The sequence below is a fragment of the Rosa chinensis genome, chromosome 5, assembly GCF_002994745.2.
Source record: "Rosa chinensis cultivar Old Blush chromosome 5, RchiOBHm-V2, whole genome shotgun sequence".
In the NCBI taxonomy this organism is placed as follows: Eukaryota; Viridiplantae; Streptophyta; class Magnoliopsida; order Rosales; family Rosaceae; genus Rosa; species Rosa chinensis.
The window spans coordinates 68,156,654-68,228,742 of record NC_037092.1 but is presented as its reverse complement, the minus strand read 5'-3'; the positions used below and the strand labels follow the sequence as shown (position 1 = coordinate 68,228,742).

Below are 72,089 nucleotides of genomic sequence, written 5' to 3'. Positions count from 1 at the left end.
TATATGATAGAACAACACACACCTAGCCCCAACAAGAAATTTAGCAAGTGCAACCTAAGTGTCCCACTCCTTCTTAACCAAGTCATCAAAATGTAAATGAGGCTCAAAATCATGTTTGGTTGCATGTACGCCAAACTGAAACGTGCTATATACAAAATATATGACTAAGGGATTCATTTGTTTAAGTCGTTTTAAAGAATTGTGAACCCACTTTACGATCACATATTAGTAAAGGGAAATTTTTAAGAACGGTACATGAGGTTTGGACCACTGAGAATTAAAGTTTTTATACTTTACAAAACCGAAGAACAATGTCTAGGCTTCAAAACCCGACCCAACATAAGTACACACCGTCAAATTTTCCGTTAGTTTGTATATTTTTTGTCATATTTCTAAGGGTAAATTAGTCACTTCAAGGTTGATGGAAAAACAAAAGTTGGTTTGTTATTGCAATGAACACCTAAAAACTCCTCTCTACGTGTGCAACCCTTCAGTCATCTCCTCCATTGTCGCCACCATTACCACCGTTACCACCAGTATACCAGAACCTATCTTCTCCACCATTGCTACCATGACCACTACTATCACAAAACCTAACTCCTCTAAACCGCCAACCACCTTCAACATTACTGATTCATTGACTGTTTCACCCACCAAAATGGATCAAATGGAAAGGTGGTAGATGCTCTCGCCCTAAAATCTTCATCCACATCCAAACTCACCCTCGCGAATTTCGACAGGAACCCCTCCCTCGTGCTCACCATCTTCTTCGCATGCTCACCAGTGACTGTTTCGGGATCTGGAGATGGGATAAACTGACGGACGATGCGGATTTTGATGGTGGGAAGAGGTAGATGGCGGAAGGTGATTGGTCGTGGAGCGGCGAGAGGCCCGACCTGAGGCGACGACTGATGATGGCGGTGAAGTTGGCCAGGTGTTTTGTCAGGACTGGCGTAGGGCTTGTGCTGCGCCTCGTGAGGATGGTGAAGGATTATGATCTGGGTTTGGGTTGCAATAGACTAGGCCAAGAGAGACTTGCAGAGGTAGACTAGGCTGGGCCGGCTGCAGTTGTCATAGATGGACCTCAGCCTCCGCAGCGGCGAAGAGGTGGCGTTGTTGGCGTTTTTGAAGTCGTCTTCTTCAGCTTCCATTTTCAATTAGCTCAGCTCGCCTAGTTAGGGAGTTTGATAAGAGATATGGATGTGGCTGGCAGCATCCTGAGCGTCCGATTGGGCGAGATTGGAGGAGACCAGTTGTGTGTGTGTGTGTGTGTGAGAGAGAGAGAGAGAGAGAGAGAGAGAGAGAGAGAGAGAGAGAGAGAGAGAGAGAGAGAGAGAGAGAGAGAGAGAGAGAGAGAGAGAGAGAGAGAGAGAGAGTATGAAAATACTAAATTACCCTTTGAAAAACAAATAATGACATAAGGGCTAACGATGTTATTAACAGCAGGTACCAAAAGTGTGTCGGGTATTGAACCCCATGTGTCATTGTGATGTATTATAAAGTATAAAAACTTTAATTCTCAGTGACCTATACCTTATGTACTGTTCTTAAAAAATTTTCATTGGTAAAAATTTGATCATCAGATTTTTAGGTCTCCATGAGTAGATTACTTCTGTAAAATTTTCAGCTAAATTAAAAATCGTCAGGGTACTCATAATCATTATTTACCATTATGAATATGAATGGTTCAGGTTGGACATATTTGATTCTTCCATTTATTTGATGTTGTTCAATATCTTAATAATTTTTAATCTAGCTAAAAATTTGTATAAGTGATCTACTCATAGAAATATAAAAACTTATCAATTGATATGCCCATATGTGATAAAATATATATATATATAAAGTAGGTCCCACAAGTGATATCTGAAAAATTGCCAAAAAAGAGGATTTCTAACTAGAAGGTCGTTATTTATTCTATAGAGGACATCCTTAAAATTGAAATTTGAGGATGTTTATATTTTGAGCATGTAGTTTAATAATCTAAACCACTCATTCTCTAATTATATACACATATAAATCCTACAAAAAATTAACCATATTGGAAAACATTTAACCATCCATATTCGGTCTAATTTTATCTAACGAACTACATTTGTTTACATATTTTCAATGATCAAATAATTATGGATTTAAGACTTTTTGTAGACATAATTTTTGCACAGGAATTTAAGGAGCAAAGGTTGGAATCGTTGAGTTAGGTCATATGCTTTTCATAAAAATCTTCAAATTTTAAAAGTAAAGTGGTTGTCTCTAGAAACATGCCTCTATAAGGGATCCCATGTCTAATTTTTAGGTATCCATGAGTTGATCATTCATGCAAATTTTCAGCTAAAATAATAATCGTTAAGGTAGTGAACAAGATCAATTCAATAGATGAAATAAATCTGTCCAACCTGAACCATTCAGATTTACAATGGTAAATCACGATTATGAATATCTTAATGATTATCAATTTGGTTAAAAATTTGTATGAATTATCTACTCATCGAAACTCAAACTCTAAACGATCGAGATGCTGATATGTGATCTAAAAATAAATCTCATAATTAATCTCTTAAAATGATTAAAAAAGGGAATCCTTTAGTGATTGGACCCTCTCTGTGTGTTACATATTTTTGTATATTTCTATGGTAGAGACTCACACCTTATGAGGTACGTGTCTGTTTATATATTCACACAGTTACACACTTACACATGTATCTTACACAATCAATCTACTTTAAATGGAAAAGTTTATTGGCTCGTGCAAAATTCCTTAATACATATATTTTTAATTAAGTATTTTCCTCAAACAACCCACATTGGCCTTACCTCACTACACTTCCAAAATAATAATAATAATAATAAATTACATAAGTATTTTCCTCAAACAACCCACATTGGCCTTACCTCACTACACTTCCAAAATAATAATAATAATAATAAATTACAAAACCCTAGATTGAACTCGTGGGCATTAGTGTGTCTAAATTCTGACCACAATTATAGTTCCAATCAATTGAAAATTTTAAATGTTATCTTGAAATACAAAAAGATCCTCACAAGTCACAAGGGAAAAGATATAGGGTGGTTGTGACTTGTCATCTTGATTTATACCCTATATATTTTTCCTTGACAAATCATACCCTATATCTTGTTCATGCGTGTGCTATGCATTTGACAAATCATATGGTTTGATTCTTGAATGCATAATTGATTGGGGAGTATTTGTCAACAGGTTGATAGTTTAGGAATCTGGAAAAAATATGAATCTTCTACTTTCTTCACTCTGTATTTTCTTTAACAATGACCAAGGGTAATATTATTTTTATTTATTTATTTCCTTTTTTTTTTTAGGATTTCTTCTCTGCAGGTATAGAGCCGATCGCCATTTTATTAGAATGGGCATTGGCCGAGATCATCAATCACCCAAAGATGCTCGAGAAAGCAAGGAAAGAGATTGATCGAGTTATTAGAGATGGACAATTAGTGAGAGAATCAGATGTTCCAAATCTTCCGTACCTCCAAGCCGTCATAAAAGAAACACTTAGGCTACACCCACCCTTGCCTTTGCTCATGAAAATATGCGGAAAACAGTGTAAGATCGGCAAATATTTCATTCCAGAAAACGCATTCTTATTTGTGAATCTTTGGGCGATTGGAAGGGATCCTACGAACTGGGAAAACCCACTGGAATTCTGGCCAGAAAGATTCTTACATCTCGATGGGAGAGACCAAACAAGTACATTAATAGATTTTAAAGGGCAACACTATCAGCTTATTCCATTCGGGTCTGGAAGAAGGATATGTGCTGGTGTGAACTTAACTATGAAAATCGTCCCTAGATTACTAGCAGCAATGATTCAGTGCTTTGATTGGAAAGTCGGTGGCTCAGATTGCAACAAGATGAACAACAATAATGTTCTTGATATGAATGAAGAGCCTGGACTAACCACTCGAAGGGCCAATAATCTTGTGTGTGTTCCGGTGGCTCGTTTGAACCACAATATTATTGACCCATAAAACATGATTAATATGTGTAACTTGAAAAATACTTGGGAATATTAATGGGTATGCCATATAGTTAAGAAATAAGAGAGATAATAAGCACATGACCATATAAGGGAGTTAGGTTTTGAGGGTCTTAGACTTTTTGCTTTCAGGCTCAAATAACTGAAATAAGTGGGTTATTTTATTTGTAATGAGGATTACCTGTCAGTTTGTTTGGTGGCTTGTTGCTACAGATGATTATGGCGCAAGACGATAATTGATGTAAGTGTCTTTGGTAATAGATAATCTCTTATCAATATGTAAGTGGGTTTATTCAATATATAATAGATAATTTCTGACAATAATTGAATATGTTTATGAACAACCATTATATGTTGCTACAATAATAATGAGATTATCTATTATTCAAAAACATATAAGTTTCTCTTTCGTAAGTTGTGAGTGTAACAATTTATATGTATACAAGTTTCTAAAAAAAATTATAAATAAGTCTAATTTCCTTTTTAATTTACAAGAAGCAACTCCATCTTAGAAAACCAATTTCAAATTGACAGTCTGTGGCTTTACTCCTTGCCCTTCATGGGCAATTTTCCCTAGGTTCTATCCCAGATCTGAGGCTTCGTGCCTCTATTTTCGGCCTATTTCCCTTCTGTTGTCCTTCTTTGTTTGTTCCGTTCTTTTCTTCCTAGTCTATGCTTTCCGTTTGAGTTTGTTTTCCGATCTGAATGCTTTCACCCTAGTTCCTTCTAGTCCAATTTTCAACTTCTTTCACCTCTCAAATATTTGGCCACCTTTGATTGTTGCTACCTCTAGAGCTTTTCCTTCTGCCATGGATCGTATATATGCTCTTCGGAGCACTGTTTTAAACGGGGCTTTTCCGTTATTGCACTTAAATCCAGTGAATACGGTCGTGCCTCAAGGGGGGACTGCACAATCTTTGATTGTCCGTCCCTTTGATCCCTTTGTGGATCTCCTGTATCTTTCTCTTGTTCTGGTTTCTGTGTTGGCAGAGGTTGATCTCCTCCTTGGAGTTGATTTGAGTTTTGTGACTCTCTTCCTTGGTTTTGGCTGGAATTTGCCTGGGTGTGACTCGATCGGATCTGCCATCAGTGTGTTGCTATCCACTTATTCCTCTTGGCGGCAAGGGCGAAGCTGTCTTCCTCGATGTGTTGTTGGGATGGATTGCTGGGTTGCGTTTCTAGTGGTGTTGTGTGTGGGCTCGCCTGGTTTGGGCCCAGGTTCTCTCTTTTTTCAGTGTGTGCTTCAAGCTCTTCACCTCGTTGTTGTGCAGATCTTCGCAGCGGTGCTGTTCTTCGCGATGGTGCTGCGTTTGGTCTTCTACCAGTGGCCGGGTTGTAACTTGGGTAGCATAGCTTGTGGGCCAGTCTGTTGGGCCTTTGTTTCTGTTTTCCTTGGTCGGTCTAGTTTGGGTGTTTGTAATATGGTTTTGTTTTAATATAAGTTACTTTGCTAAAAAAAAATATTCGGGTCCAATCACAAAGCTCGTCTCAATGAGTGTTCAAATTAAATACCTCTCGATGTTTTTTGTGCAAGTTTTAAAACGGAGCATGACTGACCTTTCATCCAAATGTTCTTTTTTTTTTTTGGTAGAAAAGAGACTTATATTAAAATAAAAACAAATTACAAAGACCCAAACTGGGCCGACCAAGGAAAAACAAAAACAAAGGCCCAACAGACGGGCCCACAAACTACTCTAACCCTGCAACCGGTAGAAGATTGAACGCAGCAGCATCGTGAAGAACAGCACCGCCGCGAAGAGCTGCACCGCCATGAGGTTATGAGCTTGAAGCACACACCGAAAAAAGAAAGAACATGGCCTAAACCCTAAACCAGGCGAGCCCACACACAACATCACCAGAAACACAACCCAGCAACCCATCCCAACAACACATCAAGGAAGACAGCTTCGCCCGTGTCGCCAAGAAGAATAAGTGGATAACATCGCATCGATGGCAGATCTGATTGAGACACACCCAGTCAAATTCCATCCAAAACCAAGGAAAAGAGGCACATAACTCAAATCATCTCCAAGGAGGAGATCGTCCTCTACCAACAAAGAAACCACAACAAGAGAAAGATATAGGAGATCCACAGAGGTATTAACCAGTTTAGTAAAACTGCTCATTTAATTACAGAGTATCAAATTGAGTATAAAACGAAAAAAGTTAAATGAATCTAAATTCAAAGAACTACTGCGGTCAATTTGATTGATCAAATTAAAAATTTGCAGTATTTTTGGTTTTCCATTATTTTTCTTATGATTACAATGGTCACTATTTGCTGGATTGTTATGCGCTTTTACCCATTTAGAGAAAGATGAAAAGTGAAGATGTGCAAAATTTCATATGTATTTTAGGTTCTTTTCCCTTTTGTATATTGGCTTTGCTCCGAGCTTATTTTTGATTGCTTTCAACGTAATCTACTATAGCTGCTAGCACTGATTATACTGTTCACTCGAGCTATTAAACTACGATTTTGCCCTTTTTTAAAATTATGATCCTGCCATTGATAAAAGAACACATGATCATCATCAGCACCACCTCTTTCATCTTTCAGTTTTGGTTGTTGATCGAGAGAGAGAGAGAGAGAGTGTGTGTGTGCTAATAAGGCTGCTGGACAAGAAGATGGCAGTACGACGTCGTTTCCTCAAAAGATATGCACAAATTTGCCCTTTATTTTAGGGCTGGGATAGGTTCTGTTTTTGGACATTTTTGTTGGAACTGGAACTGGAACCGACAATATTTTTCCGGTTTAGTGTTGTTACTTTTTTTTGCCTGAACCGACTTGGAACTGGAACCGTTTAGTTCGGTTCGGTTACGGTTTCTAACTGGTTCCTGTAAACACAGCAAAACAGCAACAAAGTTGCAAAGCTATCGAGCTTCCGAGCCACATCATGTTCTGCAAATTTCTCAGATTCTCCATCAAAGAACATAGAAAATCTAAAAACACCAAGTCTGCAAAGAGTCAAACACCACTTCCTGAGTTCTCCCAGATCTAGGAGGTGGAGAATACACGACCACCTTCGCATTGAATCCACCCACTTTCCCACTAACAAGCAAAACAAAGTAATTAAAAAGCAAGGAAAAAGATGAAACCAATATAATTTCCAGTACTTAATCTGTAACTGAAGGGAAGGGATGAGAGAAGAGAGATGGATTGATGGATTGATGGTTCCGGTGAGTTCAAAGAGAAGGGAAGAAGATGAGAGACAAAAAGAGGAGAGATGAGAGAAAAAGAAAGTTTCAATATAATTTCTAGCATTTAATCTGTAACTGAAGCTTGAAGGGAAGGGATGAGAGAAGAGAGATGGATTAATGGTTTCGGTGAGAAGGGAAGAAGATGAGAGACAAAAAGAGGAGAGATAAGAGAAAAAGAAATGAATGTCAGGCTTTGTTTCCCTTCAACTTCAATATAAAATTTTATAAACATCCACTCATCGATAAACCAAAATGAAAATATATGAATTCATTAAAAGCTTGGGCATGTGGTGTACGTGTTTGCAGGAAAGAGAGTATTAACAATTATAAAATATATGAATGTTAAGGAATTTCTCGGTTCTTCCGGTTCCTGGAAGTTAAAGAAATCAGGAACTGAAACCGAATCGGATTTGCTGCAACGGTTCGGTTCTTGCTAAAATGCAGTATTTTCTTGGGTTAAATACTTGTTACTCCTCAAATTTTTCCCTGAAAAACAGTTTAGTCCCTCGCCTTTCAAATTAAACTGGATAGTCCTTATTCTTTCCAATTCTCACACAACAGGTCTAAAATGACTATTCTACCCCCAAGATCCTTTTTATTTTTTCTCTCTCTTTTTCTAATTTTTCTCTCTTTTTTTATTTATTTTTTCTGCTTCTCTCTCTCTCTCTCTCTCTCTCTCTCTTCTCCTTCTTTCTTCGTTCTTCTCTGCTCTTCCACGAGCCCAACAACTTTCATACCTACAAGAATGTCCAATTCCAAACAAAAAGGCCAGAAAAAAGCCCAAGTAAAAGGATTTCCGGCTAGCTACTGTTCACCTTCGAATTTCTCCTCTATCGGTCGATTCAAGCTGCAATAAGCATACTCACAAGATCAGTGTTCTTCCAACAACAAGATTCATCAAGGTTTCTAGCCGAAAAATCACCGGAAACCAAAAACCCAACCAAGAAATCGAAAATTTTCGGTTTTTCTCTCCTCTTCGATTTGCTTCAATCCAAGCCTAATCACCTAAAATCCTTACCTGAGATGGAGGAGGAGGAAGGGAGGAAGCCTCGATGGCCGGCGATGAGTCCAACTGGGGTCCGACTGCGTTGATTTCGCCGGAATTTGGGTCCGGTCTAAGGAGAAGAGAAAAGAAAGGGGGAGGGGCTGGAGGTGAATTTGGGTATGGGGTTACTCTTGGATTTGGGAGTGTGAATTTGGAGAGGTGGAGGAATTTTGTGGGGAGGATTGGCTCTAGATTAAATTAAATTGGAATATGGAGTAGAGTAAGAAGGGGAAAAAAAAAGAGCTGAGAAGAACGAAGAAAGAAGGAGAAGAGAGAGAGAGAGAGAGAGAGAGAGAGAGAGAGAGAGAGAGAGAGAGAGAGAGAGAGAGAAGCAGAAAAAATAAATAAAAAAAGAGAGAAAAATTAGAAAAAGAGAGAGAAAAAAATAAAAAAAAGATCTTGGGGGTAGAATAGTCATTTTAGACCTGTTTTGGACCTGTTGTGTGAGAATTAGAAAGAATAAGGACTATCCAGTTTAATTTGAAAGGAGAGGGACTAAACTGTTTTTCAGGGAAAAGTTTGAGGAGTAACAAGTATTTAACCCTATTTTCTTCACAGGAACCGCACCGAATTGCCTGTTTCGGTCCGGTTCCAGCCTGTTCTGCAGGTTTTTGGGTCAAAAGTCTCAGCCCTACTTTATTTCAGTTGGATCGATGCTGATTATGATGAATTGTGTTTTTTTTTTTTTCCCTTATTTGTTTAACCCGTTAATGGTGGTTCTTATGTTGATGCATGAAGCATTTAAAATTAATTTATGGATTGCTGTACATTTATCTATGGATACAGCCAAACAGGTTTTGAATGTATATTAAAATTCTTTGACTTACTGGAATTGTTGTTTAATTTATAACAAATTACATATAAATTATTGACAAAAAATGACTTAACAAATGCATCCTCTAAATATTGAATTAAACATATAAGGACTAAATCTTACAAATAAGGACAATGTACTCTCCACTTGCCACATATCATGAGTTAATTTACTTTTTTACCCTTTATTACTTCTTTTAACTTCTAATCCATTTATAAGGATCAAATCTTACAAATAAGGATAATCTGCTCTCCACTTGTCACATGTCATGAGTTAATTTACTTTTTTACCCTTAACTACTTCTTTTGACTTCTAATCCTCTTATGTTACTTTTGTTTTTTTAGAATAATCCTTTTATTTTACTTTTTTTTTTTTAGAATAATCCTTTTATTTTACTTTTTTTTTCTGAGAATAATCCGTTTATGTTACTTTTTTTTTTCCTTGAGAATAATCTCTTTCTGTTACTTCAAAAAACTTCACTCTCCTACTTCTCTCATCTCATCATCAAATCTTGCTACTGCACTCATACTCGTCCAGTTCTGCTACTGCACTCGTCATCGCTTAATTCTGCTGCTGCACTCATACTCGTCCAGTTTTGCTACTCGTGTTCTGCTACTGCACTCATACTCATCCAATTTTGCTACTACACTTGTACTCGTGTTCTGCTACTACACACGTCATCGTCTAATCCTGCTACTGCACTCTTCATCATCTAATCCTGCTACTGCACTCATACTCGTCTAGTTCTACTATTGCACTCTTACTGATCTTGATTTAAGAGTTTGATAATAAAGGACGTGACAAGACTAGTTTGTGGGAATTTTCGGAGAATTTTTCGGATACCCGAACTAATTTTTATGAATTTTAGCAGTTTTAGTATTAAAGAAATTATTTCAGAAAATAAAAAAAAAATTGGCCCGATTTGGTCCGTGTGTTATCTCCATCACTTGATATCAACCGTTGAGATCAAGAATATAGTGGTTGGAATAGGACCTTGCACACCAGATTCTACCAGAAGCTTCAAGCTTCTTTGACCCCGATCAACGACCCGCGAACCGAATCAAGATCCGACCGGAATTCTTCGCTTTGACCACTTCTGGCCTGGAAACCTATCGCGTTCGGTTCTTCACACTGTCGCCGTCACGCATGTGGTTGTTCTGATCGTGCACCGTGGACGAAGTACGAATGCCCGAAAGCGTATAGCAGCTCCGGCAGGTTTTGCATTTTCCAGAGCTTCGAGTTGGACTCGCCGAAATTTGACGTGAGATCGACCACCGGCACCTGAGCTGTGGCAGTGTCGGAGTTGGACGAGGCGATGTTGAACAAGAATTGGAGATCTCTTCCTCGAAGCCTTTCATGAATGAGTCTGTTGCCTGAACTAGATCAGAATCATCGAGGAAGTCCAGTAGGTTTTCTTTAAGTTGCTTAACTTCGATCGAGTCTCCGAGTCGAACTCGTAGCTCCTAACTTGCTTCTTGATATTCATGTCTTCTTTTAGAAATCGAAGAAAATCTTATGAGAGATGAGAGGTCTGATAATGGCAGTGCAGTAATTTTAATGAAAAATTGTATTAATTCGTAATTACACATGAAATTTCAGAGGTTAAGTCTACTCCATTCTCTTTGGGCTCAGGCTTTGTGTCCTTAATTGTATAAATCTAATACAAGATGGGGTTTCTATTTTTGTAAATTTGGTCTGTTACTTGTACGTGAGTTTCTAATTTAATTTATCATAATAAACAGGAAGAGATTATCTTTCTGCTTCTAATGATTACTTCACATGTTGGGTTCAACTTTCTAAGGTTCAAGTTGGAGGATCACCACAATATAAGGTGGAAATGGGGAAGCTATAAGGTATCTTTCATCAGATACCAAGGATTATGGGAGGCTATAGGGTACACTGAATTAATGAAAAAAATTCACCTTAGTCAATTATGATTTTATTTTATGGATGGATCAATGGAGATGAGGATGGAAGAGTACTAGTGATGTCCACAAGATTCTGTCTTCATTAATAACAAATTTATAGAGTTTTCATCCTCTTTATTGATTTGGGTTTAGCTCAAATTTTGTTACTTTAACATGATGAATAATATAATCTGATTGCAAGTGCAAACTAATGGATGTGGTTTTTGAATGTATCACCACCATCAGCATTGAACCATCATTTATTTGAAGCTTTAAACTTGAAGAAGTTTGATGGTATTTTTACAAGATAGCTTATCTATTTTAGTCATGGGCTTATCTTTTTTTCTGCTTTATGAATTCTAGAGTTATTGTTATTTTCTTAACTTCAGTTGCATTTATGGTAGATCCCTTGTATCATCAGATATCTGCACACTTTGATGAAGGTGGAGCCTAGGGTCTGGTGTTGAATAATTTTGGGATATATGAAAGTTGCCGGGTGCTTTTTAATGTTCCAGGGAAGTGCAGATCATGTCCATTGAAAAATAGTGTTTTTTGTTTAAGAAAAACTGAAATTGGGAGAGAATTGAGTCGTACTTTCATTGATAATAGGGGTCTCTTTATATATAGGCTTATAAGACATAGAGTCAGAGTTGTACAAGGAAAAATAATCGTACAATTAATCGGATATCTATGAATATATCCGAGAATATCTCTAATTCAAAATCCTATTACAACTAAGTCAAGTAACCTAGAATTTGATCCAAACTCATATTTAGGATTTACTTGAACACTCCCCCTTGTGTTGCCCAAACGTGGTGCTCCTCTCGTTGCCTCATTAAAAACATTGCCGAGTAACAAAAACCCTGTGGGACAAAAATAAAATCGGTCGAAGGGGAAAAAGAGCACAACACACCCTTCACATTTCGAGACCATTCATGTAGACATCTCCCCCTGATGTCTGCATCTCCCCCTGATGACTACGGTTATGGGAGTTTGGATGACTTTCAAAAATGATGCTACAAACATGTTTCTCGACAGTGAAATTTAGGCAATTACTTAGTGAGCAAGTCTGCCATACTGTCCTCAGATTGAACCTAGTTCACTTTGATCTTGAGGAGAGTCTATTGTTGCTGATTATCCTTGGTGTTGTCGCTTTTGATGTAGCCTTGCTCCATTTGTTCAAAACAAGCAGCATTATCCTAAATGCTCATAGGCTCATCTGTGGTAGACTTCAACCCACAATTGTTCGAACATGCGTAATTATGGATCCAATTCATATACATTCATGAACCACATCGTGAAGAGCAATAATCTCTGCATTGTTCGAAGATATAGCGACTAGAGTCTGTTCTGTAAACCTCCAAGATATCAAGGTCTTTACCCATGGTGAACACTTAACCAGTTTGGGAATGACCTTTGTATGGGTCAGAGAGATACTCAACATCAGCAAAACCTTCCAAAACACTTATCGTTTTTGGATGGGGATAAAGTACTCATGCCAGTGTTGGCAGCGTTCCTAGTGTGTGATGGGTCCGAATCCATCGTCTCTCTGTAGGGATAGAACAAGCACATATCAATCATACATCTCAAATACTGAAAGATATGTTTTACACCAATCCAATGGCATCGCGTCGGCGTAGAGCTATACCTTAGCTAACAAGTTCACTACAAATGAGATGTATGGTCATGTACATTTAGCTAAGTACAATAATGTGCCTATTGTACTTAAGTAAGGCACTTCTGCCTCTAGTACATCTTAGTCATGATCCTTTGGACAAAGAGGATCATTTTCAGGATCAAGACTACGGACCATCATGGGGGTGCTTGAAGGCTTGACCTTGTCAAAATGCCTAAGCATCTATTAACATGATGCTCAAGTTCCAAACTGATGACATAATCGTGTTCTCCCAAAATCTTTCATCTCAAAATATGATTTTAAGTGTTCAGCGGTTTTCCTATACTCTTTAAGGACTTCCAAGGAAGATCATGTCCAACATGAACCGCGATAGAATTCAAAACTAGTTATGGAAACATATGGGCATATCCCTTCCCAATCAAGTAGTCACTTTAGTGAGTGTTTCAACATCTTTGTAAAACGCATTCCGTGGTCTAAAGCCACTTGAATTGGGTAAATGAAGTTCACCATGAACCTTCATGTATATTTCGTATCTAGATCCCTATAGAGATACGTAGTGACCACATTCGTAAGCTACATATTCAGTTATTCGGAAACTACCAAACTGATAGGATAGTAGAGTGCAATGACATCCATTATGAGAGAATATGTCTCATCGTAATCGATTCCAGGGTGTTTTTTGAGAACCCTTATGCCATAAGGTGAGATTAATTACTAACTCTTTTTCTTATCATGCTTTCTAACGAAGACCCATTAGTCAACATGTTTTATGTTAGGAGGTGTTGGCATCACTGGCTCAAAAACCTCTCTCTTTGTTAGAGAATCCAACTTAACCTGGATCGCATCTTTCCATTTAGGCCAAATTTCTCTACGTTGGTATTCATTCATCAACGGAGCGTGGTTCGATATCATCAGACTCAACAAACTCAAGCGTAATAAAATGCGCGATTACATCATCAATTATGATAGAGTTTCTATCCCACGTCTCATGTACGCTAGTGTCATTTTCAAATAGCTCTATATTCTCATGAATAGGTTCTGATGTTGAGGCGTCCCCCAATGATAACCATAATCTGGAAGATTCTCATGAGACAGATTTTGAGTGTTGATGATCAAAGGATTAGAGTGTGCCAAAGTATCATTCGAACCCACGGGCCCCCCACGCATCCTAGTTGGGGCCATGGCCTATATCGCCAGAGTGCCACTCTCTTTGGCGTTGGCGCCATGCCTACCTCCGTGTAGGGTGGCACTACGTCCTCTCGTAGGATGTCCTTCCTTGCAGGCATATTTGCAGCAGATATGTGTGACTTCGTCACTTTAACAGGGATCGAGATGAGACATAGTGGGGACAGACCACGACAATTCTTGTCATTCCTTCTGAACGTTCGTGTTCTTATCTCTCCCTAATGACGAGAAGACTGTCTCATCAAAGTGACAATCCGCAAGATATGCGGTAAAGAGATCGTCTAGCAAGGGCATTAAGTGGCGGACAATTGTTGGAATCTCAAATCCAACGTAGTTACCCATTCGTCTGTAAGGATCCATTATAGTGCGTTGTGGCGATGTAATTGGCACATAAATGGCATACTCAAATTTGCGTAAGTACGAGATGGTACCCAGTCACTAACTGTAACGCAAAGGTAGATTGAGTGGCGGTGGGTCGTAGACGAATTAGCATAGCTGCATGCGATATTGCATCACCCAAGCGGATATAAGGATATTGGTGCGCATTATCAAATTTCAGACTACCATGGTAGTTGTTTCGGCGAGACCATTTAGGTGTGTACATGAGAATATGATGTCCAACATCAGTCCCAATGATATGCAATAACCATCAAAAGTCTTCGATGTAAACTCTTTAGCAATGTCATATCCAATTGACTGAATAGGATGATCCGGGGAGTGAGCCCATTGTCATATGATATTTGCTAGGGGTGTAGTATAAGCAGCATTTACGGGTGGACAATGGAACAACACTTGACCAGCGTGTTTGCGTGTCAACCAACATCATGAAATATTTAAGCGTCCACAAGTTGGTTGAATCAATCCACAAAATCCCCATGGATTCTATGTAAGAACAAAATGAGTATTTTCATATCCTTTGCATAGGACGGTCTCAGTCCTAATTTCCTTCCTTAAGGAACGGGCTTTGTAAAAAGAGCGAGAGGCTTGAGAAGCAACCAATGAGAATTTTGGTTGGGCTTGAACGTCTGAAACGCTATTTGAAGCAAAGTTAGTGATTGCAGCATCACCTAGGGCTCCATCACCATAATGGATGCCATCCATGGCGTCATGGATAGGGATTGTGCCAGCCCTGGGCTGGTGGTGGATGGCAGCGGCTCCATAGGCAACGGCAGCGGTCACACTTAGTCCAAGAATCAACTTTTGATTCATGCTTCGTTTCGCTCGAGAGAATGGATGTCTGTGTGAAGTCTTTAGTAGACAGATCATCATATCATGACCAAGATGACCTATCTTATCGTGACAAAGCCAATATATGTCTAAATCTAAGAGATCTTCTCTCATAACTTTATTAGATTTAATAGCTCGAATAGTGACAGAGAGTCCATTACAGAGACACATAAACTTCTCTAAGATGCAATCATTAGAGGTATTGCAAAGGAACTCATTTTTCGTTCTCTACATGCGTTTCTGCATGGAATCCGTTGGCTATTCATAGGTGCGATTTTCCCTTGGAGCGTAGAGAGTTTCTGTGACAGTAATCAAGGTGCCATTTGGCAAGGGGAACTTGGGCTATTCCATGTCCTTGAATTAATATTGATGGCCCAGCCATCGTAGTCACAAAGTAATATGCTCATAATCAAAATGGAGTCATAATGAAAAGAACTTGAAATTTTATTCATAAGTCGACGGAGTACATCATTGTCTCTTAACCATTAGGAGAATCTAATCCAAATGTTAGCTAATGCAAAATAAAGGAAGTCGTTTAACTTCTTTCGGTAACTCCAAAATAAATATGACCAGGTGAGTAGAGAGATGTCGGTGGAGCAAAGCTCGCTTAAGTATTACTTATCTCAAAACCTTCCTAGACATCATACTCATTTTGGACGAGCCTATGTGAAGAAAAACTAAACCAATGGCATTAACTACAAAGTATATGGGAATTGCCTATTACATCTCTTGGAAAAATAAAGACTTAAACAGAATTGGCGATCTATTGATCCTAGCCAAATTTGAAGTCTTCAACCTTCACTCTAGATCATCTTCTTGATCTTCTTGTTCCACATAACACTACGTCAATAATGGCATCAGACGACGCATGTGCTGTTTGATGGGTGGTCAAATAACAGCACAAAACTGTCGTCTGAAGAAAGATAGTACAAGAGCAGATGTCTAAATATCTATTGTCTAAACACCAGAAAAGACAATAGTAGAAAACCATTGCCGTTGTGGGAATAGAAATTAAGTTGGTAGAAGATGAAGACTGGAACTTGTGAGGACAAGTCAGAGAACATTGCTTTTAGAAAAAGTGTTGTCTCTATGAATCTTCAATATCAAGGAATAGATGTTAACTGTTGAGTGGATTTACACAAGACAATCGAAAAATGAAAAAAGAATTGTCTGCTTATATTTAATACTACAGATTTCTCAAAATAACTGATGTTTTTAATTACGATGAACAATAATTCTCTTGTGTTTTCTCTAGTTGGGCACTTGGGCAATTGAAACTGTTTGAAAAGTATTGTAGTTAAATTGTTCATATAATAGTTTTTGAATTCCATGTCATGATATTCCATTGTAAGACAATTGTTAGACAACAGTTTGTATTTGGAATGAAATGGTATGAGAGAGTCAATACATACATTCTGCATATGAAATCTAACCAAAACTAATTGATCAATACATCCAAAAACATATCCATTAATTGACTAAATATCCAAAACCAATTCATTCCATCATCATCCCAACATGAACATACTAACCCTGCCTAAACATAAAGGTCAAAAATATCAAGGCCAGAAACATGACCACTTCCTTCTCTTCATCAATTTCCTCTTCCTTCTTAACAACAAAATATGCAAAGTAGAATCCAACACCAAACTGACCAATCATGCTAAAAACAGGTCCAGCAGCCACGCTGCCAAGGCTTCCATGAATTTCTTGGTGCCAGACCTTGCAATGGTACCAAGGTTCTTGACCAAATCTGAAAACACAAGTAGAGCAAACTCATTAGTACTTCATCGAAACACTGGTCTAGTTTTATTGGCAGACAAGATAACAAACTTAATTAGCGGCTTCAATTGGTTCAGATTACTAAAAGTCTTTTTCGAGTTTTCTAATGGAAGAACATGATTGTTGCAAAGGACATGACTGCTTTGGCGAAGGACATGATTTCTATGTTTCTCTTTGTTCTCTCTCACCACTATCAACAACCAAAACCAAATCCTTCTTATCTCTTAACAATTACCAAACAAAACAAAAATAACAATAAACAAAACAATTATCTAATATATATATATATATATATATATATATATATATATATATATATATATATATATAACAGAAAGTTTTAACTAAAGAAAAATACCACAAAAGTAAGAAAAGAATAAGAAATACCTTATTCTGAAAGATGTTCTAGATATATATAACTTACAGCAAAAAAAACTACTGAAAGATGTTCCAGATGTTCAGAAAGATGTCCTAGATGTTATAGACTGAAATATCTCATTTATAGCAAAAAAAAAAAAAAACTACTCTGTATCAAGTTTGTAATTCATAGATGTTCTAGATGTATACAACTTACAGCAATTACAAGGTCATGTTCTCTCTCTGATTTGTTGATGCTTTTAGTCAATGATTCAGACTTTTCGTAGTGCCCTACAGCATTCCATTTACATTATATCAAAATCACATTTTCTTCCCATTCCATTTACATTATATCAAAATCACATTTTCTTCCCAATGAACCCCTATATTTTGTTGGAGCAATCTGCAAGGTATAAAGTGAGAATAAATGGGTAAACTTCTATTTATATCTGGAACGAATGTAATATAATGCAGAAGAGAAGGAAGACACAGTATAAAACAAAAAGGAAGGAAAAAGAAGCTAGGAAGTACAGAGGAGAAATATCAAAGAGAATAGACTTCTTTTGCATACATTTTAATCATCGAAATTGAACTATTGTCCAACAATTGTCCGCAAACTTCCTGTGAGGAAGATATATTATTACTATCAATTGACATATGAGAAGTCTTAAGCCGCTGAAGAAAACATAAGGATTGGAAGAATGAAAAGAACACTGACCTTGGACGCACAAGCTCCCATCTTGATGTTCAACACCAAACTAGTGATAACGACACACTGGAAGTTCAAAAACCCCTAAACTTTGTTAGTGAAGAGCGTTGGGAGAGAGTATATCACATAATGAATGTTAAATCTTTATAATTTTCAGGCCTCTTTAGCCAGAGGGCGTGATTGAGATTGCGTGATTGACCCAGAGGGCTAAAAGTGGGCGGAAATTTGATGGTCAATCCGCTTATTTATGAAGATTTGCAGAGAAGTGCAAGAAGGCAAATATGAAAGGAAGAACAAGACCTAACAGCAGAGGATCAAAGATACCAGAAATAAAACAAACAACAGTCGCACAGAGACAGACGGACAAAGAATTATCGTTTCCAGCTCAGGAGGCACATAAAGCCTTTGTCCTACCTTATTGAGTAGTTCCTCTCTTGAGGATGGAAGGCTGGACCAATTTCTGGTTTTGGGTATTCGCAAATTGCAGCATAACATACAAATTAAATGATATATGAATCGAAAGAGAAGAAAGGATAAAAGATAAAAGAAAGACCTCCAGGATTGAATTGGATCTGCTCCATTTCTTTGCTTTCGATTAGAGCTGTCGACTTACGACGATTAAAAAGACCTTCGATCGTCGAGGAGAGAAGGAGAGGGTCGATGCCGTCGAGGAGAGATTGAGACTTGAGAGAGAGACCGAGATCTCGAGTGATGTGGAAAGGCCAAGACCATTGTTCGAGGAGATAGAGAAGCGATAAAGCTTCCGCCCGCCGTGCTGCCGTCGTCCACCGTTGAGACCAGGTCACTGTGTTTTGATTTTTGTATCAAGGGGAGTAGGGGACTGAGAGAGAGGTCAGAGGACTGGGTTTGAGAGGACGAAAGTCGAATTCTCAGTGTTTAAGAATACGAGAGTGTGAAAAAGGGTTTTGTGAAAAGGGCGAGATTTAGTTTTTGGTCAAAAAATGGGCGGGCAAAATGAAAGTGGTGTTGATCAAAAATTGAGTTTTGGTTAAGTGTGAAAAGTCAGACAACATAAATTCATATCTATTGTCTAAAGGAGAGTTGCACAACAGATTATAGAAGCAACAAATAATTGTTGTGTGAATTCATTTGTTTAAAGGAAACTTGCACAACAAAACAAAGAAGCAAAAAACGACTGTTGTCTGAACCAAATGAGTCCGACAACATCAAAACTTAATCATTGTCTTAATATTATTTGTACAACAGACACTAAATAACTGTTGTCTGAGTCTAAAAATGGGACAACAGCAAAGTAACAACAGTTGTCTGAATAAGAAAAAGAGACAAACAACAACAAAAATTATGTTGTTTGATTTAAAAATCGGGACAACTTCACACTTATACTGCAAATTGTGTTGACTGAAGTAGTCTCACACAATAGAATAATTCTTGCTGTCGTCTATTACTAAGAGATGACAGTTAAAAATTCTGCAATTGTTGGAAGTGTGTTGTCTGATTGTATTATTGGCGTAGTGTAGTGAGCTTCTCTTACTTCACAATATGCTTTGTAGGCGGTGATAATATTTCCATGAGCTCTACAAATGTGTGCCCAATGACCGGACAGTCCACATCGGGAACATACATCTCTATGCTCAAACTCTATTAATTGAGGCCCTTTGAAAGTGTCATTAGGATGGCTCTTAGTGTTGGTGGCGCCACCAACATGGCCAGAGGCATTGCCTCTCTCTATCTCTCTCTCTCTTTCCACGTTGACCTCTTCGGTTCTGTGTCCGCCTATTTTAGCGGTTACCTTCCTCATTAGAGCGAGAATATGGACCAAAACGTCCAAAATTGTCCTTAGATTTAGGGTTTCACTCTTGGCGCCCTCCCTCAGGGGCATGACTATAATTGGACTCTGGAATATGCTCTGTTCCCGGGGGTATCGAATTATAGTTCTTCACAAGGATCTTATCATGCTTTTTAGCGACATTCATAGCTCCAATGAGCTCATGAAACCTTGTGATCCGTCCTGCAATGACATCGATTCGATAGTTCTTTGCAACCATCAAAGCAGAGACGGGGAAGGTAGAGAGAGTCCTCTCAATCAACATCGCATCTGTGATATCTTTTTCACATAATTCCATTAAGGATTTAATGTGAAGTGCTTCCGAGTTGTAGTCAATAACTGACTTGAAATCACAAAAGCGGAGGCTATGCCATCTCACTTCTAGTTCAGGAAGCAGTGAGTCACGGACATTGCCAAATCTTTCTTCGAGTGAGACCCATAGCCTTCTGGGATCTTCTTCATTCATATAGTCGTACTAGAGCAAATCATCCATATGACGAGTCATTAGGATGATGGCTTTCGAATTATTTGTCTCTAAGGCTGCTCTATTTTCTTCCAAAGTTTGAGCCTAGCCAGTACGCTTGCTCAACCGTTAGCACGTCCTGGCTAGGCTCGAGAATCGTATCCAGGATTCCATCAGCCTTGAGATGCTGGCGGATATCACGAACCTACTTATGATATCCAGAGCCAGTTGTTCCTAATGGAGCGAAGTCCAGTTTGTTGAGATTACTCATCCTGAAAGAGAACAAGAAAAAGGGTTAGTTTCAGAGCGAAAAAGGCTACCACGAAAACATATAAAAAATTTTAGGGTAGTCGCTCCCAAGAAAATATGAATTTCAGAGCGTAATTGCTTCCAAGAAATTAGGGATTTCTGAGTGTAGTCGTTTCCAAGAAATCGGATTCCAAGAGGTATTGGATTAGATCGAAACAATGATATAAGTGGTCGATCATAAATTCTCTACAAACTTGAAGTTTGAAGATCTCAACAAGCTCCAAGTTTGGAGTAAGCACAAACCCCCACAATTCGGTTTTCAGTCTCCCCTATGAAGAAGAAAGGCGGATAGAAGAAGGAATGTTGCAAGTCCTCGAGAAAAGAAGAGAAAAACGATAAAAAAAAAAACTTCAAAAACGGGAACTAATAGAACCTTTAAAACATACCTTGAAAAGTGTAGAAAATTGCTGGAAAAAGTGTCGGATAGTCGCCGGAAAATTTGGCCAGAAAAGTCGTCGGAGCTTATGTGGCACCGGAGATGACGTGGCAGTGGGTCACCATGCTGACATGGCAATGGGTCACGGAGCTGCCTGCGTTAGTAGGCCTGTACCTCTTTTTTTTTTTTTTCCTTTCTGCCAACTGGGCTGCGGGCCTTCTTCTCTTTTCTTTCTTTCTTTCTTCTTCTTTTCTTCTCTCTGGCGGTTCAAGGGTGCAGGCTCTATTTGTGGCTGGTTCCGATCCTTTAGGCCGGTTCCTGAAAAAAAAAATTCCAAATCCTAGGATTGAGGCGCTACTGCTGGAAAAATTTAGTAGCAATTGGAGGTCCAAAAGGTGATGAACAGGTGGAATATTTGTTGCTGGTGGTTTGGAGCTTCCGGTGGCCGGTTTGGTAGGTTTTTGGCCGGTTATGGTCTTTCTGCAGCCGGTTCTGGACTCCTGGTGTGGAGGGCTTCAAGGTGTACGGTGGGGGCCGAAAGGGTTTTGGCTATTAGGTTTTAGGGTTAGAGCGTCGTGTTGATAACGTGTTTAAGGAAAACTGAAATTTGGAGAGAATTGAGTCGTACTTTCATTGATAATAGGGGCCTCTTTATATAGAGAATTACAAAACATAGAGTCAGAGTTGTACAAGGAAAGATAATCGTACAATTAATCGAATATTGATAAATATCTCTGAGAATATCTCTAATTCAAAACCCTATTACAACTAGGTCAAGTAACCTAGAGTTTGGATCAAACACATATTCTTGATTTACTTTAACACTTTTGAATTTGATAGATTTTATCTTTTGAGAAAGGTGTGTGACATTTCTTATTTTGACTGTATAATGTCACTGGTTTTTATATATGTCCCAAAACAAAACCTTATACCCGCACTATTTTTGTTTTCCTTATAGAATCAATGCAGCATTTGGTGATGAATATGCTTGGGAAAAAAAAAATTTATCCTACTCTAAATGAGATACTATATCATATTTATAAAGATAATCAGCGATCAGCACAAGCTTTTAATATAAGCCAGAACTCAGATCTTCCTGCATATGCTTTTGAATGAATAAGATACTCTACACAATCCTGCCTTGAAGACTTGAATGAACTTGAGAAATTAAGCGGACTCTGATTGTGATAGCTGAATTGGCAAACACATAATCTATCAAAACACATATCTGGTTATGATAGCAAAGTTTGGAATATGTAAAACAGTACTATAATGTGTGCTTATGTAATGTATCGAATGTTTGTAATTATTAAGCTGAACCATATCAATGATATATCCGCAGCATCGCATGCTCAGTTGTATATATACTTAATTATTACTGATAAACTCTATATAGAAGCTAAAGTTCTGTTATGAAATTGCAACAAGCAAAGAGTAGCCTAGATTTTCAATTTCAAAACTGAACGATCGCGTGATATGTAGGCTGCATGTAAATTGGAAGAAAACATGTCTTTTATAATTTATATCTTGCTATGCTTGCCATAAATTTGAAGAAAACATGTCTTTTACGGCTTGCTATGCTTAAATTTAGAGATGTTATTTAATGTAAAAAGACATGCTTGAAAACATGTCTTCAATTTACAGCATGCAAAGTCTGATGTAAATAACATTTTACAATATGTTTTTTAGTCTATTTATAGTGGGCAAAGGAGATTGAGAGAGCAAAATGAGGAGATTGAGAAATGGTCAGGTGCTTGATTGTGGAACTAGGTGGCGTATTGGAAATGGTCAGCGCGTTAGACTTAAAGACGATCGTTGGTTACCTTGCCCTACTAGTTTTAAAGTTGTATCGCCTGTAAATCTTCCAGCAGAGTGGACTGTGGCTAACCTACTTACAGAGTCTGGGGCTTGGAATGTTCCTTTAATAAAATCAAGCTTCCTAGATCATGAGGCAGAGATGATATTAAGTATGCCTTTGGGGTTACGAATGATTCCGGATAGGTTGGTTTGGCATTATACGAAGAATGGAAGCTACAGTGTGAAAACGGGGTATTGGGTGGCTCGTGATTTGATAGCAAAAAAGAGTGGAAGTGTGGCTGAATGTAGCTCTTCAAGTGTGTCGGTAGTTTGGAGGAAAATTTGGGCTTTGAAAGTACCACATAAAATTAAACTATTGCTTTGGAGGGCTATTCTTAATTATATTCCATGTGGCCAGAATTTGCAAAGAAGAAAGATAACACCAGATGCCTCGTGTTGGCTTTGTAATGCAGTTGTGGAATCTACAATTCATGTATTTGGGAGTGTCCTCATGCAAAAAGGGTTTGGAAGCTTTCTTTTTTACGTGAAGTATGTAAGGTATGGCAAGAACCATCTCTATTTGATCCTATTGCACATGTCATTGATACCGCTGTTGGAAGTGACTTGGAAGCTTTGGGATTTATTGTTTGGTGGATTTGGAGAAATAGAAATCTTCACCGTCATGGTGAAAGGACTTTAAAGCCAGAGGAATTAGTTTCTGCAGCTGGAGAGTGGCAGCTACAATTTGATGCAGCCAATGCGAAAGCTAACAAGTGTGAACCGAGAAGAGATGTGCAAGGAACAGCGAAGGAGAATCTGAATTTGGAGCGTCATGTTTGGAAACCTCCTGATTTGGGCTGCCTCAAGATGAATTTTGATGGGGCAACGGATGTTAAGAAAGGTGTATGTGGGCTGGGAGTTATTTTCCGAGATCATCAAGGAAATCTACGGGGGGCTATGGTAGTTCCCCAGGTTGGTAATATTTCACTGAGGGTTGTGGAGTCTTTGGCACTACTGCATGGTCTCAGGTTTGCTCTACATGTTGGATTTTTGAGTTTAGAAGTTGAGGGAGATGCACTAACAGTACTAAATGCATTGCATGATGTGAGTGGTGATCTAAGTTTGGAAGGCCATATTTTAGATGAAGTTAAGCAGTTAGTTTTATCGTTTTCTAGTTATAATTGGCACTTTGTGAAGCGTGATTGTAACATGGTTGCACATCGCCTTGCAAAGCAAGCCTTGCAGTTAAGTCAACCTTTTTTGTGTTTGGAGTCGGGGCCATTTTGGCTCCATCAGTATGTCATTATGGACTTCACTTGTGAAGTCTAAAGTGGGGAGAGTCTTCTTTAGAGCTCTTTGTACCCAATATCATTGTAATCTTCATTCTTTAATGAAGTTATTCATTGATAAAAATAAAATAAAAAAAATCTATAAATTGAATTACTTACTCCACTAGCCAAGTTCACCCAAATTTATCAAAATCAAATCAAAGGCTAAAACTCTCACAAATCTCCCAAACACAACTCCAAAATAAATGGTCACCTACCCATTTTAATTTTCTAATGTCGGAACTACATGTAATTTAGATCCAAAAAATCCTAAACAGTAAATTGCATAATCATAGGTTCACTTTAACCAAACTCACCAAAATATTATTCTTATTCGAAAATCAAAGCCCTCAAATAGCTCATTCACTCATTGACATTCTTAAACTACGAGTGGTTTGATCGATCTCTTTAAAAGAGTATATAGAGAACCCATTAAAATATTTTGGTGCAGTAGCAAAACAAACAAACACATATTGTATTCCCTTAAATCCTCAATTGGTTTCTTCATAAATGGAATCAAGATGTGTTCTCTTGTATCAATGGATTGTAATTAAGAGACACATTATATCTTAAATGGGTCGATCTCTAGATAATTAAGCATCTAATCTCTAAATGACTACAAGATAAATTATGTTGGGTAATATTTTTACTCGAATTCATATCCGGATCTATTTCTTGGATAGTCTCTAGCCTTGGTTGTCCTTAACTTTTAATTTGGTCCATTTATTCAAATTTAAAGGCTATTATTAGTCAACGAGACAAGTTATGGTACTGTAATGTTTATCATACACTCATTTTACATCTATTTGAAATATATATGAATCAAAATTACAATATTGAGAACAAAGTTACTATATTCATTTACATTATTTACATATAATTAAACAAAAATTACAACATTGATAATGAATTTGTTCAAAAATTTATAACAAGATTCGTAGGTGGTGTAATTATTATCATTAAGAGAACTAAGATTACACAAAATAGGACTCAATATTACCACTCTGACAACAAATTTGTTGTCGCATTTATAAATGTGTGTATGACATACGAGTATGTATTATAGAATTTTCCTTAGTCAACATCTGACTTTTACTTAATCAGGCCATCTGTATTTTCAAGGCTAACGACACCATTTTTTTTCCGTCAATTTTGTTCTTATTTCCCCCTTCACTTCATTTCACCCTTCCACAGTGAACAATGCCTTTCAGATTTTGTTGATATGTGTGAGTCATTATGTTGACATGTCAGTCATTATTAGTTGACGCGTGAGTCATGTAGAGAATTTGTGTATTCAGTAGTTTCCTTATAGGGATTAGTTTCCTATACTAGATCGTACTAATGTGTAGTACAAGTATAGTACAATAGGGTTTTGTATATATATCCCTTACACAATTGTGAATAATATAGAAGAATTCTCACTCACAAATATTTTCTCTTTTTCCATCTCAATATTTGACTTGGTATCAGAGCGAAGATCCGAGAGGACTTTGTCTCTTTGTTTTTTCCTTCATTCTTCTTTCCTTACACTCTAGGGTAAGATTGTTCTTTCCTCGAATTCGGGGGTTAGGATTGTTTTCTGGTTTTTAGAAGGCTTACTACTGTTTCTTGACTAGTCGATCAATCCCTCTCAACTTGTCAACTTACCTTCTATCTCAATTCGGCTGCACGATTGTTTCTGTTGGTATTCCAACGGCTGGCCTTGATACTCCACTTCTAGAAGGAGGGAATACTAGCAATTCCAGTATTCAGAAAGTTGAAGTTTGCATTCAAAATCAGGATTCTTCCTCAGGTTCGTTCAGAGGAGCAAAATTGAATGGACCTGGGAATTACAGAACATGGACGAAGATGATTTCAGCCCACCTTCATGGAATCCACAAGATGGGTTATGTCACTGGTACCATTAAGGCGCCGACGAATGATCAAAGTGAAGAATATGTCAAGTGGGAATATGCTGATGGACTTGTACTACCAATTCTATACAAGGCCATGATTGATGAGGTAGTCCAATTGATCATTGGGTGTGATTGATGAGGTAGTCCAATTGATCATTGTGTGGAAGATGCTCAATGATCTCTATCTAAATGAATCTGACTTTTCTCAGATCTATGAGTTGTTGTACAAGGCAACAAGGATGAAGTAGGATGGACAAGTAGTTTCAGTGTTCTTCACTCAGCTGAAGAACGTTTGGGCTGAGATTGATCAGCGGCGACCAAACAAATTGAAGGATGCTGAGGATATAGCCTGGTATGTCAAACAGAAGGAGTTGCAGCGTGTGCACCAGTTTCTCAGTGGATTAGATGCTAGACATGACAATGCCAAGGGAGAGCTGCTACGTCGCCAAGAGTCTCCTTCCCTTATTGAGGCGTTTAACTACATCCGTAAGGATGAGTCTCAGCAGGATAGCGCAAAGGGAGTTATTTATGAAATCTCTAGCCTGACAATCTAAGCTAAGCATTCACAAGCTCAAGGTCCACCTCCTGGCTTCACTGCACCACCTTTAGGACTTCGTCCCATGACTCAGGCTCCTTCATTAGTAGCCAATTCTGGGTTGGTATGTCAGCATTGCAATCTACCTGGACATGCCAAGGAGACTTGCTATAAGCTGGTTGGGTATCCAGCTGGATATTTCAGCAAGCCTAAGCCAACAGGACCTTGAGGGAAAGGAAAGGCAGTTGTTTATCTAGTTCAGAATTCGGAGTACCTTGGTATTGCAGGGCAAGATCATACCACAGGCAGAGTTGACAATCCTTCAGCATCAATGGTTGGTAGAGGTACTGGTAAGATTGGTGTGGCTTTAAAAGTTTCAAAATTTGTAGATTCAGATACTTGGATTATTGATTCTAGTACTTCTGATCATATGACCTATGATAGGAAATACTTCATTAGTTTATCCACTCCTAGTGTGTCACATGTTATAAATGCCAATGGTGAGTCCTTCCATGTCCTAGGCGTTGGGTCCATAAGAGTCACACCCACCTTAGTTTTACATGATGTCTTATATGTGCCTGACTTGTCTCATCATCTAATCTTGGTTCCTCAGCTCAATACTCAATCCATGTGCTCTGTAACATTCTTTCCTATGTATGTTCTTTTTCAGGATCTTCTGACTAGGGAGGTAATCGGCAGGGGATATCTGAGGGGAAGATTGTTTCATCTGGACCAAGCATATGCTGGGGAGAAGCCAAGGAAGACTGCATCAGTCACTTTGACTTTGAATTCTAGAGAATGGAATGAAGTGTGGTTATGGCATAGACGCTTAGGGCATCCTTCTTTCAGTGTAATGCGTAAAACTATGCCCTCTTTATTTGTTGGCATTAATGAGTCTTCCTTACATTGTGAAACTTGTGTTTTGACAAAAAGCCATCGAGTCAGTTACCCATTGAGTCTTTCTAATAAAAGTTTCATTCCCTTTGAAATTATTCACTCTGACGTGTTATTTTGTTCACGTGTTATTCACCCATCGAACCCACTATTTCTGGGATGTGTTATTTTGTTCTATTTATTAACGATTGTACTCGATTGTCATGGGTTGCATTGCTTAGGTCTAAGGATGCTGTATTTACTGCATTTCAAAAAAATGATTCAAACACAATTTAATGGCCTTATCAAAGTTTTTCGTTCTGATAATTTTTTTTTTTTGGGGGGGGGGAGTATCAAACTACTTGTCCCTACACACCAGAAAAAAATGGTGTGTCAGAGCGTAAAAACCGTCATCTCTTAGACATAGCCCGAGCATTATTATTTGGTGCTCATATGCCCAAGTATCTATGGGGTGAAGCGGTCCAAACTGCATCCCACCTCATTAATCGTCTTCCTTCCAGTGTCCTTCAGGGGAGTATTCCCTTCGAAGTCTTGTCAACCCATGTCTCTATTCCTTCATTCCATAACCTACCTGCCCAAGTCTTTGGATGTGTTGCCTTTGTCCATATACCAAAAAACCAGCGGTTAAAGTTGGATGCCTGGGCTCTGAAGTGTGTCATTGTAGGCTATGGTTCTCATCAGAAAGGATATAAGTGTTATCACCCACCTACACGAAGTTCTACATCACCATGGACGTGTCTTTCTATGAAGACATGTGATATTTCTCCCCCACCAACAACTCTCTTCAGGGGGAGAATGAATTTTTTGAAGAGATGTATGCTGGTGGAGCATTGAAGAAGAATCAAGATGCAGAAGAAGAAGCAGAAGAAGTAAGCACTGCTGAAATTCCAGAGTCGACAGGGGGAGTTGACATGTCAATCCCTAGACTTGAAGTCGTTAATGACCAGTCGACAGGGGGAGTTGACCTGTCAGTCAAAGAAATTTTACAGTCGACTAGTCAAGCAGTCGACCTATCAAAAAAAGAGGGAGTTGACATGTCAATCCCCAGACAAAGAAGACATCGATGTCGACATTGACCAATCGACTTTTGAAGCTGAAGAAGATTCTATACAGGCTTTCCCCTTACCTGATACTCCACCCTAGTCTCTTCTACATATGTGTTACCTAGTAGAACCACCCGCGGTCAACCAGCAAAAAGGTATGAACTTCCATAACTGCTAAAGCCAAATATCCAATAGCTAACTTTGTGTCACACCAGAGGTTATCCAAACCTTATGCATCATTTGTGAATCAAATATCCTCTGTATCTGTACCTGACAAGGTGCAGGAGGCTATGAAAGACCCAAAATGGGCCAAGGCAATGGAGGAAGAAATGGAGGCACTAGAAAAGAATCACACCTGGGAACTTGTACTACTACCCCGTGGAAAAAAACCAATTGGATGTAGGTAGGTCTTCACTGTGAAACATAATGCAGATGGCACAATAAGCAGGTATAAGGCAAGGTTGGTGGCTAAAGGTTTACTCAGACGTATAAGATTGACTATGATGAGACTTTTGCTCCAATAGCCAAGATGAATAATGTTCGAGTGTTATTGTCACTGGCAGCAAACCTGAATTGGCCACTCCATCAGTTTGATATTAAGAATGCTTTCCTTCATGGAGAGCTAACTGAAAAAGTTTACATGAACTTACCTCCTAGTTCTATACATGATATACCAGGTGATATTGTGTGCAGGTTGAAGAAGTCCCTTTATGGACTGAAACAGTCACCCCGTGCATGGTTTGGTAGGTTTACTCAATCCATGAGACGTTTTGGATATAAGCAGAGCAATTCTGATCACACCTTATTCCTGAAACACCAAAAGGGGAAGGTGACTGTGCTAATCATATATGTAGATGATATGGTGATCACAGGGAATGATCTAGTAGAAATTGAAAGCCTTGAGGAGAAGTTATTATCCGAATTTGAGATGAAGAATCTAGGTGACTTAAAGTATTTCTTGGGGATAGAGGTTGCCAAGGGGGAGAGATGGTATCTTCTTATGTCAGAGAAAGTATGTGCTGGACCTCTTGGCAGAAACAGGCATGTTAGATTATTGCCCAATTGATACTTTAATTGAGCAAAACCACAAATTGGCAGAATACCCTAAGCAAGTTCCAACTGAAAGACCTCGGTACCAAAGGTTAGTGGGACGTCTGATTTACTTATCACATACAAGACTTGATGTAGCCTATGTAGTTAGTGTTGTGAGTCAGTTTATGCACAATCCAAGTGAAAGACACATGGATGTTGTAGTGGGGATCATGAGGTATTTGAAGTCTGCACCAGGAAAAGGTTTAATGTTCTCAAAACTAGGCCTCATCAAAAAGCCCATGGATCAAGTGGGCCGATGGAGGCCCGCCGGCCCGCAGGGCTTTTGGCCCGGCCTGGCCCGTCAAAAAACCCGCAAAAGTCCGCCTTGGTGGGCAGATGGAGGCCCGCAAAAAAGCTGGCAAAAACTCGGCCCGCCAAAAGCCCGCTAGGCCCGGCCCGTAAAAGCCCGCAAAATATTATATATGTGTGTGTGTGTGTGTGTGTTTATATATATATATTAATATATATATATATATATATATGTATGTGTGTGTGTGTTATATATATAGATATATCTATATGTGTGTGTGTGTGTGTGTGTGTTTATAAATATATATATATATATATAGACACATATAGATATATATATTTGTGTGTGTGTTTATATAGATATATATATATATATATAGTCATATTGTTAAAGGAAAAGCACATTATGTGCCTTCGTCAAAGAAACAGACGAAGAGGGAATCAAGCAATTATAAATCACAGCTCAATCAGCATTTAGTATCATCAATGTAAATGATATTTCCGTTGTAATCCTATCCCTATATAAAGGGGTTATGAATGAAATGAGTAGACCAATTCCAATTCTCATTTTACTTTTACACGTTATCAGCACGCTCAGAGCAAATAGCCAATAGAAAAAATCTTAATTTTCTAGTTTTCTTTCTGACGAAAAGAAACAAACCCTAGAAGAAAAAATATTTTTCTTCTGTTTCCGTGCGCTAGGATTGTTTTATTTTCTCGCGACCAAGTATGTTCTCTTTTATTTATTTTCATACTATGGCATATTTTCATACTATTGCATATTTTCATTATTTATAATTAGAACCTTTGAGTATGTTTAGTTAGATAATTTTGATTTTTTTAAAGCATGTTTTGTTATTTATGTTTTACATAATTATGTTTAAGCATGTTTTAATTATGCTATAGTTTATACTTTATTTTTGAACATGCCATATATATCTTGTTATATATTATTTATGCAATTGTGAGCATGTTTTGTGAATCTTATTTACTCTTATATAATTATTCCTAAGCATGTCTTTATATTATGCTATTATTTATATTTTATTTTACGCATGATATATTATTGCTGTTATTATGTGTAACATACATATATTTTGGTATATATTTGTGAAATTTGAGTATGCCATGTAATTTATTATATGCTATGTTTTTATTATTTATTATTAAATGTGCTATTATTAATTTTAGAATGCAACATATACAATTCCATTTTGCCATGATAATGAAAATTCATGTGCATTATACACACACTTACTGTGATAAAGTATTTTCACATAGCATTGAAAAAAAAAAATGTGACCATTACGAATCTTGGTCTTGAAATCTAATTCATATGTTTGGAAAATAATTTACGTGGATGTCTTTATGACTGCGTAATTTATATCTTCTCTCTTATTTATGTAGATGGCTGATCCAACTCGACCTGAGTTTGACATTTTGGACTCAGAAGGACTTGAGTACCATCGTTGGGTTTCCGATATGGAAACTGCCTTTGTGGCAAAAGACTACACTGCCACCATTACTGATCCCAAAGATGATGAACTATCTAATAAGGTGAAAGCAGATGCCTTAATTTTTCTGAAGCGACATATTGATCCTAGCCTACGCTGGGAGTACCTTCAGTTGAAGACACCCAAAGCACTGTGGGATGCCCTTAAAGGACGTTTTGGGAACATTCACGATACTTTGCTCCCAGGACTGGCTATTCAGTGGAATGGAATCCGCTTGCTTGACTATAAAAAGGTCAATGACTTCAACAAGGACATGTTGCGCTTAAAGGCACGTCTCAATTTATGTGGAAGGGAAATCACAGAAGATGATATGATCTACAAGACTCTTACCACCTTTCCTAATTCAGCTTTTATACTAGCGAACCAGTATCAGTTGGATTATGACAACAAAAGAATCACAACCTTCAATAAGTTGATAAGCCTACTGCAAGTGGCTGAGAGACAAAATAAGATTCTCTTGAATAACAATGCCAGGTCCACTGGGACAAAGAAAATTCCTGAGGCTAATTATGGAAAAATGAAAGGTGGAAATAACTCCAATGCAAGGGGGTTTAGACGTGGTGATCCCCCTACCCACGTGGCAACCATGCACCACGTGGAAAGGGACATAGGGATCATGGAAACAAGATGCCAAAGGAAAGAGTTGACAATGAACCATGCTATAGGTGTGGATTCATTGGGCATTGGTACAAGAACTGCCAACCAAACAACAGAGTAACAGCCAATTACAAGAGGTATAGAGAGTCTAAAGAACAAGAGGCTCACAATATGGAAGAAGGAGGTCATGACCTAGACGTCAACCTTACAGTTGCAGACTCCAATGGCAAAGAGGAACTTGCTAAGTCAATGGATGCTCTCAATCTTGACTGATCTGCTTTATTCATTTTATTTTCCAAAGACAGTTGTGAAGGCATAATGCCCCATTTTTAATTAGACTATTGTTTGGTCTTAAAGTTTATTTTCAATCGTGGATTGATGAATAAGATTTCTGAACAAGACCTTGATTTGATTATCGTTGGCTTATTAATAAATTTTGAATTTTATTCTGAAGCACTGAATTTATTCAAATTTATTTACTAAACATATTTACATGGTTCGACATAGCACTATAAAGATGTAAAGCAATACATCTAGAGAAAAATTATTAGAATGAAAAGAATACCATTCTACGCAAATAAGAAATACTCTAAAGAATATGAGTTATATTTTATAAATACCTCCCATTTATTTGTAGGAATGAATGGAGGAGAACTTGAGTGCTTAATTGATAGTGGGACTACCCACACAATATTAAGAAATAGGCAATTATTCATTGAACTAATAGCCTATAATTCCTCTGTGACTACGATGATTGGATTATCACAACTAATAAAAGGGCGAGGAACTGCCAAATTTTTGCTGCCTAATGGCGCAACATTTCAAGTCATAGACGCTCTATATGCACCAAGAGCTAATCGAACCTTGTTAAGTTTCAAAGATATTTGTGCCAACGGTTATCATGTAACAACACACCGTGAGAATGGAACTGAATACCTTAATATTAACTCTAAGGAATGTGGAAGGAAACGCATTTTAGAGAAACTTATGAGTCAATTTAGTGGACTGTACCTCACTATGATTTGGATCATTGAATCCTATATTGTCACCAACAATGAAATGTGGGACCCTGACTCATACAGGCTTTTGCATGACCGCCTATGGCACCGAGGTCATGACATGATGATCCGTATTTTTAAAAAGAACTCACACGGACATCCCTTCTTTCGAGTAAAAATGGGAGAAAAATCCGCCACACTGCAAGGTGTCGGTTCTAGTATTGCTCAAATGCAGTCATTGCCTTCTGAAGTACCAGAAGCACTACCTCCCTCCCATTATGCCTCATTGACTATTTCAAAGGCACATCACTCGTTTTGCAAAGCCTGCTCTTTAGCAAAAACAGGATCGAGACCTTCCTATGCTAAAGCTACAAAACAAAACATTCCATTCTTACAAAGAATACAAAGAGATGTCTATGGACCTATCCATCCAAAATGCGGACCATTCAAGTATTTTATGGTTCTGGTGGATGCTTCGACAATCTAGTCACATGTCGTTTTATTGTCCACAAGAAATGCTGCAATACTCCTAGCACAGATTATACGTTTACGGGCTCACCACCCTGATCACCCTATCAAGTCTATAAGGCTTGATAATGCTGAAGAGTTTACATCAAAAGTATTTGATGATTATTGCATATCTATTTGGATCGATGTAGAGCATCCTGTACCCCATGTGCATACACAAAATGGTCTCGCAGAAGCCACCATCAAAAGGCTACAGATGGTGACTAGGGCATTGGTTATGCGCACCAACCTGCCTATATCTGCATGGGGTTATGCAATATTACACGCAGCTTTACTTATTCGTTTCAGACCCACTGCTAGCCAACCATTTTCTGCGTACCAGTTGGTAACTGGATATGAGCCTGACATTTCACACTTATGCATATTTGGTTGTGCAGTATATGTGCCTATTGCACCCCCACAGCGCACTACACTGGTTCCTCAGACACGATTAAGTATTTATGTTGGATACGAATCCCCAACAATTATTCGCTATTTGGAACCCTTGACAGGCGATCTCTCTGCCGCTAGATTTGCGGATTGTCACTTTGATGAGACAGTCTTCCAGTCGTTAGGGGGAGATAGGAAAAAGGATTTTCCAAGGGAACGACAGGAATTGTCGTGGTTTGTCCCCACTCTGTCTCATCTTGATCCCCGCACTTCATAAAGTGAAAGTGAAGTGAAAAGAATAATTGATCTTCAGAACGTAGCAGATTTGATGCCTGATGCGTTTACTGATATCGTAAAAGTGACGAGATCACATATACCAGCTGCAAATGTGCCTGTAAGGTTAGAAGTCCCCAACAAGGGGCACGGTGCCGTAGATAGAGGCACTACAACCGCACTTAGTGGAGGTATGGTTGAGGCCGTGGCTCCCCAAGGAAGAGGGGGAGGTCACTTGGTTCGATTGACACTCACCCAAGGAAGAAGAGGGTGAGTAAGGCACAAACTAATCATCAATGTATAGAATCCCTCTCATGAGATTGTCTCTGATTATAGTTATGTCCATGAATCAATACTGGAGGACGCTCCGATGTTTGAAATGATTCCAGAGAACAAAGAAATCTCAAAGGATTACGAGAGTACGTATGAGTTGATAGAAAGATCTTCCATACACATTGATGATATATACTGTTGCTCAAGGAATCATAGAGCACGATGATATCGAACCACGCTCTGTTGAAAATTGTCAACAAAGAGCAGATTGGCCTAAATGGAAAGAATCAATCCAGGTAGAATTAGATTCTCTGACAAAGAGACAGGTATTTGGTCAGGTAGTGCTAACCCCACCAAGTGTAAAACCTGTAGGACATAAATGAGTTTTTGTCAGAAAGCGTAATGAGAAGAATGAAGTCCTAAGGTACAAGGCTCGCCTTGTGGCGCAAGGTTTCTCACAACGCCCTGGAATTGACTATGAGGAGACATACTCTCCCGTAATAGACGTTATAACGTTCCGCTACTTAGTTAGCTTAGTAATTTCCGAAGGATTGGAAATGCAGCTCATGGATGTGGTTACTACATATCTCTATAGGGATCTAGATTCATATATATATATATATATATATATATATATATGAAAGTGCCTGATGGCCTTACAGTACCCAAGTCAAGAGACTCTAAACCACGGAGTGCGTTTGCAACTAGGTTGAAACGCTCACTTTACGGATCAAAACAATCCAGGCGGATGTGGTATACCCGTCTAAGTGACTACTTGATCGGGAAGGGATATAAGAACGATGAATTATGCCCCTGCGTATTCATAAAGAAAACAAGTTCCGGATTTGCAATTGTAGCTATATATGTCGATGATATGAACATAATAGGTACTCTTGATGAAATAAGAGAAACCGCGAGCTACTTGAAATCCGAATTTGAGATGAAAGATCTTGGGAAAACTCGATTCTATCTAGGCCTTGAACTAGAACACCGAGTTTGTGGAATACTAATCCACCAGTCTGCATATGTCCAAAAGTCAGGCGAGATAACATGGACAAAGCACATCCTGCTAGCACTCCCATGATCGGTCAAAGTTTGGATGCAAGGAAAGATCCATTTCGTCCAAAGGAAGATGACGAAAAGGTGTTGGGAGCTGAAATTCCCTATCTAAGTGCAATAGGCGCATTATTGTACTTAGCCCAATTTACTCGACTAGACAGTGCATTCTCAGTGAACTTGTTAGCTAGATTTAGCTCAGCGCCAACGCAGCGTCACTGGAATGGTATCAAGAACATCTTCGATACCTAAAAGGAACCATTGACTTGAGACTGTTCTTTCCCTACAGAGAGACAAGAGGGACCGCAGATGGAACTACAATCCCTGAAGAAAGTATTGATGGCGAAAGTGCCACTCACTACACCGAAAAGCCAAATGATGTTTTGGTTGGTTTTGCTGATGCTGGGTATCTCTCTGACCCATATAAAGGTTGTTCCCAAACTAGTTATGTATTTACCAATGGGAACACAGCGATATCTTGGAGATCAACCAAGCAAACCTTTATGGCTACCTCCTCGAACCACTCAGAGATCATTGTTCTACATGAGACGGTTCTTGAGTGTGTATGGTTAAGAACTATCATTGCACATATTCGAGGGACTAGTGGTTTGAGTTCTACCACTGAAGAGCCTACTTGCATTTACAAACACAATGCAGCTTGCATCAAACAGATGAAGCTAGGTTATATTAAGGGTGATAACACAAAACATATATCGCCAAAGTTGTCCTACAATCAGCAACAACAGACTCTCCTCAAGATTCAAATGAATCAAGTAAGGTCTGAGGAGAATGTCGCAGATTTGTTCACCAAATCATTGCCTAAGGACACATTTGAGAAACATGTGAAAAGCATAGGAATGCGAAGACTTTCCAAGCTCCCTAGATTAGTGTAAGTATCAGGGGGAGGTGTAGATGTCAGGGGGAGTCTAACACACACATGTCATACTCAAATGTAAAAGGTGCGTTGTGCTCTTTTCCTTCGACCAAGTTTTATTTTTGTCCCACAGGGTTTTTATTGTTACTTGGCAAGGTTTTTAGTGAGGCAACAACTCATGCACCATTTCGTCTTTGACTTGGCACAAGGGGGAGTGTTAAAGGAAAAGCGCATTATGTGCCTTCGTCAAAGAAACAGACGAAGAGGGAATCAAGCAATTACAAATCACAGCTCAATCAGCATTTAGTATCATCAATGTTAATGATATTTCCGTTGTAATCATATCCCTATATAAAGGGGTTATGAATGAAATGAGTAGACCAATTCCAATTCTCATTTTACTTTTACACATATAGATATATATATATATATATATATATCAATATATCATATATGTGTGTGTGTGTGTGTGTTTATATATATATATATATATGTATTAATATATATGTGTGTGTATATAGAGAGAGAGATATATATAGATATATTTATATGTGTGTGTGTGTGTGTGGAAGTTCTTATACTATTATACTTCTATATAAAATATGTGCATATATATATTCTACATATCGGTTGACCAATCCGATCGGATTCGAAAATATGGTGAAATTGGCTAAATTTTGTACCACACTCATAATTTATTGTAATAAACTCATCCAACGGTCGGTTTTTCCATTTTCTTTGAATTGATAGGGGTTGCTCTTTGGAGTGTATGATATATAAATATAGATTTATAAGAGTAACTACGTTTGACCTAGTTGATCGAATTCGAAACGAGAACCAAATTGGCTGAATTTTCTACAACTACCATAAAACATTACAATCTCTCCATCGAGCGGTTGGTTTCTCCAAATTCATTTTCTACTTCATGGTTGCTTTAGAATGAACCTAAACAATTTAAATGCGATGTATAAGTCATACAACTATAGGACTAAAATTGGTATAGACCAATGTGTTTGTAATTAAAATTAATTTTTTTTATCTTATATCCACGCACTTCCATTGATGGAATATATACAAACGTGATGTGAAAAAATAAGCACGTTTCGCAGTTGTCACGGCATCGGTAAACCAATAAAACATATAAGTGACTACGGTTGACCAATCCGATCGGATTCGAAAATATGGTGAAATTGGCTAAATTTTTTACCACACTCATAATTTATTGTAATAAACTCATCCAACGGTCGGTTTTTCCATTTTCTTTGAATTGATAGGGGTTGCTCTTTGGAGTGTATGATATATAAATATAGATTTATATGAGTAACTACGTTTGATCTAGTTGATCGAATTCGAAACGATAACCAAATTGGCTGGATTTTCTACAATCACCATAAAAAATTACAATCTCTCCATCGAGCGGTTGGTTTCTCCGAATTCATTTTCTACTTCATGGTTGCTTTAGAATGAACCTAAACAATTTAAATGCAATGTATAAGTCATACAACTTTAGGAATAAAATTGGTATAGACCAATGTGTTTGTAATTAAAATTAATTTTTTTTATCTTATGTCCACGCACATCCATTGATGGAATATATACAAACGTGATGTGAAAAAATAAGCATGTTTTGCGGTTGTCACGGCATCGGTCAACTAATAAAACATATAAGTGACTACGGTTGACCAATCCGATCGGATTCGAAAATATGGTGAAATTGGCTAAATTTTTTACCACACTCATAATTTATTGTAATAAACTCATCCAACGGTCGGTTTTTCCATTTTCTTTGAATTGATAGGGGTTGCTCTTTGGAGTGTATGATATATAAATATAGGTTTATAAGAGTAACTACGTTTGACCTAGTTGATCGAATTCGAAACGTGAACCAAATTGGCTAGATTTTCTACAACCACCATAAAACATTACAATCTCTCCATCAAGCGGTTGGTTTCTCCGAATTCATTTTCCACTTCATGGTTGCTTTAGAATGAACTTAAACAATTTAAATGCAATGTATAAGTCGTATAACTTTAGGAATAAAATTGGTATAGTCCAATGTGTTTGTAATTAAAATTAATTTTTTTTATCTTATGTCCACGCACATCCATCGATGGAATATATACAAACGTGATGTGAAAAAATAAGCACGTTTCGCGGTTGTCACGCCATCGGTCAACCAATAAAACATATAAGTGACTACGGTTGACCAATCTGATCGGATTCAAAAATATGGTGAAATTGGCTAAATTTTTTACCACACTCATAATTTATTGTAATAAACTCATCCAACGGTCGGTTTCTCATTTTCTTTGAATTGCTATATGTAGCTCTTTGGAGTGTATGATGTATAAATATAGATTTATAAAAAATTAGTGTCTTTAAAAATTTATTTATCAACAAATTAGTATCTATATATAAATATAGATTTTTTTGGGTACAATATAGTTATATAGATTGTTATCTTTGGTTGTATTTGATCATTATCCATTGAATTTCCAAAGCTTGATTAAAAAAAAAAAAAACTTGTGTCTTTAAATATTTATTTATAAATAAAGCCCGCAAGGCCCAGCCCAAAAAGCCCGCAAGGCTAAGCCCGGCCCGTTGACGACCCCTACTCAAAACATCAACACCTTGATGTTAGTGGGTATGCAGATGCTGATTGGGCTGGTTGTATCACAGACCGGAAGTCTACATCTGGCTACTTTACCTTTGTGAGAGGAAACCTTGTTACCTGGAGGAGCAAGAAATAGAAGGTTGTTACAAGGTCAAGTGCTGAAGCTGAATATCGAGGTATGGCACATGGAGTATGTGAACTCCTATGGTTACGTAATCTTCTCCGAGATTTGGGTTTTAAGCCTAAGTCAGCTATATATGCAGCTGTATTGTGACAACAAAACTACAATTGAAATCTCTCAGAATCTTGTCCAACATGATCGAACAAAGCATGTGGAAGTTGATCGACACTTCATTAAGGAAAAGCTGGACACAAAGTTGATTACCTTTCCTTTTGTTCCTACTGAGGAACAATTAGCAGATGTACTCACTAAAGCTGTATCTAGCAAGTTGTTCTATGACTCACTAGGCAAGTTGGGTCTTCGTGATGTTTATGCCCCAACTTGAGGGGGAGTGTTAATGTGCGAGTCATTATTAGTTAACGCGTGAGTCATTTAGAGAATATGTGTATTCAGTAGTTTCCTTATAATAGGAATTAGTTTCCTATACTAGATCGTACTAATGTATAGTACAATAGGGTTTTGTATATATATCCCTTACACAATTGTGAATAATATAGAATAATTCTCACTCACAAATATTTTCTCTTTTTCCATCTCAATATTTGACTTATTTAAATTAACTTAATTTTCCCTTGGTTTTTGAAATTTTGAACGATTAATTTTCTTCTTTGACATTTTCTTTTTTCATTCCCATTCCTCCTAAACATCAAACACAGTCCTCATCTCTCGTCTTTTTCCCCTTTTTCTTATTTAGTAACAACTAACAAGGCGGTTGTGATAGGAGCCTTGTAGCCATAGCTTTTCCCTTCAAATCTGCAAATTCAAATGTAGCTAGTCTGTGTAGATGCTGGTTTCAAAATTATTGTTCTTGATGGATTTGTCACAATTGATCTCTGGAAGCCCAACTGAAGAAGCTGAAAGATGCTTTGTGGTGTTAGTGTTGGACGAGAATTGCTTGAGTAGCTATCATCTGGAATTGAAACAAAAAAGAAAACCCAGCTACGTTTGATTCTCCTTTTTCTGCCATATGGCATCCTATATCTTCCAAGTTCCAAGAGCAAGTTCACCCGTTGGGTCACGGTCACCAGGTCACCAGGGCAGGAAACTATTCACTGCCATTGGATCTTTGCTTCCACCCGTTGAGTCAAGGTCACCAGTCAGTTATTGTTCATTGAATATTTTATTAATTTTTTTTTGGAAAATGAGAAATGTATGATGTAAATAAATAGTATTGATAAACAATTTGAAAATGCAACCAAATAAAATTTTATTGGTAGACAAATTATATGTCCACCGACACTTTTTTTTTTTTTTTACTCCACCGACACTTTTATCATATATACACCACCGACAAAGTTTTTGAAAAGTGTGAAAATATTTAAAACTCCACCGACACTTTTATCATGTACACCACCGACAAAGTTTTTGAAAAGTGTGAAATTTTTTTTAACTCCACCGACACTTTTATCACATGCACACCACCGACAAGTTTTTTGAAAAGTGTGAAAAAATATAAAAATCCACCGACACTTTTATCACATGCACACCACCGACAATTTTTTGAAATGAGTGAGTGATAACCCACCGACACTTTTATGTGTGAAAAATTTCAATAAATAGACATGATGTTTTCACTACATACACACACCATCCGAGCTTAACAAACCTTCACCCTTTTCATATCTCTAGCATTACATATTTCCTAAATTTCCCTCGTTGCAATGAACAATTTGTGGGATCAAATTCGACGGTCTCAGGATGAAGATGATGAAGATGATGGCCACCAACGCCATTGTCATCGCTGCAGTCGCAGAAGAATATGGAAACCAACACCGAGGGCGCGGTTCTCATCCGGGTTGTGCACCAAATGAGGAACGACTTAGAGAAGAAAAGGGCAAAGGTATGTTGGCCGACTACTTTATCGACCGGCCAGTGTTCAAAGATCCGGAGTTCCGAACATGTTACAGGATGAGTCTCAATCTCTTCAAGCGTATATCTACTGACCTTTGCCAGTATGGTCGTTACTTTGTTCAAAGGTCAGATGCTACCGGCAAAGTCGGACTGCTTCCGGAGCAGAAGATGACAGCTGCCTTGGGAATACTTGCGTACGGTGCAGGGGCAGATCAATGTGCTGAGTATTGTCGGATGGCGAAATCCACCTCCGTCGCAGCCCTTCAGCACTTTACACGAGGAATTGTTGATCTTTACTCAACAAAATACCTCCGCGCTCCTACTGCAGCCGACCTCAGACGACTTATTACCAAAGTTGAGAGGAGAGGTTTTCCAGGAATGATTGGGAGCATGGACTGTATGCATTGGCAATGGAAGAATTGTCCGACAGGTTGGGCTGGGGAATATAGTGGTAGGAAACAGATCCCCACTATCATCCTGGAAGCAGTCGCATCTTACAACATCAGGATTTGGCACGCATTCTTTGGAATGCCTGGGGCATGCAACGACCTGAATGTCTTGGAAAAGTCTCCGTTGTTTGATGAGCTTACTGCCGGTAGAGCACCTCTGATCCAATTCCAAGTTAACAACAGAGCTCACAGTCTAGGATACTATCTCGCCGACGGTATTTATCCTTGATGGGCGACTTTCTTGAAAACTGTTCGAAATCCTACACGCCCCAAGGAAATCGAGTTTGCAAAGGCTCAAGAGGGGTATAGGAAGGATGTAGAAAGGTGTTTTGGTATATTACAGTCACGGTTTGGTATTGTTAGAGGAGCTGCTCGTGGGTGGCATAAAGAGGACCTTCGATACATTATGTTGACGTGTATTATATTACACAACATGATTGTCGAAAATGAACGACCTGAAGACAGCAATGATGAGTTGGAGTCCGATGATGAGGAGGATAACAATATGAGGCCCAGGATTGCTGAGATATGGGAGGGACCAACCGGTAGAGACTTTGATCCTGTTGATAGAGATGCTCATCATATGAACAGATTCATGGACCGCTACCAACAAATTAGATCTGAGCACAGTCACTCCAACCTGCAGGAAGACCTCATTCAACTCTTTTGGGAATTTCAAGGCAATAGGAGTATCTAGATCTGCTATTTGTGTGTGTTTTCTATTAGTTTTTATGTTTTTAATTATGTTTGTGTGGTTTCTACTATAGTTTTAATGTTTTTAATTATGTTTGTGTGGTTTCATTTAGCTTTTCATTTGGAAGGGTATTATTCAAATAAATTTTAATTTCATCAATCCAATATTACATAAGTCAAAAACCAAGCATTGGAATCATAACAATACAATTATTTAAAATATATAACTCCCTAATTTTCCTAATCCTCATCTTCATTAGGAATCCAATTTGTGTTTGTGGGGTCATCCATATGGTTGGGGTTGGTGGAGTCACCCGAAGAGAAAGGTGGGGAAGGGACACCACCGGTGAATGGTGGTTGTGGATAGCCACCTGGGAAAGGAGGTTGTGGATAGCCATCGGGGAAAAGAGGTTGTGGATAGCCACCGGAGAAAGGAGATTGTGGATAATACCCACCGGGGAATGGTGGTTGTGGGATGTTAGATCCACGGGTTGCATCTTCAGCTTCTTTCTCTGCAATTTTTTTTTGTTTTCTTTGCTAGTAATTCTTTTTGGTTGGCGTCATCTTACTTATGTCCATCTCCATAATACGCTCTTCCCTCTCTTGAATTTTGAATGCCTCGTTTCGCATATCTATTTGCAAGCGTATATAATCTCGTTGTTGTTGGTCACGGAGATGTCGAGCATATTCCTCATCACGTTTCTCCTTGGCAGACATCATTGATGTTTGGTTGGTTGCTATAGTCTCCACAACGTTCATCAGAGGACTGGAATTATTAGATGCTTTCTTTCCTTTCCGAAGAGCTTCTTTGGCAGCCTTCTTTCCTTGAGGCCTCACCGAAGGTTTGGGAGTTGCATCGGCGTTTACCTCATCTGCATCTATGTCCAACTGGACATGAGAATCAGGAACGGATTGTTGTGTGTGCATCCGTTCAGTTCCTCCCCTGGAGGTTCCTCCAGCCGAAGAGGAATGGTTTGGAATGTCATCAAATTGTTGAAAGCCCTTAACAATCTCGTAACATTCTAAACTAATGAAATCACCTTTTTTTTCTTTTCCTTTCGATTTGGTCATCGCAGCTCTCCACAAATCTTGTGTTTGACGTCGCTATTTAATTTTAAAAAAAAAGTATAAATCTATTAGTACAAATATAAACGAGGTACAATGTATCAACTATTTAAGTATAAGGTGAGTATAATGTATAATTTAAATAAAATGAAGTATAAAGTATGCTTAGGAAGTACTAATTTGAAGTATAATTATCAACTAAATTTTAATATATGAACTAATAATTTAAAGTATAATTATCAACAAAATATTTCAACTAATAATTTAAAATAAGATGTATCAACTAATTAAATTTTAATATACACTAAAAGAATCATAAAAATTAAAATTCGTGTTACACTACAAATTCATACCTCATCAATCATATTCGCACCACTCTTGTACCAACTTTTCACTTGCCTTAACACACAATGCCAAGCATAAAGTTCGACTTTCAAGGTTTTCCACCTCCCTTGAAAAGCTTGAATTGATCGGACATATCCATCCCAATGTTCGGCATAGTGTTGGCGTACATCTATCCATAGATCATCTTTTCTTCGTTCCGTACCCTTTGACGGATCTTGGCTAACAGCCCTCCAAGACTTGCACAATTGAATGTCTTCAATAGTCTGCCAACGTGTCTAGTCAATACTTGGATCTCCTATAGGTTGGACAATCGTATTGCAATCGTATTGCCTCGTACACTCATATTGGAATCAAAAAATTGTAGAGTATGAAAGCTATGAGGAGAAGGAACAAAACATTTTGAGGAAGAAAGATGATTTTTTTGGTGTGAGAAGTAAAATAGGAGATGAGGTATTTATAGGAAATTGTGGTTATAATTTTTTTGTTACCGTTGAAATCTAACGGTTATTTATTTATTTTAAAACCTCTTGTACAAGATTTATAGCCGTCAGATCCCTTTAATTATCAAAATCAACGGTCCAGATCTGTGGACCGTTGCATTCAAACTAAAAAGTAGCCCAACGGCTACGAGCCACGTCGCACCCCCACTGCACCCCCACGCCACTAGACAACAAAATCGTGGTCCCAACATGCCTGCTGTCCTGTCATCGCTAGAAGACAAGCGGTTGGGCTTCACGTCTTCGGCTACCCGCGTCTCCCCTCTTCTCTTCTTCTTGGGCCAACCTGGCAGCCTGGGTCACGGGCTCAGTCACCACGGTGACCGAGATAATGCCCTGGGCCTCCCCTTGTAGTCTTGCCCCAGATCCGGTGGAAGGATGAACAGTCCGAAAATCCTCCTCCCAGCCTCCTTTTGACGTGGTGCCCGGGCAAGAACAAGCCCGATGAACTTGCTCCAACTCCATTCTCTTTGATCTGTTTAAAAAAACCATCCCAGATGATTGACAAAAATAGAGAGGCCTTCATTGACATAAGTACTTCAGAAAGTTATACAATTCCTACTGAAAAATAAAGTCATGGACACAATTACTTGATGCATGCTAGCTTGCTCGATATAATTATTTCACAAAACAAAGTCATTTAATTATCAGCTGAAGAATAGTGATATGACCAAGGTTCTAAAAAATATTAGGCGCTAGTCGGGCGGTGACCCAAGGACTAGCGCCTAAGGGCCTAGCCGGGGACTAGGTGGTTTTTATTTTTTTAATTATTTTTATGACCTATAATAACATAAATATAAATATTTAAAGTCTAAAAATTAATTATAAATATAAATATAGTCAATATATAGAATAAATTAGGGTTTAGGGTCGCCTAGTCCCCACCTAGCACCGCCCAAGCGGCACTGCCTAGCACTGCCTAGCCCGCCTAGTAGCCCAGCACCTAAGAGCAACGCCTAAGCCAAAATCTGATCGGTTCCTTACCGCTAGGCGGCCGCTTAGGCCTTTTTTTAGAACATTGGACATGACATGGGGAGGGTAAAATTTCTGGAGTGGAGAAGAAGATAGTTAAAAGGAAAATAATTAGAGAGATGAGCCTGTGAAAGTAACAAGGAGACGGTGGGAAAGAAGAGAAAACTAACACCGTTAACAGCAACTAGCTAAGTTGTTAGAGTTTTAAAATTAGGTGCTGATGTGGACTAATAATAGCTTTTAAATTTTTAGTGAACAAATGAGATTAAACGTTAAGGACAGCCAAGGTTAGAGGCTAGTGAAGGAGAGGATCCGAATTCTTTTTTCTGAGGATGACAAGAGTATTTAATATGAATTATGTAGTCCCTATCGATTTAGGCTTCACAACTAAAATCAATTTTTTTCTCTCCTTTTTTTAAAAGATAATTAAAAGATTTCACTCTTACCCCCATGATGACTCAAACCCATACACAACTAAAATCAATTGACAAAAACAGAGTACCCCAAATTCTTATAAACAAATAGACAAAGTCTTCATTTTTCCATTTCAAATTCATATTCTCAACAATCCCTCACTCTATTAATAATCATTTTGTTTGACTTTTTCTAGGCTTGGTGGGGATAGTGGCAACCGTCCTAGCTATTGGTCCTAACAAAAAGAAAGAAAAAGCATGCACGTAGGCAATGGAAGATTTCGATATCAATGATTTAACAAAGTTAATTAAGAGATTTATAGTGTGGTGCAGATCTATGGCTCCTCAGTTGGAAAAACTAGTTCATACCAGTTGTTTGGAGATCGATCCACAGATACGATATCAACTATAACTACAGATGGTGATATAAAACGGTACATTGATGCAGGCAATACTTAAAATTGAACCGCAAGAAATAAATAAGTTTGGCGAAGTTTAATATTAATTAAACTATTAATTATTTGACAACGGAACTCGCCAAAACAAACTTTTTCAACGTTAATTTCTGGTATGGGATTTATCATCTGGTCTAATCAGACGTGGATCTACTTGAAGAGTTTTTTTTTTTTTTTCTTCTTTTTTAAAAGAGGATCAAAGAGTTTCATTCCTGCCCCCATGGTGACTATTGAACCCATGACTTCGTACATAGGTAGTGAGTGCTCTAACCACTGAGCTAACACCACTTTGTCTACTTGAAGAGTTATCTAGGCCGTAAGCCTGTAACCAAACCCAAATTTAGGGTAAATATTGTCAAGGGTATTTCTGTAATAGCCTATCAAGTTGTTTTTTCTTTAGCAAACTATTAACAAGGGTCTCGTTAGGAATCAAAACGTTACTGTCAATTAACCAGAAAGGTATTTTGTTATTCTTCATGAAAGTTATATCACTTGTTGAAAAAGTCACTACCATCATTAAAAAAAGCTACCGCCCCACACTGAAAAGTTATAACCAAGAAACTGAAATGTTATTGCTATTGACATCTTTTGAAAAGCTATTGTTGATGAATCATAAAGCTAGTTATAGCAAATTACTTATAAATGTCATTTTAATACTTATATTATCAATTGAGTCAATATATATTTTTATCTAAGTGTCGAAAAATGATAATAACTTTTCTAAAAAATTACACTAGCTTTTTGATTTGTTGATAGTAGGTTTTTGGTTATTCAACAGTTGTTTTTTTTTTTTTTTTTCCATTGGAAGTAGTTTTTCAATTGATGACAATAGTTGTTTTGACACAAATGCTATTTTCAAATATAATGAAAATTATAACTGCGATTTCCAGGGGCAGAACTAGGATTTAAAACTTGGGGGGTCAAGACATAGTATACAAAATTATAATGTTAGAATTTAGCAAAAAATTACTTGACTCAAAGTTGTATGTACTTTTCCTTATAGAAGATGTTCATTCTTTTTTTTTTTGAAAAGTTGGAACCCAGCCGAGCCGGGAGGCTCAACCCCACGCCCGGTTCCATTTAGTACATTAATAGTATGATTTTGTAACCAGAGGGGGGGACATAAAACCTAAACCCCGTGCTACAGGAAAACACTTAAATCAAGCAAAATGCTATTTTATACATCTCCTAAACTCATATAAAAATTACAAATGTCCAAGTAAAGAAAATAATAATTTATCCATTTATTACTTAACTTTTTTTTGATAAATTAATTTCTTTACTATTTACCAAATAAAATTACTTTATCTATTTTGATTGGTACGACTGCAATTTGATCATTCTGTTTTCTTAATATAATTGATTGGTTATGAGAATTTTTTTTTTTTGGAGGTTGGGTGGTACGGATAGCTACAAATCAAATCACATGAGATTCTATTTTCATTGAGCTCATTTCAGGACAGCTACAAGAATGATTTAAACATATTTAAAGTTTTGATTAGACAGACAGAAAAATTGAAGTCTATGGTTAAGACATTAATATGGGTCTTTATATAGTGAAGAATACGAAGCCATTCTTGCTAAAATCTCACTACGATCACAAGGTAGTTAGTAGCCATGGTAGTTGAGTTAGTCCTCCTCATCCTCTTCCTTATTCTCTCTATCTTCATCTCGAAAAAGTTCCATGTGAAACACTATGGTGACCTTCCTCCAAGCCCTTTAGCCTTGCCCATCATTGGCCATTTCCATCTCCTCAGCCCTCTCATCCACCGTTCCTTCCACGACCTCTCTCTACGCTTCGGTCCCATATTCTCTCTCCGCCTCGGCTCCGTCCCATGCATCGTGGTGACGTCACCGGAGTTGGCAAAAGAATTCCTAAAAACCCACGAGCTCTCCTTCATAGACCGCTCAGAGAACACCGCGGTCGAAACCATGACATACAATGCTTCCTTTGCATTTGCACCTTATGCACATCACTGGAAGTTCACCAAGAAGCTGATCACAAACGAGCTCCTCGGCGGCCACAGTGTAGACAACTTTTTGGCCATCCGAAACCAAGAGTACGTGAGGCTTCTGAGGCTGTTGGCCAAGAAAGCCGAGACTTGCGAATCAGTCAACCTCAGTGAGGAGCTGCCCAGGGTTAGTCACAACGTCATCGGGCAGATGATGCTGGGGAAATATTCTAGTGCTTCGCGGGCGGATGAGGCGAGGTTGGTGGTCCGGGAGGCGACCAAGATTTTCGGAGAGTTCAATTTCAGTGATTTTAATTGGATTTGGAAGAAACTGGATTTGCAGGGATTTCGGAAGAGAACCGAGGCCACACATAAGAAGTTCGATGAATTGGTGGAGAAGGTGATCGCTGAACGTGAAGAGTTGAGGAAGATACAGAAGAAAGGCGACACTATAGAAGAAAAGGATGTCAAGAGCTTTCTTGATATTTTGCTTGATATTTTGGAGGGTGAGAGCAGTGAGAATTTGGAGGTTGAATTTTCAAGAAATCATGTTAAGGGTCTAATTACGGTATAATTCACCCATCCCTACTGTTTTTCCAAATTAATCCCATATTTTTTCTAAACCTAATCCTTACTCTAACCATACTTCTAAACCTAACCTAATCTTTTGTAGAATGGTCTTATATATATAGTGTATGTGTGTTATGCATGCATTTGATAAAGAGTTTTTCTATTGGAACCTCCAAATTTACTCACTTGACCTCTATGCTTTTTACACCTCTTATCAAATTTTCAAATACTAAATTTACTCACTAAACCTCAGTAAACTTCCTCAAATAACCTTACTCCTATAATTTGCAAACAAATTATTATCTTTAAAATAAAAAAATTTGTCATTTCAATGATTTAATCATTCTGTAAATCTTAACTAAATATACATTTCTTAATCAAATTTGAGTTCAAAAATTAATGTCTAATTAATAAAAAAATGCCATGAACTATTAGTTTTTTTTTTTTCTATTTTAGCTGTGCAAAAAAAAAAATCATTTTTTTTATTCTCAAACAAAAAAATTCATTCGTTTTTTAATGTTTATTTTTTTCTTGTATTTTTTGTACCACATGATTAATTATTTAAATACTTTTTTTTTGGCAAATATAATGGATTTTTTTAGATTTAGGTCATAAATCATAAGAGGATTTATTTTATTTTCCCTCACCAATATGTGTTCAACATATATATCATATATTTTTATGTCACATGATCTTAATCATATTTTTAATTCTTATTAAATATATATGAATGCTTTAATGAGTATGTAGTGAAATTGGAAAATGAAAATAGATAAGGAATACAATCTAATATTATTGAATTGGAAAGTCTACATAAAATAAATATAATATTTTTTTTGGTATAATTATTGTCCTTAATAGTCATTTTATAATAGGTTATATATGTCATTTAATAATTCATAATAGAGTGAGGTCAAATGAGCAAATTTGGAGGTCCCAATAGAAACTCTCTTTGATAAATCAGAATTCTCTCATCTCATAAGTTTGATACTTGAATGTACAAATTGGTGAGAGTACTCGTGAACATATATGTGTATATATTAATGAGTGTGATTTTTCTGACAAAAAATATTTAATAGTTCTGGAACTTAAATTTCCATTAATTTGTATATGAATTTTCTCAACTGTTATTTACTTTAAAAAAAGTAACAAAAGGTTTTTCACAGGATTTGTTTGCGGCTAGCATAGACACAACCTCTATTTCAATGGAATGGGCACTGGCAGAGCTTATGAATCACCCAGAGGTGCTTAAAAAAGCAAGGGATGAGATATATCGAGTCGTTAAAAATGGAAGATTAGTCGGAGAATTGGATGTTCCCAATCTTCCTTACATTCAAGCCATCATAAAAGAATCATTAAGGCTACACCCACCTTTGACTTTTGTTACAAGAAAATGCGTAGAACAATGTAAGGTTGGCAATTATGTCATTGCCAAAGACACAATGTTATTCATAAACAATTGGGCCATCGGAAGAGATCCTAAGAATTGGGAAAAACCATTAGAGTTTTGTCCTGAAAGATTCTTACAACTCGATGGGGGCGACAAGGCAAGTGCAATAGATGTTAGAGGACAACAGTTTCAATTTCTTCCATTCGGATCTGGAAGGAGGATATGTCCTGGTATAACCCTAACCATGAAAATGCTACCTGCGCTACTTGCAGCTATGATTCAATGCTTTGATTGGAAAGTTGTTGGGACACATTACAAGAACATGGATAAGGAGAATAATGTTCTTGAAATGGATGAAAAACCGGGATTCACGACTCCGAGGGCATATGATCTTGTTTGTGTTCCAGTAGCCCGCTTCAGTCCCCTTAGTATTCTTGATCCACAAAATGAGATTTGAAATGCTAGTCTCAAGTTAACTGCATGTGTCCTTATAAATTTAATTGCCTCAGTAATTAAAAAAAAAAAAAAAGTTGTTAAAGGAAAAACATATTATGTGCCCTCGTCAAAGCGACTGATAGAGAGGGAATCAAAGAATCAGCGATTACCATCAATCAGCAAGGATTACGGATCAATTAGTATTTAATGTAATTGATATTTCCGTTGTAATTCTATCCCTATATAAAGGGACTATGAAATGAAATGAGGCGACCAATTCCAATTGCATTTTACTTTTACACGTTATCAGCACGCTCAGAGCCAATAGCCAAGAAAAAAACCCTAGTTTTTTTAGTTTCTTTCTTCTTCCCGTCGAAACCATTTTACAAATAAATAAATAAAATCCGGCCACCAAGCCTAGCCTAGCCTAGGCCACTTGTTGTCTAATCGCACTGCCCAGCGTAAGTGCACTGCCCAGATCCTTCTTTCGGCCGCATAGACGCCCTCCTCCCGCCCTGCACCGCCGGAGCCCGCACAGCCCAGCAAGCACTATACCTGTCTCGGAAAAATCTCAGTCGAATCCGACCTCGGCGCAGCAAATCCGGCCAAGTCCCGATGCCCCAAACCTCTTGGTTAGCGCTTCCTCCTTCAGCCGGCCTCCATCACCAAGCCGCAAACCTCTGCCCTCGTCCTGCTCGCCGGCGCGGCCTCCCCTCTGCCATGCATCTCACTCCCAGCCCAACCTAGCAACTCGCGCTGTAGCCTTCAGCCTCCACCCTGCATCGCAGCTCCTTGCAGCAGTGCACCACAACTAAACCCGCCTGCAGCAGATCCTAGTCACATAGCCACTTGCAAACCAGAAGGAGACGCGAAGGAAGAAGACGCGGAAAAGAAAAAAAAGAGAGAAAGGAAAGAAAAAAAAGAAGAAAAAGAGAGAAAAAAAAACAAAAAAAGAGTATGACCTGGCCCAACAAAAAAAAGAAAAGAAGAAGAACCAGGCCTGCGGCCTAGAAAAAAAAAAGAAGCAAAGAAAAAAAAAGGCCCTAAGGCCCACAGAAAACAAAAGAGAGAAAAAAAAATGCCCAAAGAAAAGACCAGGCCCAGAAAAAAAAAACAGAAAACAAAGAAAAGAAAAAAAACAAGAATAAGGCCCACTGATGCATAGAGAGAGGAAGCGGCTTTGTTTTTTCTCAATCCCAAAAATATTGCTACGCACACCTGCATCAACACGCGCGTGCGTTAGGATTGTTTTATTTTTATTAAAACCAAGAATGTTCTCTTTTATTTTCATACTATGGGGTATATTTAATTATTTATAATTAGAATTTTTATTAGCATGCTATTTTATTGCTTGTTATATATGTAATATATATTCGTGGAATCTAAAGTATGTGATTTTCATTTATGTCTACTATTTTTAAGCATGCTTGATACTTTATTGTTTATGCTTTTATTATAGTTTGTTATTGAGCATGTTTAGTTAGATAATTTTGATCCTTTCAAGCATGCCTTGTTATTTATGTTTTTTATGATTATTTTTAAGCATGATTTATAAATATGTTTAGCATGTTTTATATTTTATTTCTTATGTTTTTATCGTGAAATTTAAAGCAAGTTTCGTGATTTTTTTTATTTTACTCATGATATATTATTGGTAATTATTATGTGTAGTATATAATTTGTTGTATATTTGTGAAATTTGAGCATGTCATGTAGTTTATTTTTATATATGCTATGTTTAAATGTGCTATGGTTATTTTTAGAATGCAACAAATACAATCTGCTTTGTCATGATAATGAAAATTCATGCGCATTACACACACACACACACACACTTACTGTGATAAAGTATTTTCACATAGCATCGAAAAAAAATGTGACCATTACGAATCTTAGTCTTGAAATCTAATTCATATATTTGGAAAATAATTCACGTGGATGTCTTTATGACTGCGTAATTTATATCTTCCCACTTGTTTATGTAGATGGCTGATCCAACTCGACCTGAATTTGACGTCTTGGACTTAGAAGGACTTGAGTACCATCGTTGGGTTTCCGATGTAGAAACTGCCTTTGTGGCAAAAGTCTACACTGCCACCATTACCGACCCCAAAGATGATGAACTATCTAATAAGGTGAAAGCAAATGCCTTAATGTTTCTGAGGCAACATATTGATCATAGCCCACGCTGGGAGTACCTTCAGTTGAAGACACCCAAAGAACTGTGGGATGCCCTTAAGGTACGTTTTGGGAACATTCATGACACTTTACTCCCATAACTGGCTGTTCAGTGGAATGGAATCCGCTTGCTTGACTATAAAAGGGTCAATGACTTCAACAAGGACATGTTGCGCTTAAAGGCACGTCTCAATTTTTGTGGAAGGGAAATCACAGAAGATGATATGATCTACAAGACTCTTTCCACCTTTCCTACTTCAACGCTTATACTAGTGAACCAGTATAGGCTGGAGTATGACAACAAAAGAATCAAAACATTCAATAAGTTGATCAGCCTACTGCAAGTGGCTGAGAGGCATAATGAGGTTCTCTTGAACAACAATGTCAGGCCCACTGGGACAAAGAAAATTCCTGAGGCTAATTATGGAAAAATGAAAGGTAGAAAGAACTCAAATGTAAAGAGGTTTAGACATGCTGATCCCTACCCACGTGGCAACAACGCACCATGTGGCAAGGGACATGGGGGTCGTGGTATGGGTCGTGGAGGCCCTCCCAATGTATGGAGCAGAGATGGTGATGCTGGCCCTAGTGGTCATGGAAACAAGGTGCAAAGGGCACCTACGAACCCTTCAGTCAAACAGGATAGCGTTGGCAATGAACCATGCTATAGGTGTGGAGTCATTGGGCATTGGTAGATGAGCTACCAAGCAAGCAACATAGTTGCAGCCACTTACAAGAGGTATATGGAGTCTAAAAAACAAGAGGCTCACTATATGGAAGAAGAAGGTCATGACCCAGATGTCAACCTCACTATTGCAGACTTCAATGGCAACAAGGAACTTGCTCCGTCAAAGGATACTTCAGACTTTGACTGATCTGCTTTATTTATTTTCCAAAGACAGATGTGAAGGCATAATGCCTCATTTTTAATTAGACTATTGCTTGGTCTTAAAGTTTATTTCTATAATGGTTTGATGAATTAGAACAAGACCTTGATTTGATTATTGTTGGCTTATTAATAAATTTTGAATTTTATTCTGAAGCACTGAATTTATTAAAAACTTACTACACATATTTACATGGTTCTAAATAGCACTATAAAGATGTAAAGTAATACATCTAGAGAAAAATTATTTGAATGAAAAGATTATCATTCTACCTAAAATAGAAATACTCTAAAGAATATGAGATATCTTTAATGTCACCAATGCTCTAAATGCACCAAGAGTTAATCGAACCTTGTTAAGTTTCAAAGATATTCGTGCCAACGATTATCATGTAAAAACACACTGTGAGAATGGAATTGAATACCTTTATATTACCTCTAATAAATGTGGAAGGAAACTTATTTTAGAGAAATTTATGAGTCAATTTAGTGGACTGTACCACACTACGATTCGGATCATTGAATCCTATACTGTCACCAACAATGAAATGTGGGACACTGACTCATACATGCTTTAGCATGATGGCCTAGGGCATCCCGGTCATGATATGATGATCCTTATTTTAAAGAAATCACATTGACATCCCTTCTTTCGAGTGAAAAAAAAAAACAATGGGAGAAAAATCCGCCACACTGCAAGGTGTTGGTCTTAGTACTGCTCAAATGCAGCCATTGCCTTCTGAAGTACCAGAAGCACTACCTCCCTCCCATTTTGCCTCATTGACTATTTCAAAGGCACATCACTTATTTTGCAAAGCCTGCTCTTTAGCAAAAACAGGATCGAGACCTTCCTATGCTAAAGATACAAAACAAAACATCCCGTTCTTACAAAGGATACAAGGAGATATATGTGGACCTATCTACCCAGAATCGGACCGTTCAAGTACTTTATGGTTCTGGTGGATGCTTCGACACGCTGGTCACATGTCGTTTTATTGTCCACAAGAAATGCTGCATTTGCAAAACTCCTAGCACAGATTATACGTTTAAGGGCTCACCACCCTGATCACCATATCAAGTCTATAAGGCTTGATAACGCTGGAGAGTTTACATCAAAAGCATTTGATGATTATTGCATGTCTATCGGGATCGATGTAGAGCATCCTATACCCCATGTGCATACACAAAAGGGTCTTGCAGAAGCCACCATCAAAAGGCTACAAATGGTGGCTAGGGCATTGGTTATGCACATCACCCTGCCTATATCTGCATGGGGTTATGCAATATTGCACGCAGCTTTACTTATTCGTTTCAGACCCACTGCTAACCAACCATTTTCTGCGTACCAGTTGGTAACTGGATATGAGCCTGACATTTCATACTTACGCATATTTGGTTGCGCAGTATATGTGCCTATTGCGCCCCCACAGCGCACCAAAAGTCCTCAGAGATGATTAAGTATTTATGTTGGATACGAATCCCCAACAATTATTCACTACTTGGAAACCTTGACAGGCGATCTCTTTACTACTAGATTTACAGATTGTCACTTTGATGAGATAGTCTTCCCATCATTAGGGGGAGATAGGAAAAAGGATTTTTCAGGGGAACGATAGGAATTGTCGTGGTTTGTCCCCACTCTATCTCATTTTGATCCCCGCACTTCACAAAGTGAAAGTGAAGTGAAAAGAATAATCGATCTTCATAATGTAGCATATTCGATGCCTGATGCGTTTACTGATATCGCAAAAATGACGAGATCACATATACCAGCTGCAAATGTGCCTGCAAGTTTAGAAGTCCCCAACAAGGGGCACGGTACCGCAGATAGAGGCATTGCAACTACACTTAATGGAGGTGTGGTTGAGGCCGTGGCTCCCCAAAGGAAGAGGGGGAGGCCACTTGGTTCGATTGACACTCACCCAAGGAAGAAGAGGGCGAGTAAGGCACAACTGATCCATTAATCATCAATGTAGAGAATCCCTCTCATGAGATTATCTCTGATTACAGTTATGTCCATGAATCTATACTGGAGGACACTCCAATGTTTGAAATGATTCCAGAGAACAAAGAAATCTCAATGGATTATGAGAGTGCGTATGAGTTGATAGAAAGATCTTCCATACACATTGATGATATATTTGCATATATTGTTGCTCAAGAAATCATAGAGCACGATGATATCGAACCACGCTCTGTTGCAGAATGTCAACAAAGAGCAGATTGGCCTAAATGGAAAGAAGCAATCCAGGTAGAACTAAATTCTCTAGCAATGAGACAGGTATTTGGTCCGGTAGTGCTAACCCCACCAAGTGTAAAGCCTGTAGGACATAAATAGGTCTTTGTCAGAAAGCGTAATGAGAAGAATGAAGTCCTGAGGTACAAGGCTTGCCTTGTGGCGCAAGGTTTCTTGCAACGCCCTAGAATTGACTACGAGGAGACATACTCTCCCGTAATGGACGTTATAGCATTCCGCTACGTAGTTAGCTTGATAGTTTCTGAAAGGACTGGAAATGTAGCTCATGGATGTGGGTACTGCATATCTCTATCGGGATCTTGATTCATATATATATATATATATATATATGTCTATATATATATATGTATATGAAAGTGCCAGATGGCCTAACATTATCCAAGTCAAGTGACTCTAAACCACGAAGTGTATTTGCAATTAGGTTGAAACACTTACTTTACTGATTGAAACAATCCGGGCGGATGTGGTATACCCGTCTAAGTAACTACTCAATTGGGAAGGGATATAAGAACGATGAATTGTGCCCCTACGTATTCATAAAGAAAACAAGTTTCGGATTTGCAATTGTAGCTATATATGTCGATGATATGAACATAATAGGTACTCTTGATGAAATAAGAGAAACCGCGAGCTACTTGAAATCCGAATTAGAGATGAAGGATCTTGGGAAAACTCAATTCTGTCTAGGCCTTGAACTAGAACACCGAGTTTGTGGAATACTAATCCACCAGTCTGCGTATGTCCAAAAGTCAGGCGATTTAACATAGACAAAGCACATCCTGCTAGCACTCCCATGATCGGTCGAAGTTTGGATGCAAAGAAAGATCTATTTCATCCAAAGGAAGATGACGAAGAGGTGTTGGGAGATGAAATTCCCTATCTAAGTGCAATAGGAGCATTATTGTACTTAGCCCAATGTACTCGACCAAACATTGCATTCTTAGTGAATTTGTTAGCAAGATTTACCTCAGTGCCAACGCAACGGCACTAGAATGGTATCAAGAACATTTTTCGATATCTAAAATGAAACACTGACTTGAGACTATTCTTTCCCTATAGAGAGACAAGAGGGACCGCAGATAGAACTACAATCCTTAAAGAAAATGTTGATGGCGAAAACGCCACTCACTACACTAAAACACCAAATGACTTTTTGGTCAGTTTTGCTGATGCTGGGTACCTCTTTGATCCATATAAAGGTCTTTCCCAAACTGGTTATGTATTTACCATTGGGAACACGGCGATATCTTGGAGTTCAACCAAGCAAACCCTTGCGGCTACCTCTTCTAACCACTCAGAGATCATCACTCTACATGAGGTGGTTCGTGAGTGTATATGGTTAAGAGCTATCATTACACATATTAGAGGGACTAGTGGTTTGAGTTCTACCACTGAAGAGCCTACTTGCATTTATGAAGATAATACAGCTTGCATCGAACAGATGAACCTAGAATATAACAATGGTGATAATACAAAACACATATCGCCAAAGTTTTCCTACAATCAGCAATAACAGACCCTCCTCAAGATTCAAGTGAATCAAGTAAAGTCTGATGAGAATGTGGCAGATTTGTTCACCAAATCACACTGCCTAAGGCCACATTTGAGAAACATGTGAAAAGCATAGGAATGTGAAGACTTTCCAAGCTCCCTTGATTAATGTAAAGATCAGGGGGAGGTGTAGACGCCAGGCGGAGTTTAACACACACATGTCATCCTTAAATGTAAAAGGTGCATTGTGCTCTTTTCCTTCGACCAAGGTGTTTTTTTTTTATCTCACAGGGTTTTTATTGTTACTTGGCAAGGTTTTTAGTGAGGTAACAACGCATGCACCATTTCGCCTTTAACTTGGCACAAGGGGGAGGGTTAAAGGAAAAACATATTATGTGCCCTCGTCAAAGCGATTGACAGAGAGAGAATCAAGGAATCAGCGATTACCATCAATCAACAAGGATTACGGATCAATCAGTATTTAATGTAATTGATATTTCCGTTGTAATTCTATCTCTATATAAAGGGACTATGAAATGAAATGAGGCGACCAATTCTAATTGCATTTTACTTTTACAAAAGTTATAAATAGTCATTATGTTTTAGAGTGATACTCTAAATTAACCTGGTGATTTAAAAATATTTAATTTCACCCCTGTCTTTTGCGAAATTAATCAATATTTGTCCATGTAATAACAATACCATTATCCACTAATCGTTGTTTCCGGATATCAATGTTATTTTAGACAAAATTTTATACATGTGCAAGGATTTTTAATTTAAAAACGTAAAAAAAATTAAATTAAGTAGCATATGAAAAATGAAACTTAGAAAAAACAAAAACCAAAATCCGCCGAAAAAATAGGAGGTAGTGGAATTTTTTTTAATTGTTTTTTTCTATAAAATTTATAATTTAATTTTCTTTTGTTTTATTTTTTAATTGAGATGACAAACTTGTTGGAGGGAGAAGATCCTACAGTAGAAAAGTGACAAATAAAATATAACTTATATGTAGGTGGATCATACCCAATTGTATCAACGTCTTTTTTGATCAAAACTCAACACCTAATGGGTGGTTAAGTTAGGACAGTATTGGTACAATTGAGCCATGGGCCACGCTTGTCACTGTTTAACATGGTTTCAGAGTGGGGTCCTCTTCAATTACGTTGCCATCATGGACCTGAATTTGAGTTCATTAATTGATTTGCCAGTCTCTAATCCAATTATCATGGACTCGGTTTGAGTTTCATTAAAATGGCCATCAGAAGATTTTGATTGGATTATTACCAAGTGTCCGATGTGGGCCTCGGATTGTTATGTGATTGGCTAAGTCTCTAATGTGGGACTTATGACCTGATTTCCAATGTGGAATTGGGTTTGTCAATTAATTGCACGTGCGTACCTAGAGCTAGGTTACACGTGAGGAGACGTGTTGGAGAGAAAAGATCTCATATTAGAAAAGTAACAAATAAAATATAACTTATAAGTGGGTGGATCATACCCAATTGTACCGAGACCTTTTGTGATTAAAACTCAACACCAAACGGGTGGTCAAGTTGGGACAGCATCGGTATAATGGTGGGTCACGGGCCACGCATGTCGTTGTTTAACAAAACTTATCCTTGCATTTGATCCAAAAAAAAAAAAAAAAACTTTTCCTTGCACATTGTTGGTATGTACATACCTCTTAAGCACAAGTATCGGAAGCATAAGACTCGTATCGCCAGTACACCACCAAGGTAAGCTCCCAGCTGGGGGGTTCCGATCCCCCTCAGGGCAATATCGGGACCCAAAACGTCCCACACCGAAAGAAACGGAACCAAGCTCCCACAAATCTCCTACATTAAGGACATCTCCAAACAACCCAAAGAAGTAACTGTTTACTATCGCTTTCCATTGTCATTATCTTACTCGATATTGACTTAGGCATCGGAGCGTTGAAGGCTGACACACCCGGTCTTCCCTCTGACCTTCATCTGTTTTGCAGCTAACCGAGACCAATAGCGATAGTAGCGGACTAAAACTACCCATGTTCAGGTGGACAAGACTGCTCTCGAGACCACTGAAACATTTGGTGCTAGAAGGACTCCCCTCGCTCCTTGTTGGCAGGACAACACATCGATGGCTACCAGCAATCCCGGTACCAGCAACAACGACCCACCTTGCGAGGCAACGACCTGCGAGGTCCAGCGCACTCTCGAGTTTCAAAGCCCAAACACCGAGACTCAATCAGCCAGGACCACCGATCCAACCACGGCGCTATAGATAGCGATGCGTGACCTCATGGAGACACGAGCACAGGTCGAGGCCGAGCGAGCTGCTGCCATGGCGGCCCCCCGGGAGATCGAGAATATAGCCAACCAGAACCGCACCCTACGAGAAGCACTCCAGCGATGAGTCGCGCCGAACGACATCTCGGAAAGGGCCCACCAGCAGGAAACCCCGATACCGACCATTGGCGGTGTCCCCACACAGGGACCAGCCCTCACGGTAGACCCCGCCACCTGCCTCGCTGGCACCTTCATGCCCCCGAACCCCACGTCAGGAGGTCCCACTGGCCCCACGCATGGCAACACCAACACAGACCCTCAAATGATCTACCTGAACTACCCCTTTTCCAAGGACATCTTGGCGCCGCACCGACCCCCCAATTGACTGCAGGCATGGCGGGAACATCAGATGCCAACACTGCTACGACTGCCAACATACCTCTACTTGATCCCAATACTCGACTATTGCTCCAAATGAGTGAGGCCATCGCCTCTTTAAAGGCATGAGTGGAAAGAACCGAGAGCAGAGCCGGCTGGCAGCCAACCACGGCTGGTTTCCAGGAAAAGACAGGACCCTTCACCTCCAGCATACAGGCCACGAAGCTCCCACCAGAGGCCAAGCCCCTCAAGATCGAAAAGTACAATGAGACCTGAGACCCATACCACCATTTAGAGGTCTTCCAATCCATACTCCACGGAACCCGATACACCCAATGTCGTTCCCTCGACCCGGTCCTGGCAGCATCGGCATTCAAGCAAGCACTCCAGCCTAGATACTTCTTGATGTAAATCAATACCAATCCCCCCGTAACATATGATGACCTCCTCGATGCAGCTACCGCCTTCGCTCAGTCCGAGTACGATACCTTTGGCCGCCATACCAACGCCAATGCGTACCCGGTCACCATACCTCAAGTAACCAATCCCGATACTAGGAACAAAGACACGAGTCGAGACAAGGCTGCCTAGACAAACGACAGGGCCCCATGAGAGTAGCACGCCTATAGTGATAGGAGGGACAAGAATTACGGAAAGAGCCTCGAGAAGCCAAAATACAACTCTTCCGGCAATCGGCATCATGATGCACCATACGGCTGCACCCGGCACAAGGATGACCAGGGATTCGCGGCACCCCGATACTAGATTTATACCACACTAACTGCCTCTTATGAGGAAATCTGGAACAATCACAAGGACATCATCTCGCGACCACCAAACACAAGCTCGGCCAATCTAAACCTCGAGACAACGATAAATACTGCACATATCATGAGGAGTCCGGCCACCCCACCAATATCTGCTAGCCACTGAAAAATGCGATCGAGCACCTCATTTAGAGCGGCCAACTCTCACAATATCGCACTCCGGCCACTGGTGCTAATGCCATTGAAGTCTACGGCCAAATCCTAACAATACACGACGGCGCCCCACGGACACCCGAGACCTACCATGCACAAAAGCGCCAATGCCGTGGGGGCCAGGAGATATTGGGACTCAGCTATGGCTGCCACACCCCCCAGGTCAAATGGAACTCAATAGCCTTTAATCGAAGCGAGGACACCATCCAAAAACACCACAATGACCCACTCTTAATCACCATGGTCATCGACCACTATCAATGCCACAAGGTCTTGGTCGACAGCGGCGCTGCGGTCAACGTCATGTTCGGCAGCTGCTACGAGGGCCTCAATCGAGATAGGAAGAAACTCACCCCTGACCATGAGCCCCTAATCAGCTTCGCAGGCGAAATTACACAACCCTTGGGATTCGATAATTTACGGATCACATTGGGCGGCGGCAACACTATCGCCACCATGACAACACACTTCATCATTGTCGACTGCCCTTCCTCCTACAACGTCATCCTGGGATGCGACACTATATGGGGACTCCAATGCTTTGTGGCAGGGCACATGCTATTGATGAAGATACCCACCCCAGGAGGCATCCTCACTGTTAGAGGCGATCAGGAGCTCGCGAGACAATGCAACTCCTTGGCTGTCGGAAGGGGACACGGCAGGTGAGAGGTACTTCTAACTTCAGACCTACCCCCCCCCCCCCCCCATCGGACAAGCCCGATGATAGAAGGGAAGATCCTGAAACTCCTGATGATCGCGATACACGCAGCAAAAAGATGGACGATAAGCACAAACTCAAGCATCCGAGACCAGACGCTTTGGAAGACCTGATATCGGTCTCCATTTCCGATGCATACCCAGAGAGAAAAGTCAAGATCGGGTCCAAAACGGATCCATAGTTCCAGGCGGAGCTAATCACCTTCCTAAAAACCCGACAGGAAGTATTCACATGGTCATACGCCGATATGCCAGGAATCTTGCCAGAGCTGTTGACCCACAAGCTCACCATCTCACCAGACGTTCCCCTAATTCGCCAAAAAAGAAGGGCCTTCACGGAAGAAAAAGATAAACCGATCTAGGCAGAGGTCAGGAAACTCTAAGACATCGGGTTTGTTCAGGAGGTCTCCTACTCGACATGGATCTCTAATGTCGTAATGGTAAAGACACCGAACGGAAAATGGCGCATATGTGTCGATTACACCAACTTGAACAAGGCTTGCCCAAAGGTCAGTTTTCCCCTCCCACGTATCGATCAGCTAATTGACTCCACCGCAAGCCACAAGCTCCTCAGTTTTATGGACGCCTTCTCAGGCTACAACTAAATCGCCATGGAGCACTCTGATCAGGAGCACACATCTTTCACCACATATAAAGGCCTATATTGTTACAAGGTAATGTCGTTCGGTCTAAAGAACGCTGGGGCCACATACCAGAGACTGGTTAACGCCATGTTCGCAGATCATATCGGTAAGATCATGGAGGTATATATGGACGACATGCTCGTCAAAAGCATCACCATTGAAGATCACATTAAAAACCTGGGCATCGTCTTCGACATCCTACTGGGAGGCAACCTGGACAAGTGCATGTTCAGCGTAATAGGAGGCAAATTCCTAGGTTTTGTAGTCAACGAGAGGGGCATCGAGGCCAACCCAGAGAAGGTATAGGCAATCCTTAATATGGCACCTCCAAAAACCAGGAATGAGGTCCAGTCCCTCACCGGGAAGGTTGTCGCTCTCGCTCGATTCATATCACGTTTAACCGATAAGTGCACCCCATTCTTCAAACTCCTCAAGACTCACCATACCAAGACAATCAATTGGGGACCGGAACACGACAAGGCTTTCCAGGGCCTCCGAGACTATTTGGCGTCAGTCCCCACTCTTTCTAAACCTATCCCCGGAGAAGTCCTGTACGTCTACCTCGCCGTATCAGTCACCGCGATCAGCGCCACCCTGGTCAGGAGTGAAGATAGCACTGAGCTTCCAGTCTTCTACACCGGCAAAGGGTTCAACGATGTTGAGTCCAGGTACTTTGATATCGAGAAATTCGCCCTCGCACTCCTCATGGCCGCCCGACGATTACGACAATATTTCCAAGCACACACGATACATGTCTTGACCAACCAACCCCTGAAACAAGTTCTCCAGAAAACGGAATCTTCAGGAAGACTGGTAAAATGGTCCATCGAACTCGGCGAGTTTGACATTCATTACAAGCCACGTACGGCCATCAAAGGGCAGGCCGCTGCTGACTTTATCGCTGAGTTCATACCTTTAGAAGATGCCGAGCCCTCGAACGAGACTGTCTCGGAACCCCATGCCACGCCCACATGGACTCTCCACGTGGACGGATCCTCTAACAGTAAGCTCAGTGGTTTCGGGGTAGTCTTGACCGACCCAGAGGGGAACACATACAAGTATGCGCTACAATTCAAGTTCAAGGCCTTAAACAATGCAGCCGAGTACAAAGCATTGATCGCTGGCATCCAGCTGGCCAAAGAATTACGTGTCACGAGACTGGCAATCTTTAGCGATTCCCAACTCGTCGTCAACCAGGTCAGCGGCGATTTCCAGGCCAAAGAGCCACATTTATCCCACTACCAAGCTCTCGCCAAGACCTTACTCCAGCGATGTCTCACCACCCACACAATCGCCCTGATCCCTCGGGCACAGAACAGCAAAGCAGACGCCGTCGCAAGATTGGCAACATCGCCCCCAGACACCAATATCCAAAACCTCAAGTTGGAAATTCTAGACAAACCAAGCTTTGATAAGCCATTCTCGGAGATATTCCTGACCGAGAGTGATCGCCCACCTTCGTGGATGGACCTATTTATCAACTACCTCTCTAAGGGTATTGAGCCCCAGGACAAGGACATTGCCACAAGGCTCTGCAGAAGAGCAATGCTGTACACAGTATGAGAAGGCAAACTATATAGGAAGGGCAGATCTTTCCCCCTGCTAAAATGTGCCTCCCTCGAGGAAGGAAAATGAGCCTTACTATGGTTGCATAGCGGGGTTTGCGGTAATCATGCAGGTGTGAGGAACCTGGCATTTAAAGCACTGTGTACAGGGTACTATTGGCCCACCATTGAACAAGACGCGAAACGCATCGCTAGCGCTTGCCTTAAATGCCACTAGTTCGCCAACTCCCCTCTTACACCATCGGTACCACTCTCGATCATCATCACCCCTCGGGCATACTGCTAGTGGGGTCTAGACTTTATCGGCAAGTTCCTAACAGGACCAGGACATCTCAACTTTGCCATCGTCGTAGTGGATTATAACACCAAGTGGGTCGAGGTCGAGGCTTTAGCCACGATCACGGTTACCAAGGTCATTAACTTCCTATGGAAGAACATATACTGCCGATTCGGAATCCCCGAGACCATTATCACCGACAATGGTGCCTAGTTCAATAACAATACTCTCAGGGACTTCGTTGGCTAGTATGGCACGCAGATCCGATATGCCTCCCTTGCTCACCCATAGATAAATGGCCAAGTCGAGGCTGTTAATAACATAATCAAGCAAAACTTGAAAAAGAGGCTTGACAATGCCAAAGGCTTATGGGCGGAAAACTCCCCTAGGTGCTATGGGCGATAAGAACGACCCCGACGGAGGCAAATGGCGAGTCCCCTTTTTGCTTGTCCTTCGGCACCGATGCCATGATCCCTGTCGAGCAGGAGGTATGTAGTGAAAGGGCTGCCATGCACCAACTCAGAAGGGCTGAATCTCGACTGCCCTCTCTTGGAAGAGTGCCGCCAACGGGCCCACCTCAGGAATATCAACAACAAGCAGCGTATCGCTCGCTATTATTACGGCAGAGTCCTGCCTCGCCTCCTCTCTATCGAGGATTGGGTGATGAAGGAAAAAATGCTAACCCCAATAGGACTCAAGGCCACCTGGGAAGAACCGTACGAAATCCTCAAGGTAGTCGGTCCCGCTACTTTATACTTGAGAGGAACATATGGTATCACCCTCCCACATCCTTGGAATGCCCAACATCTCCGGTACTACCCCAAATAGGGTAGGGGTTCCAAGCTCGCCTCCGCCGCACTATCACACCCCACCCCATGCTTGTAAGCGTCAATATTATCTCCTTTTACCTCTCTTAGTCAAATGTATTTTGCAGCTGCCTTCGCGCGGTACTCTATGTTATAATTAATATTATGCATACATCAAATGCTTTCGTAACGTGTTAATAGAATGCTAATGCTTATCGCCTTCTGACCCATGATCGGTCACTTCTCTTCCATCATTATTGCCATATGCCTTAAGATGGCCGCCATGACACGCTACAGGCAAGGGCATGCTGTACAGCAATCCCAACCTACTGCCTACAAACGAATGATTGCATGAATGTTAATACGATATCGCCCAAGGCCGGTCCCGCTGACACAGCAACATGCTGTCCCTCACGAACCCTTGCGCTGCTAGTGGCGATCCAACGATTGAATGAATGAATGTTACGCGATACGCCAACGAATGATTGCATGAACATTAACGCGATATCACCCACGGCCGGTCCCGTTGACACAGCAACATGCTGTCCCTCGCGAACCCTTGCGTTGCTAGTGGCGATCCAACGAATGAATGAATGAATGTTACGCGATACGCTAACGAATGATTACATGAATGTTAATGGGATATCGCCCACGGCCGGTCCCGCTGACACAACAACATGCTGTCCCTCGCGAACCCTTACGCTGCCAGTGGTGATCTAACAAATGAATGAATGAATGTTACGCAATACTCCAACGAATGAATGATGCACGATACGCCAACGAATGAATGAACGAATGTTACACGATACGCCAACGAATGATTGCATGACTGTTAATGCGATATCGCCCACGGCCGGTCTCTCTAACACAGCAACATGCTGTCCCTCGCGAACCCCTGCGCTGCTAGTGGCGATCCAATAAATGAACGAATGAATGTTGCGCGATACGCCAATGAATAAATGTTACGCGATACGCCAACGAACGAATGAATAAATGTCACGCGATACGCCAATGCATAAATGGATGCGTGAACGCTACGCGATATACCGACGACTAAACAAATAAATAAACGATACATGACGTAAGGCAGCAACAGCCAAGGCCAACACGATTCCACGCCAAACGGAGTTACCCATTGTCAACACCTTGCCACTCGCTCTCGCCCCCAGCACCGATTATACTACCTCGAAATATGACGCCTACATTCGCATTCCACTGCGGCTATAAGCAATACACAATAAAAGCTCATGCAAGGCAATAGAACAACGAAAGGCGATACATACTCCAAAAGGAATGTTCATTACAAAGGGCTTTGCAGCCAATAGCGATACATCAATTGCTACTTCGCACAAGTGCGATACACAATAACATCATTACATCATTCATACAAACGTGATAAACATGCACTTATCCTTGCATATCCTCCCGAGTCCGATACAGGCTGGCTCTGATCAAGTCTGATTCTTTGGAATTGGAGGAGCTTCAAAAGAAGATCACTGAATTGGAGGATTGATAGGCTGGCCGGATTCCGGTGTGAAAGATTGGAGGGCAGTTGGGCCACACACTCTCCACCATATCGCTGCCCGATCTCCATCATTGCATCCCGCCGCCCCTCCAGTGATCTTAGTCCTTGGGTTTCTCACTTGGATGGCTTTTCAGTTTCTCTGGGGCACAGGTTGCACCATCCCCAAGTAGGTGATGAAGCAGAGTCCTTGTGAGATTAGGCTATAAAGCCCATAACCCAAGATGAGATTAAGCTATAAAGCCTGGAAATTTGGAAGCACACAGTGCCTAAAGGGAAGAAAAGATTTCAGAAGCAGAAGCACAATGAAAAATAAAGAAAACGCCATGTTGAAAATATGATCAATCCATTTCCTTACCTGCCTATTTATAGGGGGACGCAACTGCAACCGACTGACTACAGACCACCAATCGTCGCGTCGCCTTAATGACAAGGCAACCACTCGACAAGGCAATAAATATATTCAATGCACGGGGGACTATTGCCCAACAATATTAATTCCCCATAAAACTTTGCATGTCCCAATACCAAGCAGATATTCTAAAGTCAGACCACTCAGTCAATCGTCTCTACAAAATTCAAAGCATTTACAAAGAAGTGAACACCTATCACTAACAAAAAAAGAAAGAAAGAGAAACACAAAGGCTAGGTCTCGCCCTCGGCTCTACATGTCTGCTCCTCTTCCCGATCTCGCCCCTCCACTCCGTCTCGCTCTCCGGCATTCTCGCCCTGTACCTAGCTCCCGATATCCGCAAGGGCCTCCCACTCGCCAACAACACCCCCCACCACGAGATCACCAGCTTATCCCAATGCACGCTCCGGTATAGCCGGCTCTTGAATCACTTTCCCAGAACTCTGACCACTACTCGCCACACTGGCCTGCGATCTCGCTACTTTCTTGGCCTACATGTCACGCACCATCTTCTCTTGGTCAATCTACCCAGCAGCTATACCATTTTTAATCGAGTGCAAGACCTCATCCGAGAAGGCTTTGTTCATCTTCTCTTGGAAATGGCTCGACCGGAGATAGAGATCCATCGCCTTGTCCGCCCCATCCTGACTGGCCTTACGGAGCTTGTCCTGATGTGTCTCAGCAGAAGCACGCAGGCGAATACATTCCTCGGCAAAGCTACTCGACCGAGTCTGTTGCTCGACCAATTCCTTCCTGAGCCGCTCCATCTCTGCCTCCCTCTCGCTTGCTTCACGCTCAACATCTCGTAGCTGGTCAACCTCCTTCTACAGATTACCAACCTGCCCCTCTAAATCCACCACATGATCGGGGTTGGGAGCCAAACTCTCCAAGGTTACCGCACAAAACTCCAATTGGACATCGCGTTCTCGAACCTGCCTTTCCAAATCCTGCAAAAGCTCCTCAGCCTCGTCAACCGTGGCCCTGACTTGGTCGACCAATCTCATACCATCCATCGCCCGTTGTAACTTCCCAGTAAGATCCAGGTTTGACTCCCTCAGGGGCACGATGGCATCCTTAGCCTCTTGGCAGCGAGCCTCCTCCACCGAGAGCACTCGCTCCAACTCCATTCTTCTTGTGATCCCATCATCGATTGCTCGCCTCATGTCTCTGCGTTCCACCTGACCTTGGTCTAATGCACTCTGTAGCCCACACGCCTGCTCCCTCTCAACATTCAGCTCTTCCTGCATCTAGGCTATCTCCTGATCAAAATGGGCCACCAACTCGCCCAAGGCATGGCAATTCATGTTCACAGCCTGCATCACACCAATGTCAGTATACTCACATAATAACAATAAGGAATAGAGGCAAGCCAACAATGATACATACCCTCATCAGCCTCTCCTGCACCTCCCGGTACCCTAGGCATGGATCCTCTGCACTCACGCGACTGCGGTGGCGGTGACAGTTCCCAGGTCAGCAACCATATGAAGGATGTCACCGTCAGTAATCCTAATCTCACCCAATGTACGCGCGAGACACCCGACAACCTCATCAAGAGAACCCCGCGAGCCCCCACTCGTAGATCTCGAGTGCGATACATTGTCAACCCGAGACCTCTTACTACCACGAGTGTTGATAGCGACACCAACTGGGGGACTCCCGAGAGGAAGCTGCGAGGCCGTCCCCTTCCTCGACCCTACTCTATTCGTACGAGCACAGGTCTCCGACACTCAGACTCCATTCCCCTCGCCATCTTGGGTCCCCGTCTCGGTAACTTGAGCAACCCCAATTACACCCTCGCCAAACTCGGGCTGTACCTCAGGTACCTCGACTGGCAGACCCTTCTGGCCAACGGCTTGGCTGGTCACCTCCGCCTCTCCACTATCCACAGTGATGACTTCCCGCGAGACAGGATCACCAACTTCATCACCAAAAAGGGTTTCCAGCTGCCCCAGAACAGGGTCCTGCACCAAGCGAGCACGAGCGCTGGTATCGCTCTGGCGCCGCTCCACCTCCTCCAGCATCTTCTCGACGAAGATCTCCACCTCCACCGTGGGCTCCGAGGCCCGAGCCACGTCACCAAGATCCTCCCCTCCTGCCGAGACCTGAGGGAACTGCCTCATCACTTCCCGAGTCTCGGGGGATTGACACTCGCCAACGTATACTTGGGGAAGATCACCCACATTGCCAGCCTGCATGGGTTGCTCCTGGGCATCTCGAATCGGCTCTTGGACACCACGAACCTCGTGCCCCTCTTCTCCAGCCTCCTCCTTGGCCCGCTGATTGAGATACTCCAGAACGGCATCGGGAAACCTCAGATACATCTCATCGGGCAGCGACATACTTACCCGATGATCTGTAACACACATCGTATCTAGTAGGTCAACGTCCACTCGCCTCGCCGTCTGTGATTCTCGCAGCAACCTTTGAATAATAGTATCAGGGTCAACATTAGCATATGGGGCGTCACTCTTGCTCGGCGTTTCGCTCGGCATATCCGCTGCGAAATAAACAATGTCAGTAAGGATACCACACAGCATACGACAGCACACCAAGCAAAAGGAGAACCCCTCACCCGGAAACCCCCCCAACTCAAATCTCTTATATATCAGAAGTCTACACAAACGGTAGAACCCCCTTGCTCCCTTCTGCTCCAGCATGGTCAAATTCACCTCCTGCCTCACTACGATGCACAAAAACGCTATTAGTATACACCAAAGGCAAGAAAACCCACCAAAAAGACAATCACGATACTCACAGATGGGTTGGAACCGGCTCGGGGCCCGGTGCACCATGTCCAGATTCTGCCACCGGCCGCCTACTAAGCACGGCCTCCCCCAGCAAAGCGCATAAATGTTAGACGACAAGTCTTCGATAATGGTGCGGCTTCGCACCCTGAAATTCATGCACCCACTATCACTAGCTTTAGTCGAGTAGTGCAATTTGAACATGGAATTGAACTCGCCAATATTGGGACACAACAACTTGCTCAGCTTCCACAACAACTATACTCCCATTATTTGCCTCAACACATTGGGCGATAGCTGGCTTACCAATATATTCAAGCAAGACAGCAGATACTGTAATTCCTCAGGTAACGGGAACATCAATCCACACCTGAGTTGATGCTCGTGCAAGCCTGTCCACCCCAACCTGGGATGACTAAATGTTTCACCATCCCTCAACGGGCGCAACAGGACATTGTCCAGAATCACCCACATGGTCCTCATTTTGGTGATCTGCTCCTCCGTCATACTTGGACCCATCTGATCAATAGGTGTATTGCCAAGGCGCAATCGCCCACAGGGCATATGCGGGATCTCCAACATTTCAACATCATCTACATTTGGTACATCGGGCACCACGGGTCGCTCAAACCCCTACTTGGCACTCCACGAGACGAACCCTCGCCAATTCCTCAGGCACTCCCCTCGATACTACTGACAGGAGCTCCCCCACCACCTCTTCGGGAATCGCTCTCGCTAACTCCTAGGGGAACACTCGCGGCACCCCTAAGGGAACCACCACCACCACGACTGCGAGAAGCACCTTCTCCCCCTCCATGAGACGAACCAACACCACCACGGGAGGTTCCTTACCCTCCAAGAGAGGAACCCTCTCGCCTACCGCGATTGCGGTTCTCACGCGCCATACTCCGAGCGATATAGATAACTGACCAGTCGTTTTCTCTTTATATCGCCTTCCTCAAGACTCCCCCGCAAAATTTCAAATCTTCAAGCCCTATCCGAAGCAACCAAATGAGACTCAGCTCAACCCAAAACCCAACCCCTCCAAAACCTCGCCGAACGCTACCCAGAACCCGCCGGTAAATCGCCTTCCCGGAGTACGACCCCTCACAAGACTCACGCACACCAATACCCTTAGATAAACCTAGAAAAAGTCCAGAGACAGCATACCTGTTCACTCCTTCGATCGATATACATAGACAACGACGACCACTCCACGGCCAGTCCAAAGCTCTCCACACAACTACGACCCCAGCCTCACCTAGTTCGTCTCTCAAGCTCCAACACGAACGCATGAACAGTAACCATGTCCACATCTATCCTCTGTCCTTATATAAGGACCTAGAGAACACCGGGATCGTTGGACGACAACCCCAGATCTCACCACGTGTCCAACATCCCTGAGCATTACAGAGGTTATGCGCCGTCACCTCGGCTACTCACCACTCTGCCATTATTACACGTTACGGATCCCAGTACACCGGTCTTCCCGCACACTAAAGCAAATCAGCTCACCACACGTGTCCCTAGGGCATAGCCTATGTGCTAAAAGATGCATGCAACCCCACCACTAATCCACGATAGAGACACCACGTCAAATGCCAACGCAACTCACTCACCCCAGCCAAGACTCCTCTTAAGTAGGGACTTGGGGGACTGGGGGTAATGGCTGTATGGAAGCCACGTGGCATAAACTCGCCTTGAACTTCCAATACTTTTACCAGTGACAAACTCCCCACCCAAGAGAACTCTTGACCGGGGACTGGGGGGACTTGTTGCTATGCACATACCTCTTAAGCATAAGTATCAGAAGCACAAGACTCGTATCGCTAGTACACCACCGAGGTAAGCTCCCAGCTGGGGGGTTCCGATACCCCTCGGGGCTATATCGGGACTCAAAACGTCCCACATTGAAAGAAACAGAACCAAGCTCCCACAAACCTCCTACATTAAGGACATCTCCAAACAACCCAAAGAGGTAACTGTTTACTATCACTTTCCATTGTCATTATCTTACTCGATATTGACTTAGTCATCGGAGTGTTGAAGGCCGGCATACTCGATCTTCCCTCTGACCTTCGTCTGTTTTGCAGATAACTGAGATCGATAGCGATCGTAGCGGACCAAAACCACCCGTGTTCAGTTGGACATGACTGCGCTCGAGACCACTGAAACACACATGTAAAGTTTTGTCAAAACTAGCTTTTGGACCAACTTTGATGAACTTTACAAATCATAAGGGTAAACATTTTGAGACCACAAGATTAATATTGAGCATCACCCTAAATCACAAGGATAATTTATAACTTTTACTCTAAAAAGAAGGCAAATATTATAAATAGTCCTTGTGATTTGAAGTCACGACTACGCTTGATTGCCCTTGTGGTTTAAAAATATCTAATTTTGGTCATGTGGTTTGATAAAAGGATCTTTCGCAGACTCTATCTTAACTCTGTAGCTGTAGATACCTCTACTAGCAAGCTACTTATCTACATCACCAAGCATAAGTAACACCCTCTTTAGGGGACCCACAGGCCATGGTGGGGCCCAACCGAGACATGCATCCCGTAGCCTGATGTCCAAGCTATGCCACGGTGGTCGGAAGCGGCCAACACCTCTCCGGGAAGCCACCTTCCCGGCCTTGCCAACATGCCTCCACAACATGGCTTTCTAGACTAGAATAGTGGCTTTAGCATCCCACATTGGAAAACAAGTGTAAGAGGGGAGGCTTCCTTACTTATAAAAGGGACCTCCACCCACTTACATCATCATCCCTTACATCTCTTGTAATCCTCTTGGGCTGCAAGGCCCAAACACACTAGTTAAGCTTTCAAGTGGACGAAGTCTCCTGCTAAAGCGGGAGACGAACTATACTTCTTGTGTCTCTCTCTCTCCCTCTTTACTTAACTTTAATTAGACCCTTCGGTCACAACC

The 72,089-nt window shown here is 40.4% G+C and overlaps 4 protein-coding genes and 1 long non-coding RNA gene across 8 annotated transcripts in view; 4 read left to right on the top strand and 1 right to left on the bottom strand.

Moving 5' to 3' along the window:
- Positions 1-4,114, top strand: part of LOC112163912 (licodione synthase-like) — a 12,633-nt gene extending 8,519 nt beyond the window's left edge. Inside the window, exon 2 of the mRNA XM_024300174.2 lies at positions 3,340-4,114. Coding sequence (XP_024155942.2) covers positions 3,340-4,005 — 666 coding nt within the window. The 3' untranslated portion in view covers positions 4,006-4,114. The remainder of the gene's footprint in view (positions 1-3,339) is intronic.
- Positions 4,115-16,384: 12,270 nt separating this feature from the next.
- On the bottom strand, positions 16,385-18,846 carry LOC112168476. 4 transcript variants are annotated; one of them, XR_005800370.1, is made up of 5 exons: positions 18,427-18,846; positions 17,883-17,939; positions 17,736-17,785; positions 17,382-17,567; positions 16,385-16,778 (listed from the first exon to the last, which is right to left on the bottom strand). It is a non-coding gene; the product is annotated as an uncharacterized LOC112168476 (long non-coding RNA). The 4 variants fall into 4 exon arrangements; XR_005800368.1 differs by having other exon boundaries at positions 17,883-18,846; XR_005800371.1 differs by lacking the exon at positions 17,736-17,785 and having other exon boundaries at positions 18,427-18,845.
- A 21,790-nt stretch (positions 18,847-40,636) lies between these two features.
- On the top strand, positions 40,637-41,467 carry LOC112163910. The gene has a single exon (XM_024300172.1). It carries the CDS (start codon positions 40,637-40,639, stop codon positions 41,465-41,467), a length of 831 nt encoding a protein of 276 aa, XP_024155940.1.
- Positions 41,468-47,275: 5,808 nt separating this feature from the next.
- Positions 47,276-50,302, top strand: LOC112163908 (licodione synthase). The gene is made up of 2 exons (XM_024300171.2): positions 47,276-48,198; positions 49,367-50,302. Exons 1-2 carry the CDS (start codon positions 47,296-47,298, stop codon positions 50,045-50,047), a joined length of 1,584 nt encoding a protein of 527 aa, XP_024155939.1. The 5' UTR covers positions 47,276-47,295; the 3' UTR covers positions 50,048-50,302.
- Positions 50,303-62,144: 11,842 nt separating this feature from the next.
- On the top strand, positions 62,145-63,389 carry LOC112163907. The gene has a single exon (XM_024300170.1). The coding sequence runs from the start codon at positions 62,145-62,147 to the stop codon at positions 63,387-63,389; it is 1,245 nt and encodes a 414-aa protein (XP_024155938.1).
- The last annotated feature ends 8,700 nt before the right edge of the window (positions 63,390-72,089 follow it).

Bases quoted from the DNA above. Each gene is read 5' to 3' on its own strand.
- LOC112163910 (XM_024300172.1), top strand. From the start codon at position 40,637: ATGAAGATGATGAAGATGATGGCCACCAACGCCATTGTCATCGCTGCA.
- LOC112163908 (XM_024300171.2), top strand. From the start codon at position 47,296: ATGGTAGTTGAGTTAGTCCTCCTCATCCTCTTCCTTATTCTCTCTATC. The intron at 48,199-49,366 runs GTATAATTCACC...GGTTTTTCACAG, and splicing joins ATGTTAAGGGTCTAATTACG to GATTTGTTTGCGGCTAGCAT.
- LOC112163907 (XM_024300170.1), top strand. From the start codon at position 62,145: ATGGCACCTCCAAAAACCAGGAATGAGGTCCAGTCCCTCACCGGGAAG.